Source organism: Oryx dammah, unplaced genomic scaffold (assembly GCF_014754425.2).
Source record: "Oryx dammah isolate SB20612 unplaced genomic scaffold, SCBI_Odam_1.1 HiC_scaffold_12, whole genome shotgun sequence".
In the NCBI taxonomy this organism is placed as follows: Eukaryota; Metazoa; Chordata; class Mammalia; order Artiodactyla; family Bovidae; genus Oryx; species Oryx dammah.
In genome coordinates this window covers 30,332,353-30,404,441 of record NW_024070196.1, presented here as the reverse complement: position 1 = coordinate 30,404,441, position 72,089 = coordinate 30,332,353, and the positions used below count along the sequence as shown (strand labels likewise).

Here is a 72,089-nt window from a genome sequence, read left to right as displayed (position 1 = left end):
TAATAAAACTAAAAGCCAGTTGTTTGATAAGATAAAATTGACAATTAGCCAGACTCATCAAGAAAAAAAAGGGATTTAAACAAATTAGAAGAATCCAGATTGGAAGAGAAGTAAAACTCTCACTGTTTGCTGATGACATGATACTATACACAGAAAACCTCAAAGATATTATCAGAAAATTACTAGAGCTAATAAGTGAATTTAGTAAATTCACAGGATACAACATCAATACACAAAAGTCACTAGCATTCCTTTATGCTAACAATGAAAAATCAAAAAGAGATATTAAGGAATCAATCCCATTTACCGTTGCAATAAAAATAACATACCTAGGAATAAACCTACCTCAGGAGACAAAAAGAGAAGTAAACAGAAGACTATAAGACATTCATTAAAGAAATCAAAGACAACATAAAACAGATGGAGAGATAGTCCATGTTCCTGGGTTGGAGAGAAGCAAGTGAGAGAGGATGAGATAATTGGATGGCATCATCAGCTCAATGGACATGACTGAGCAAGCTCCATGAAACAGTGAACAGAGAAGCCTGGCGTGCTGCAGTCCATGGGGTCACAAAGAGTTGGACATGATTTAGCAACTGAACAACAACAACAACAAGGAAGTGTCAAGGCTCTATTTCTGAATCATGTTTTTCAGCCTTCACTGTGACATATGAACACATTATGATGCAAAAACAGTAACTTAAAAGGCATCTGTATTTTTAGAAGGGAAATTTCCCCTCCAGTGCGATCTAGTGAAACCTGAATTCCAGCTGGATATTTTTTCTTTTCTTTCCACCTGTCATTCACTACTATTAGACTAAAGAGATAAAAGTGACTTAATTAAAAATTGACTTACTTTAGGAAAAATATATAAAATAATTCTGGCATATTCTAACCTGGCACTCCCAGAATGTTATTAGGGGGAAACTTATGCTATAGAAAAGTAGTTTTTACTTTCCCCACATAATCAGAAACACTGTACCACTCCATAAAAGCCAAATTCTCCTCTCTCAGTTGTGAAAACCTGACAAATAAGTAAAAAGAGAATCTTTATAAAAGCATTTTGAGAGGCAAATACTAATTCTGTTGTGAAATTGAAAAGACTTAAAAGGCTAAAACTATACTGAGAAGCTCATAAACAAGTCATTTTAAATCAAGATATATATAGACTTAATTTTATGCTTTTTTATAATAAGAATATCAATATTTCCTATATTTCAAAAAATTCATTGCTGCTTCAAAATTTAAAGATTTGGGTCTCTTCCAAAATACTCCAAGTAACTAGTTTACTAATTAAATAAAGTTAATCAAATCCTTGGGAAAGTAATACATCTTTTCAAATCTTTTATTTTTTTAATTCACAAATGAAAATTATTTTCAGAACAAACTGAACATAAAAGATATTTTAACTTGGGAGATGTTTTATTCATCAATACATGCCTAAGACCAGAGCATGATACATAGCAAGCATTCAAATTTTTTATTAAGTTGATTAATCAATTAGATAGATGTTTATAAGTGTGTATATAAGTTCAGTAACCTAACTTTCATAAAACTTGATATATGACTATTCCCCTATAAAATAACGCAAATCAGCACCCCAAAACATATTAGACCATACCCCAGTTCACTGCGTTGATGGAATTTGAAGTTGAAAATTCTCATGCAAACTGTGTGATTTGCTAAAACATATTGTTAAAAATTCAGGTTTTGTTTTTTGATGCCAGTTGGGGGGAAATATCACTTGAAGTTTTGAACTGAGCTTTATCTTGCACATGTGAATTAAATTACATTTTCTTGGTTTCAGATGAATAAACACATTTCCCCAATGGCATTGTGCCAGCAGAATAATACACCTGGAATATGTTAATTCTCTTAATGACCTCACAGTCTGTCATAATAAGCTAATCACCTCCAGACAACAAGATTAGCATGATTTGTACATTTGGAAAAAAAGTCCTTAAATGCCAGCTTATTATTATTGAAATTCATCTCCTTATTTATTAATTTAAGGTCTGAATTTGTAGGACAGTGTTTTCTCCCATACTTCTAATTGTTTCTTATTCTCTGATATTACTTAATCATTAGGTTGGTTTGACATGCCCTCTTAAAACAACCTTTAGAATTGTATGACATTCTTTAAAACACTGGAGAAAGGGGCCTATGTGCATGTTTCGTAATTCAAGTCAAGCTAGTGGCACCACATATGTTTTCTGTTATGATATGGTTACAATTTTACATGCAGAAAATGTGGAATATATGTACTTTTTCAACTCTTTTTATCCACATCCTCTAAAATTTTTACCCCCCTGACACAATCTTATACTTAGCACTACCTAGAGAGTTGAGCCAAAACAATCAATTCCTTTATTTTTGTCCCATCATAACCAAAGATTTCACTTGGCAGCACAGTCTATATATAGGTTAGAGATTGTTATACCTACATAAACTAGTAAACAAAGTACCTGCTCCCTGATTCCTTCTGACCTAATGTGCTCTATATTACCTTAAATAAGAAATTAATATACTCAATGTGGCCTTAATTATTTGACATCTATATGCAAAAAAATGAAACAGAATTAGAATAGGTCGGGAGTGTAATTCAATAGATTTATCCATTCTTAAACCTAAGCTATACATATATGCAAATTGCACACTATTTCAAATAATTATAAACAGTTTATAATTGCTTCAGGACTTGAATCAGTCAGCCAAGTTAAAGCCATATTACTTAGAGGAAAAAATGATGACAAAAGAGACAATCCACAGATATTTTGCAATTCTTAGAAAAGTCCATTTCATTTCTGGTTTGTTAACCAGACCCAATGACTTGTCACAAAATAACTAAAGTATTACAAATATTTCTACAAGTCTGGAGTCCTTGAGTAGCTGCTAATTTTACTCCAAGTGATGTCAGTGTCAGTCAATAACAATCGCAGGAGTTTGCCATTTATAAAGAACCCAAAGGAATCAACATCAACGGGCGAGGCAGAATTGGCGTTCATTTTGCTTGATACATCAAGCATTATATCGGGGCCTGTAATAAAGTCTAAGGGCTTCCGCAGTGGCTCAGTGGTAAAAGAATCTGCTTGCAATGCAAGAGCCGCCGGAGACACAGTTTCGAGCCCTGGGTCAGGAAGATCCCCTGGAGAAGGGTAGGCCAACCCACTCCAGTATTCTTGCCTAGAGAATCCCATGGACACAGGAGCTTGGCAGGCTACAGTCTATAGGGTCACGAAGAGTCAGACATGACTGAGCTTAAAAAATAATAATTTTTTTTTTTTTAGGCTCTAAAGCTTGTTGACTGTCCCGCTGGATCACTAATGTTCCTTGCTTTCAAGTTATTCTCCATTAATCCTATCATATAAAAGTAATGATAAAAATAGTAGTAATCTCTGAAAAAGAACACCCTAGACAAAATAACTTAGGAGAGAAATATACATTTTTCCACATGTACTAAAGGGATAAAATGCATGCAGTCACAATTGAGAGTGATTTTAACACCAGATAGCCCTTTTATTGTCAGCTCTGTTGGTTTCTTGAAGTGGTTATGATATTGATAGCTTACAAAGTGGCTGATTAAATAATTTCTTGAAGTGGCTATGATTTTTATATTCCTGTATCCAAATGGGATTATATTAGACCTGCTCAATATCTTCTTATCCATTGGGTTAGTAAGGTATTATAAGTAGTTAACTTCTGGGGAAAATTCTAGTGCTATTTTTTTTTTTAAGGCCACAATCCACAAGTAGATTATTTTGAAGACTCCATATGTCTTGACGTAACATGCTAAGCAATACAGTTTAACATAAGAAGCTTAGGCTCTGAAAACCTGCAGGTCTATACACAAATGTCAACTCTGCCACTTTCTAATTTGTAATTCCAATCAAGTTATTTAACCCTAATGAATTTAATTTTCTCATCAGTTAAAAAAAAAGTGGGTAGAAGAGAATATGAGAAATAGAATGTCTTATTTGGAACCTTTTTTCTCTGTGTTGCTGATACATTACTTTCTGAATTTTAACTGCCGCTTGGAGACTGGAATCTAGCAAAGAGCCTGTATCATGGGAGGCGCTCAACTAATTTTACTTCCTTTTCCTGAGAAGTCATTAAAATTAATGGCTTAATTATATCACTACATCATTACCTACTAAAAGTATCAAAATGTTAAATCAATCAAGAGTTGGCCAACTTGTCACTAGAATGAGTTTGAAATGAACTAATTTACATGAAATCACTGAGTTCCCAGCCACATCAAGAGAATTTCCTAAATCCTAATTTGCAGAAGAAAACTAAATGATCAGGTTCTGTAAGAGAAACAAAATAAACTCTGGCTTCAACACACTGGGCAGTTGCATAGTAATAAATCGAGTGATCCTCAAGAATAGGGATCAACAAACTTTCTGCAAAGACCGGATGCTAATTATTTTAGGCTTTGCACACCATATGGTCATTGTTACAACTTACTAGACTCTGCCTTTATAGTACAAAATCAGCCACAGGTAATAGGTAAACAAATGGGTAAGGCTGCATCACAAAAATCTTTATTTACAAAAATTGGTGGTGACCCAGATTTGACTCCTAGGCTGTAGCTTTCCAACTTGTGTTCAGTATTGATGATGTCTCAACACTCCACCAATTGTCAGTTACACAATTCCTTATATTCCTGATATTGCCTATTAGTCAGCAAGATTACCACAACTATATGTACAGATTTAGAGAACATATTAAAGGAATATCTTAAAGATTAGATATAGGGACTTTCCTGGTGCTCCAGTGGTTAAGACTTCACTTTCCAATTGCAGGGCGTATGGGTTTGATTACTGGTTAGGGAACTAAGATCCCACATGACTCACGGACAAAAAACATAAAAGAGAAGCAATATTGCAACAAATTCAATAAAGACTTTAAAAATGGTCCACATCAAAAAATCTTTAAAAATAAATAAAACAAAATTAGGTATAAATTCTAATAATATTCTTCTTAAAAATGTTTAGTAGTAAAATATAGGAGTGGACCAAGAAAGATGGCTAAATTTACAAATAATAGTATGATTCCTATCTATCATAAAAACCCAATATTAAATATCTTCTAACCTCAAAGGCCATATTCTAATTCTCCAGACAATCAAGAGGGCATTCCAAATAATAATTTGCCATAAACTGGTATACCAGTTATCAGTTACAGTTTATGCAAATAACCAGTCAAAAACACAGAAAATTGTCACTAGGTAACTACAGTAGCTGGAAATACATGAAAACCAAAACAAAATATTTTTAATCTATCCACCTACTTGCAATAGGATTAAGTCCAAGAATTAGAAATCACTGGTTTTACAAATGTAAAGGAATTTTTAGTTGTTTGAACAAATGGAAAGAAGGACAAAGATATTGCAGAACATTTGGTAAGCCTCCCCCACAAAACATGCTTCAAACCACAGAATTTGAAAACAAAGTAGAAAGAAGCAAAAGACTATTATGTGAAGATATTTGAAAAGTTTTCTTCCATTGCAAACTACAGCTCTTTCTAAAGATCAACATTAAAATAACCACCCGATGTTTTCCAGTGGGTCAATAAGCTCATGTATTAGATTGTGAATTTAGAGGCATGAACAATATATTAGTCATCATTTCTACAAGTCGAAGATAAAAAATAATATAGGTATATTTGTTAAGAACAGTAGGTTCTAAGCAAATTATTTAAATACATTTAATAATCTACAAGTCTTAATAGGGTATAGAAATCACAAAGTTTCTCATTATGTTACTCTCTCAAAATCCACTCATTTAAATAGCAGGATATTCCCTAAAAGTGTAAAATTCTTCTCGTATCCCACAGTAATGTGCTGCAAAGACCAAGGTTCTTATGAGAAGACTGGAGAATTCAGAAGTGCACCATTTGGCCATTCAAAGCAGGCTCCTTCCCCTCTTGATTAAATGAATCCCTCAGCACTACACAAGCAGGCTGCTTTCCAGGATAGAGGAGATGTCAGACAGATGTTTCCAACAAAATTTCCAAAAGTTCACCTTGCTGGGAAAGAATGACTCCATACAAAGTAAGAATTTTACCAATCCTGTAAGAATGAACACAAGCAAAAGGGCTGGAATTTGCCTCTTTTTAAAGGAAAACACATACGCAACATACAACCAGACATGTATTCAGAATGTCCAGATGTCTTCACCATGCAGGGGAATAATTTTTAAAACTCCACAGAAATAAGAAGAGGCACTGAGAGAACGATGAGAAGGTGTTGCAAATATGAGAAGTGAGAATACACAGACCTCTCTTGGATTGCCAACTTGATTAGCTCTTCTCCTTTACAGAAAGATGCTTTAGTCATTGACATGCCAAAGAAAGGACCCAAAATTATGCCTGATTTCTGGTCAAAGGTGAAAGAAAGAAATGCCAAGAAGACAAATTCTTACAGAAGAGACATGTGAAATGAGGCAGTAAAGATAGGTTTTATAGATCTGCAGTACAGAAGATGAAATCCGGTGTGGAATGGATCATGTCTGCTTGTGAATTTTAATGCGGATGATGGAACAAGAGGGCATACATAAAAATTAGGGAAAATCTGATTTGAAACAGATGTCATACATCCCTTCATTGCAAAGAATCATAAATGAATGTATGGAATATCAGGCAGAAAAAAAAAAAAAAAAAGCTGTCCAGGTGAAGAACATTGACTCTGTTTAAAAAAAAAAAAAAAAGCAATTGCATATCATTCCAGGTTAGTAGAATTATAAAATATTAGGAGTCTTCACTGGATGACTACAACTAATTTCTTAAATTTGAATGCTACTTAATTTTTGGTTTTATCACTTCAGAATATAACAAAGGTATTCATTATTAACACATGATGATAAGAAAGCCCAGAATCAACATATGGACAAGATTCTGAGTTTCTGATTTGGAGTCTGTAGCTCTACAGTCTTGGTGTTACAATCTCACACAGTGAATTTGGAGAGTTCCAAGTTGTAAAAAATCAGATTATTTTGAAGACTAGAGTTCTATAACATATTGTATTTTACTTTTTTAAAGTAACCAAGGAGAATAGCACTTTAACTGCTGCTACATTATAATACAGTAATTCTCTTGAGCAATTTTTGTTTTAACAGACACATGAAATTGAGTAACTGAAGTTTTCTTACTGGCTGCTAGAAATTTTAGAACCATATTTCAGCACTAACTCAAAGCAACTGAATAACTTTTGATATAAGCATATCTGTCCTGTGCTTATTACCTCTCCATTTTATGTCATTCCTCTAAATGGTTTTAGTTTTCCTCTTGCAAATTTTTAGCATATTCTAATTTGTTTTATTTTACATAACTTTAAAATCACTTTTAAATGATTTGAAACAAAAAATACAATTAATCAATTACTTAGATCCTTCCTATACAGCTGCACAATAAAACATGAGAGCCCAGATTACTCCCATAGTTTAGCTCAATTCAGTTCATACTGATCTTAATACAAGATATCCAGAACATTTCATTTATTGGATAGCCAACATCATCCTCTTGTTTCAAATGAGCCTATACAAAGACGTTCAATGAATACAAAACAACAAAGCAAACATCAAACCTAGAGAATGAATACAGAAACAGAATAAAATGTTTATTTTAGAAATAAAATCAGAAATAAATAAATCAGAAACTGAAAAAAAAATCTCATTTTATAAAACACCTGTGAATCCATGCTTATGGGATTCAGAAAGTGTCTTTGCCCGAGTAGCTCCCAGCTCAGTGTCTCAGCAATAACTCTTGCTTTCAATATCACGGTGCTAAACTCCCAACCCTTGTCAGAATCCACATTTGACACATACATACCTATTTATTGAAACCAGCATGGGTATTTGGTGGTTCAAGTGTTATGGGATGCAAAGGAAGGAAAAACCCCTGGTTCCTTCCCCATAGTGCTACCATTTTTTCTTCTTTCATTTTCACACTTCTTCCCACAGGAGTACTTCCCTAAAAGTCACAATCAGAAAACTAAGTCCACACAACCCTGGTGGTACCCAGTGAATTCTCTCCTGTATACCACTTATTTTTTTATTGCAAGTGTGTGGGAGTGAAAAGAGATTTTAAAAAGGCACATTGTGATTGCATGGATTCTGAAACTATCATATACAATATCCTGCCAAAATCTACATTCCTTGTGTCTCTTCCTTAACAATTTTAATAACCCCAGGTCTTAGCATTTATCACATTTTACTTCATCCCAGCAAAATAAAAATTACAAATATAGCTTAATAAAAGGAACTCCACCTCCCAGGCAGCTGTGTACTAAACCAAGGTTTCAGCAGTCTTCAGTTTCTTATACACTTACCAAATCTCTCATTTGTTTCCCACTGGAGAGAATGTCATCATCTACAACAAAACTTATCTTTAATAAGCTTTTTGAAATAGACATATACCCATGGGACAGAGAGACAATAAAATGAAGGAGAGGAAAATGATTTCAGAAGGGGATCACCTGATTTTCAGGGGAGCATTTTCAAAACACAAACACCTTTTTTTCTCTCCCCTACCTCCCAAACTCTGAACTACTCATTTTTTCCTATGGGATGGGCTAAGAAAGGGAGAGAAGTTCATAGTTTCATCAATTCTTCTTAAGGTTCTATGAACTAATTAGTGTTTTAGCCACCATTTACAAAGCCACTGGGTGTACTCCATCCTTGATACTTCAGAAGCTCTAATCTGAATGTGTCATTATTTCAACCAACCAGATGAACAATCTTTTCTGAGAAGGTGGTGTGAGGGACAAAGAAACAGTAACATATAAATCAAAAGAAATTGATGGGTTTTTCCATTGTTAAGACTCAGTTGACACAGAGAAAAGAATATTCAACCATAACCCATCTGATCATAAAAACATTACTCTGGCAGGAAAAAGACTGTGTCAACATTGTGTTCTGGAGGACAATAGAAAAAAAGATTTTTACTGAAAGTATACTAGTATACTCTACATTCATTGGAAAACAGTCAATTCTTAGACTAATGTTTCCAATTCATAGATTCTTAATCTATCAGATACAAATTCAACACCAAGAGTGGTAACTCCACATAGTATATAGCACTTTAGAGTTCAAAATATAGTGTAAGGCAAATTATCTCTTTTAATCCCACAAAAATCTGTTTTATTATTTTAAGTTACAGACGTAAAGACAGGAAAAATAAAATTCGGAGAGGTTAAATGACTCGCCCCTGTCATTCAGGGAGGGACACCATCAAGTCTCTGGTTCCTAGTCTAGTATCTTTTGCCCTACCTCCTGGAGGTTAACGTTAATTTCATCAAGTCAATACAATTTCAACAAGGTGTTGCTGTTGTTTTCCAGTCACTAAGTTGTGTCTCACTCTTTGCAACCCCATGGACTGCAGCCCACCAGGCTTCCCTGTACCTCACTATGTCTTTGAGTTTGCTCAAATTCATTGAGTAAGTGATACTATCTAACCGTTCTTATCCTCTGCTGCCCCCTTCTTTTCACTTCAGTCTTTCCTAGCATCAAAGTTTTTTCCAATGAGTCAGCTCTTCACATCATGGGGTCAAAGTACTGGAGCTTCTGCTTCAGTATCAGTCCTTCCAATGAATATTCAGGGTTGAGTTCCCTTAGAATTGACTGGTTTGATCTCCGTGATGTCCAAAGGACTCTTAGGAGCCCTCTCTGGCATCACATTTTGAAAGCATCATTTCTTTGGTGCTCTGCCTTCTGTATGGTCCAACTCTCACATCCATACCTGACTACTAGAAAAAACATACAGCTTCGACTATACTACTAGAAAAAACATACAGCTTCGACTATACAGACCTTAATGTGCAAAGGGATGTCTGACAATATTCAGTTGTTTCTCTGCAGGCTGTTTTCTTCATCTAAACATTATTTTCCTCCTGGTATCTCTTTGACAATAAATTACAAGAACTCCAAAATCACAGTTAGGCTATACATGGAAATCTATAGGAGGCATGTGGGAGTCACCAACCAGGTTTTACGTTGGTCTCCTGAGAGCATCAGAAAGAAGCACTGAGGCCCTAACTAACAAACAGGAACTGACCAATGTTGTTATGGCTTGCATCTAAATTAGCACAAACAATGCCTTATGCTGCCAAAATGAAATTATATCCTTTTTGTATGCTGTGCAATTAAATAATTTCTAAATAGTGTTAAGGAGCTAAAAATAAGTGACCAATGCTGTGACAGTGTAACAAACAGGGCTTAGTTTTAAGATAGATCAGATGTAAGTTATGGAGCTTGCCAGAGCCATGAAAGAATGTATTCTCTTCACTAGTGTCAACAACTTATTTTACGAGCAGTTACTCACCAGAGGGTCAGGCACCATTAAAGTCAATATAAAACTCCAGAAAGGGGCTTCTTCTCTGGCACATGCTGTATTACTCCTCAGGAATATAGTGGTGGTTTAAACAAACCTATACAATTCAATTTCAAAACAAGTGAGCTTAAATTAATATAATTTCTTATGGAAGACAGTAATATCTGTGCTTACCTATTACTAGTTTAGAATAAGCTAAGATTTCTATATTACTTCAATTGTTTATATGCCTTTAGCTGTAGAGACAGTATCATCTTACTCTCAATAAAAATAGAAAAAATAGTCATTGATAAAAGAGTGGCTCAACAATGTTTTAATCAATGAGTATGGAAATAAAATAAAAATCTTCACTAGCCTGTGTCATTGTAAAATCTAACAAGGCTGTTCCCAAAGTGTGTCCATTTAAAAAAAAAAAAAAGGTGAAAAAGAGGAAAGAGAAAGAGGAGAAAGAGAGGGAGAATGAAAGCATCTGAAACTACAACTAGATGAACCACATTTCTTTTAAATATGTCCTGAGCAATTATTCAAAGAATAAAAGGGAGCTTTTAGGGGAAATAATTATAGCTCTTCAACCACAAAACAATAGTATATGTCTCCAGACTATTTGTTTATGAATAATTCAGCTTTTATCACCAAACATGCTTGATCATTTCAAGTGTGAAGCCCATGAAATGTCATTTCAATTCATTCTTCGAGTGTCTTCTTGGCAGTCAGAGGAGAGAATTATAGGATTAAGAGGTCTGGCTATATATAAAACAAGGCAGAAACATTAAAAGCTCTTCTTCAAATGCAAGACTGATGTAATGATTTTAATGAGTTGCATAGTATTATTCTTCATTCTTAGGAATGGATTATATTTCTGGAAACTGACTTGCCTGATTAGGTTTCATCCAGTCTCTCTGGATTTTGCTGCTGAATACAGTCATTTCTATCACATGAACAGCAGGATCCAGGCATCTGCCTCTTTATTGTGGCTTCCATGGTATTATTGTTGAATGTGTGAGCCAGTAGGCTCTTGCTGAACGAAGTGCACAATTCAAATCATAAAGTTTTTCATACACCAGAGAACACTTTGGAGGCAACCCAATGGTGAAATACAATTTCTATCCCAAGGAGCTATTTGCTACAGACCCATAAGGCACAAAAAGAATAAGCTTTAAGAACAGTGTTCTCAAAGTGAAGTCAGGGGACCAACTCCTTCAGAATTATCTACAATGATGAATGAAAGGAGATTCTTGGGTATCTCTTTAGATACATGCAATCGTATTCTCTATAGCCAAATCCCCAACCATGTACACAAGTTTCTCTGATGATCCTAAAAAGTTAAAAGCCACTGTTCTTAAACCTATGCCTGCTCTAAAAAATAAAGTCTTAATTTTTAAAGTTATTCTAATTTTTTCTCAGCTTTAAAGTCTCTTTAAAATTTTTATTTATTTATTTATTTTTGACTGTACTGGGTCTCTGTTGCTGTGCAGTCTTTTCTTTAGTTATGGAGAGTGGGGCTACCCTCTCATTGTGGTGTGCAGGCTTCACATTGTGATGGCTCAGGGCATGTGGACTCAGTAGCTGTGATTTCCAGGCTCTAGAGAACAGGCTCAATAGTTGTGGCATACAAGCTTAGTTCTTCCATGGCATATGGGATTTTCCTGGAACAGGGATCGAACCTGTGCCTCCTCCATTGACAGGCTGATTCTTTACCACTGAGGAAACAGGGAAACCCTGTTTTAAAGTTTTGAGTCCACACAACTCTCAGTTTGCAGTGATGGTGCCCTGAAGAAGACTTATGTAGCACTTTTTTGAATAGGACCAGTATTTTACTATAGGCTGTCATGTAACCCAAATGAGTAGGGTATAACAATGCTGGGGAAATGTCCCAGTAGGATGCCAGACAGAAAACTTGAATGAAATACGTTAATTCTTATGGCATCAAGAGAAATCATGGCATAGAGTTTTCAAAAATATTATACAACATATAATATGAATTTCAGTATTCTTATTGACATTTCTTTCCCAAACTAGATTATAGTGCCAATGGCACAGTTGAGACATACACACACAGCACATGGGAAGAAGCATATGTTAGAAAAACAGTTGCTTTTCTGCCATATCCACACTTGCCACATATCCTGGAACTTATTAAAATTCTGTTGAAGTGGTCAGACTGTTCTTAGCGTGCTTGTTTTTTCTTGGGGAAATCCATTGCCCTTTCAATGAGGAAACATTCAGTTACCAAGCTATTCCTGGTTTAAAAATAATCTGCAAACTCTGCCTTGTAAACACTTACATATAGACCACAGAAGTCCCCAGAGCTACCTTGGAAGCAGACCAAATTTATCTCAAACATATCTTGCTCATGTAAAATAAATATTGAAACCATTATTCCAGAGAAACTATTTTTCTAAACCAGTTGCTATTCAAACTGAAAGTCAAAGCGTCATCATGGAGGTTGGAAACATAAAGGAACATGTTTGGTGAAATTGTCAATGCAGAAGAGGGATGGAAGGCACAGTTGCCTGCCTTCTCTTTTGCCTAGAAGAGGCCTTGTTGCTCATCTTCACCAGCTCTTGGGGAAAAATGCCTAAATACAGAGCTGAGCTCTAATCTAGGGTTATTCTCATATACTTTCCCCCTCCCTTCAATATTTCCTCTAGAGTGGGGTTGCAAAAATATGGCCCATGGGGGTAACACATCCTTCAACTAGTTTTTGTAAATAAACTATTGCAACACAGCCACACACACTTATCTACACATCATTTATATTGCTTTCCCACTACAAAGTCAGAGCTGAGTAGTTGCAAAGAGACCCTAGGGCCCACAAAGTTAAAAACATTTACTGTCTAGCTTTTTACAGATAAAGTTTATCTAACACTGATCTAGAGGATTTATTGTTGTCTCAGTAGTGGTTATTCTCAAACAGAGGTAGATAGAAACAGAGGTGGTGAATGCCCAGCATGATACAGGTGGAAATTTCATATGAATATTATTGCAGGAAAAAGTAGATTATCTTCAAAACAATGTCCATTTTTAACAAAATGATTTATTCTACAAGTGAGAATTTAACTGAACTGCTGTGATGAAAATGAGGTCAGGAATAACCAAGATAAAACAGTGATTGTAGAAACACAAAATCGCCAAACCTTTCTCCCTTTACTACAACTGCCCTTTACTCCCGTATGCTTGATCTTGTTAGATGAGTAACTTCTCTCCTAATTTTTCCAGATAAATACCAACACTTAATTATTTCTTCCTGCTCCCCCACACTCTCTCATTCATTCACTCACTCAATAACTATCTAATGAGGACTTATGATGAGTCAAGTCCTGTGCTAGGGACTTGGTATATAATGACCAACATATGAACATGAGTCAGCTTTCACAGAAAGCTTTTTCAGGTGCAAATTTTGAACCAGATGGTCTTATTTTTGAACTTACAAATAAAGAGAAAAGAATCGAACCCATAAATGTCTTTTATTCCCAGATTAAGTATATTATTAGGTTGGCCAAAAGGTTCATTTGGTCTTTTTTCCATAACATCTTAGGGAAAAACCCTAATGAACATTTTTGGCCAACCCAATATTATGCTATGATATACAATGAGGCAGTGAAACAGTGCAAAGTATCCATTTATAATATAATAATATAGATTACTGCCATTATAATTTCCATATCATGACTTTTTATTATAGTAATCTAAATCGTATGTTTTGTTAAAAAAACTTTGGTAACCCTACTCACAGAGCTTAATGAAGGATAAATTCAAACAAGAAAAATTTTAAGTGCAAGTGTCCAAAGTGTTCTAGAATACATGAAATACAGAGCTCTACAGAAGCAATATGGTAGAGAGTTGGGGGGGAGGTGAAGCCTGATAGAGATGATAGAAAAGGAAATAAAGAGGAAATGAGGAAAGGAGAGGACAATAATCATACATGGTCATGTAAAGAAAGTGGATGCTTTCGTTTGCTGTCTTTAAATTGAGATAAACGGGAAGCAATTAGAAGTTTTAAATAAGGAGTACCACAATCACATTTTTCTGTAGACTTTAGAAGAATGATGAGTGGGGCTACTAAAATCTCTTGGGAAGGTAGTTTAGAAATTCAAGAAAGAGCTCATGGAGGCTGATCTATGGTGACATTAGTGCTGATGAAAAGAAGTAGAGATATTCAAAAGGTATTAAAATCAACAGAAAATGATAATTTTTCAGACTGGGGAATTGAATGAAAAGGAGAGAATCAATGAAGAATAACTTAGTTTTTCTTTTGCCTTGCCTAGGTTTTGGTGGCATATGCTATGATTGGAATCACAGATGGGGAGCAGGAAAGGAGAAAGATGGCAAGTTTAATTTGGAATGATGAGTGTCTAGTACCTGAGGAACATGCATTTGCAGAATATGCATTTGAGTAGGGACACCTGAGGCTCAGGAGAGTGGAAATCAGGATGAACCATCAGTCTATCAATAATGATTGAGACAGTCAGAGTGGATGAGATTACCCAGGTTGTATATTTAGAGTGAAAGAAGAAGGGCCTTGAACAGAATCTATCAGAGCATGAGAATTATGAAAAAAAAAGAAAAAGTTCAGACGGTGTGGCTAAGTAGACTAGAGGAAAAATATGTTGATCTTAGAATCATAAGAGTCAAAATAAAATGCTTCATGAAGAAAAGAATAATTGATCATATCATGTATTTCTGTAAAACAAATAATAAGACCTAAAATACATTCCTTAGATTTACTGTCATTACCAATTATGGTAACAGCAGTTAGGAAAGGGGCACAGGCTATTTTACAGAAGGCTGAGAAATCAACAAAGAAATAAAGTGCAGCAACAAATTTAGATAATGCTTTTTATGTTTAGCTATGAAGGACAAGAAAGATAAGAGACTAGGTAGAGAGAAACATTAGGAGGAAGTTATGACAAGAAGAGATCATAAATGAGGCTTTTAGAGAGTAGCTATCACTATCATATTTCTTTTTTTTTAATTTTTATTTTTGCTTTATTTTACTTTACAATACTCTACTGGGTTTGGCATACATTGACATGAATCCACCACGGGTGTACATGAGCTCCCAAACATGAACCTCCCTCCCACCTCCCACCCCATATCATCTCTCTGGATCATCCCCATGCGCCAGCCCCAAGCATCCTGCATCCTGCATCGAACATAGACTGGTGATTCATTTCTTACATGATAGTATACATGTTTCAATGCCATTCTCCCAAATCATCCCACCCTCTCCCTCTCCCTCAGAGTCCAAAAGTCCGCTCTACACATCTGTGTCTCTTCTGCTGTCTTGCATACAGGGTCATCATTACCATCTTTCTAAATTCCATATATATGTGTTAGAATACTGTATTGGTGTTTTTCTTTCTGGCTTACTTCACTCTGTGTAATCAGCTCCAGTTTCATCCATCTTATTAGAACTGATTCAAATGTATTCATTTTAATGGCTGAGTAATACTCCATTGTGTATATGTACCACAGCTTTCTTATCCATTCATCTGCTGATGGACATCTAGGTTGTTTCCATGTCCTGGCTATTATAAACAGTGCTGTGATGAACATTGGGATACATGTGTCTCTTTCTATTCTGATTTCCTTGGTGTGTATGCTCAGCAGTGGGATTGCTGGGTTATAAGGCAGTTCTATTTCCAGTTTTTTAAGGAATCTCCACACTGTTCTCCATAGTGGCTGTACTAGTTTGCATTCCCACCAACAGTGTAAGAGGGTTCCCTTTTCTCCACACCCTCTCCAGCATTTATTGCTTGCAGACTTTTGGATCACAGCCATTCTGACTGGTGTGAAGTGGTACCTCATTGTGGTCTTGATTTGCATTTCTCTGATAATGAGTGACATTGAGCATCTTTTCATGTGTTTGTTAGCCATCCGTATGTCTTCTTTGGAGAAATGTCTATTTAGTTATTTGGCCCATTTTTTGATTGGGTCGTTTATTTTTCTGGAATTGAGCTGCATAAGTTGCTTGTATATTTTGGAGATTAGTTGTTTGTCAGTTGCTTCATTTGCTATTATTTTCTCCCATTCAGAAGATGCAAGGATTCTTCAATATCCACAAATCAATCAATGTAATTCACCACATTAACAAATTGAAAAATAAAAGCCATATGATTATCTCCATAGATGCAGAGAAGGCCTTTGACAACATTCAACATCCATTTATGATAAAAACTCTCCAGAAAGCAGGAATAGAAGGAACATACCTCAACATAATAAAAGCTATATATGACAAACCCACAGCAAACATCCTCAATGGTGAAAAATTGAAAGCATTTCCCCTAAAGTCAGGAACAAGACAAGGGTGCCCACTTTCACGACTGCTATTCAACATAGTTCTGGAAGTTTTGGCCACAGCAATCAGAGCAGAAAAAGAAATAAAAGGAATCCAAATTGGAAAAGAAGAAGTAAAACTCTCACTGTTTGCAGCTGACATGATCCTCTACATAGAAAACCCTAAAGACTCCACCAGAAAATTACTAGAGCTAATCAATGAATATAGTAAAGTTGCAGGATATAAAATCAACACACAGAAATCCCTTGCATTCTGATACACTAATAATAAGAAAATAGAAAGAGAAATTAAGGAAACAGTTCCATTCACCATTGCAACAAAAAGAATAAAATACTTAGGAATATATCTACCTAAAGAAACTAAAGACCTATATATAGAAAACTATAAAACACTGATGAAAGAAATCAAAGAGGACACTAATAGATGGAGAAATATACAATGTTCATGGATTGGAAGAATCAATATAGTGAAAATGAGTATACTACCCAAAGCAATTTACAGATTCAATGCAATCCCTATCAAGCTACCAGTGGGATTTTTCACAGAACTAGAACAAATAATTTCAAGATTTGTATGGAAATACAAAAAAACTCAAATAGCCAAAGCAATCTTGAGAGAGAAGAATGGAACTGGAGGAATCAACTTGCCTGACTTCAGGCTCTACTACAAAGCCACAGTCATCAAGAACAGTCATCAAGACAGTATGGTACTGGCACAAAGAAAGAAATATAGTTCAATGGAACAAAATAGAAAGCCCAGAGATAAATCCACACACCTATGGACACTTTATTTTTGACAAAGGAGGCAAGAATATACAATGGAGTAAAGACAATCTTTTTAACAAGTGGTCTGGGAAAACTGGTCAACCACTTGTAAAAGAATGAAACTAGATCACTTTCTAACACCACACACAAAAATAAACTCAAAATGGATTAAAGATCTAAAGTAAGACCAGAAACTATAAAACTCCTAGAGGAGAACATAGGCAAAACACTCTCCGACATAAACCACAGCAGGATCCTCTATGATCCACCTCCCAGAATTCTAGAAATAAAAGCAAAAATAAACAAATGGGATCTAATTAAAATTAAAAGCTTCTGCACAACAAAGGAAAACTATCATATTTCTTAAGCTGGTGGTTGGTCACACAGCTGTGTGAATTTTTAATAATTAAGCTGAACTTTGTGTTTCAGGCACTTTTTATTTGTTTATAATATGTGCCAGCTTAAAAAGTATATATAAATAGTTTTAAACCACAAAAGGAATATAAAATTAAATCTAACAAAAAGTCTGCAAAGTGTATGTGACAAAAATTGTAAATACTCATTGAAAGCTATTTTTTTAATATTCTTTACTTGGAAAGGCATAATTATGTGTTTGGGGTACCAAGAATAGTTGAGATGCAAATTTTTCCAAAATGAGCTATGCATGCTAAGTCACTTCAGTCATGTTCAACTCATTTGCAATCCAAGAACCATAGCCCATCAGGCTCCTCTGTCCATGGGGTTCTCCAAAGAGTTAGAATTGGACATGGAACAACAGACTAGTTCCAAATAGGAAAAGGAGTACGTCAAGGCTGTATATTGTCACCCTGCTTATTTAACTTCTATGCAGAGTACATCATGAGAAACGCTGGACTGGAAGAAACACAGGCTGGAATCAAGATTGCCGGGAGAAATATCAGTAACCTCAGATATGCAGATGACACCACCTTTATGGCAGAAAGTGAAGAGGAACTAAAAAGCCTCTTGATGAAAGTGAAAGAGGAGAGTGAAAAAGTTGGCCTAAAGCTCAACATTCAGAAAACGAAGATCATGGCATCCGGTCCCATCACTTCATGGGAAATAAATGGGGAAACAGTGGAAAGAGTGTCAGACTTTATTTTTTGGGGCTCCAAAATCACTGCAGATGGTGACTGCAGCCATGAAATTAAAAGACGCTTACTCCTTGGAAGGAAAGTTATGACCAACCTAGATAGTATATTCAAAAGCAGAGACATTACTTTGCTGACTAAGATCTGTCTAGTCAAGGCTATGGTTTTTCCTGTGGTCATGTATGGATATGAGAGTCGGACTGTGAAGAAGGCTGAGCGCCAAAGAATTGATGCTTTTGACCTGTGGTGTTGGAGAAGACTCTTGAGAGTTCCCTGGACTGCAACGAGATCCAACCAGTCCATTCTGAAGGAGATCAGCCCTGGGATTTCTTTGGAAGGAATGATGCTAAAGCTGAAACTCCAGTACTTTGGCCACCTCATGAGAAGAGTTGACTCATTGGAAAAGACTCTGATGCTGGGAGGGATTGGGGGCAGGAGGAGAAGGGGACGACAGAGGATGAGATGGCTGGATGGTATCACTGACTCGATGGACATGAGTCTGAGTGAACTCCGGGAGATGGTGATGGACAGGGAGGCCTGGCGTGCTGCGATTCATGGGATCACAAAGAGTCGGAGATGACTGAGCAACTGAACTGAACTGAACCATGTTATAAAGGCTTAGAAACAAGAAAAACAGGCCTGAAAAAGAAAAGGTGGGATGATATTTCCATTGCCAAATATTGAGATGCATAAATACCACAGATAAAAGGTATAAAGATAAGAATATAAGTGAAAAGAAATAGAAGAGAAATAAACCCAGACATATAAATGTGTCATCTGACATTGTAGACTGGTGAGGAAATGACTGACTATTCAAAAAGATGCTGCGAGATTTGTTACTCATTTGGAAAAAAGAAGAAAAATACATGATCATTACTTCACACCGTACACAAAATATAAGCCCCAGATATAAGAAGCACTTTACATTTATAAAATAAAATCTATAAGCCTTCATTTGACAATTAGGATAAGATCTTAATGAGATTGGGGAAGGAATAGATCCACTAATGATATAAAATATTTAGTCATAAAGAAAGTAATAAGTTCAGTTACATTAAAATGATTTAGTTAAAAGTATTTTCTATTCTTTAAAATAAACCATGAAGAGAATAAAGAGAAGCTGTTGCCTACAAGAAAAAATTTCCAGCATCTATAAATAAGGATTAGTGTTCAGGACATGTAAAATTTCTTATTATCAAAAAGAAAAGACAAATAACCCAAATAAAGCTTGCAGTAGACATAAACAGACATTTTATAAAAAGAAGAAACAGACAGATCATGAACATGAAAGAGTGTTCATTCTTGTTAATAATTGGAAATAGCAATTTAAAACTACAAGAAGATAGAATTTCAGGTAAAAATTTTAAAGTGAGTCAATGTCAATTTTACAAAAAAGGTGGAACACGAGAACTTGTCCACATAATCACTGCTGGAGTGTGGGTAAACTCATACAAACACTTTGGAAAATATTTGCATTTAAAGTTGAGCACATGTATATGTAGCAACTCTATAATTATATTCCTAACAGAATACCTTACATCTATATGCTGGCAGATTTGCATAACAAGATGCACAGCACCATTGTTCCTAACAATCACAAATGTTTATCAAAACAAATGCACCACAAAACCTATTGCTGTTACGTGGTTACGTGAGCTACATGGAGCAAAGAAATAAACTGGTATATTCATATACTAAAATTCTAATGAATGATATACTACTATACATAGCATCAAAATTGAATCTTGAATAATTTTGAACAAAAGATATAAGGCATAGATAGACACATCATACATTACAATTCCATTCATAAAGTTCAACCAGTAAACAAAACATACTGTTATGGAATATACATGGAAAATTAGAGATACCAATGGAACATTTCATACAAAGATGTCCTCGATAAAGGACAGAAATGGTCTGGACCAAACAGAAGCAGAAGATATTAAGAAGAGGTGGCAAGAATACACAGAAGAACTGTACAAAAAAAGATCTTCACAACCCAGATAATCATGATGATGTGATCACTAATCTAGAGCCAGACATCCTGGAATATGAAGTCAAGTGAGCCTTGGAAAGCATCGCTATGAACAAAGCTAGTGGAGGTGATGGAATTCCAGTTGAGCCATTTCAAAGCCTGTAAGATGATGCTGTGAAAGTGCTGCATTCAGTATGCCAGCAAATTTGGAAAATTCAGCAGTGGCCACAAGACTGGAAAAGGTCAGTTTTCATTCCAATCCCAAAGAAAGGCAATGCCAAAGAATGCTCAAACTACTGCACAATTGCACTCATCTCACATGCTAGTAAAGTAATGCTCAAAATTCTTCAAGCCAGGCTTCAGCAATATGTGAACCGTGAACTTCCTGATGTTCAAGCTGGTTTTAGAAAAGACAGAGGAACCAGAGATCAAACTGCCAACATCTGCTGGATCATGGAAAAAGCAAGAGAGTTCCAGAAAAACAACTATTTCTGCTTTATTGACTATGCCAAAGACTTTGACTGTGTGGATCACAATAAACTGTGGAAAATTCTGAAAGAGATGGGAATACCAGACCACCTAACCTGCCTCCTGAGAAATCTGTATGCAGGTCAGGAAGCAGCAGTTAGAATGGGACATGGAACAACAGACTGGTTCCAAATAGGAAAAGGAGTACATCAAGGCTGTATACTGTCACCCTGCTTATTTAACTTCTATGTAGAGTACATCATGAGAAATGCTGGACTGGAAGAAACACAAGCTGGAATCAAGATTGCTGGGAGAAATATCAATAACCTCAGATATGCAGATGACACCACCTTTATGGCAGAAAGTGAAGAGGAACTAAAAAGCCTCTTGATGAAAGTGAAAGTGGAGAGCGAAAAAGTTGGCCTAAAGCTCAACATTCAGAAAACGAAGATCATGGCATCTGGTCCCATTACTTCATGGGAAATAGATGGGGAAACAGTGGAAAGAGTGTCAGACTTTATTTTTTTGGGCTCCAAAATCACTGCAGATGGTGACTGCAGCCATGAAATTAAAAGACGCTTACTCCTTGGAAGAAAATTTATGACCAACCTAGATAGTATATTCAAAAGCAGAGATTACTTTGCCAACTAAGGTCCGTCTAGTCAAGGCTATGGTTTTTCCTGTGGTCATGTATGGATGTGAGAGTTGGACTGTGAAGAAGGCTGAGCGCCAAAGAATTGATGCTTTTGAACTGTGGTGTTGGAGAAGACTCTTGAGAGTCCCCTGGACTGCAACGAGATCCAATCAGTCCATTCTGAAGGAGATCAGCCCTGGGATTTCTTTGGAAGGAATGATGCTAAAGCTGAAACTCCAGTACTTTGACCACCTTATGCGAAGAGTTGACTCATTGGAAAAGATTTTGATGTTGGGAGGGATTGGGGGCAGGAGGAGAAGGGGACGACAGAGGATGAGATGCCTGGATGGCATCACGGACTCAATGGACGTCAGTCTGAGTGAACTCCGGGAGATGGTGATGGACAGGGAGGCCTGGCGTGCTGCGATTCATGGAGTCGCAAAGAGTTGGACACGACTGAGCGACTGAACTGAACTGAGACCCAAAATAGAGAAAGAGAACAGAATGTTATCTGGGAGGGTAACAATGGCATATGTTTTATTTCTTAAGCTAGATGATGGATACATGAGTGTTACTTTCATGTTACAATTTTCAGCACATATGAATTTATACAGTCTTTTGTATAATGTATTTTCTAAATATTTCCAAGGAAACTATCATATGTATTAAAAGATATGAAATATATGATGAGAAAAATTTAACCAATAGATTTTATCTGCCACTTTGAAAATTTAGAGATTGTTTTATTTTAATTCCTCAATTTAAGAAAGGGTATGTTGTACTGAGCTAGGATTAAAATAAGTCTAACAAGAATGTCATAGGGAAAAAAATAATTAAAAAAAAACTCTAAACAAGGTAAAGCAGGGAGGATAAAGGGGGTCCTAAAATCTTTAACAAACTGTTAAAGAAAATCAGTTCACTGTTTTCAATGTGTCACTATGTGACCCTCAAAAGTATAATGAATTAAAAATTCAAAATAGATACACAGATAAAGATAAAATGGCTATTTTTCTAGTAATAAATCAAAGAAAAATTACTAGCTTCACCTTGTAAGTGTTCATGAAGGAAAAATTTATCCTCTGTTTTCGCAAGTCACATTTTATTAGTGTAAAAATACAGGCAAAGGAAAACATTTCTTCAACACGAATATACTTTAAAAGTTTCTTATCTCTATTAATGTAAGATAACAAACACATACAAAGAGATGTGCATAATAATGTTACATGGCTGTGTACAATAGTCAACCTGTGAAAGCCAAAATCCCAGACGATATATGCGTTATACACTTAGGTAGTTTATGTATTTTATTCAGAGGAGGTAGCTTAATTTTTGAAGGAACCAAAAATTAGTTTCCCCACTTTGAACCTAGTCCAAGTGGTGTATGAATCATGATCAAATGTTTTCATAACCTACTAGACATTCAGTGATCTTTGAGACTTGAGCTGATGGTCTTCCATCATTCTTTGGTGGGCCGGTGTCACCACCATTAATTAGGCTTTTGCTTAAAATCTGCTGGAGGTGTGGGTGGGCGGAAATCAAGGAAGTCTGGAGACTAAACAGCCATTCATAGCCTGTGGTGGTCCTCCCCAGGTTGGCACAGAGGCTCCTGGCCAAGGCCACCTGGTAAATGTAGTATGTCCCATCAAACAAAGAAGGAGTTTCATCGATACCTCATTTCACTGATACCTCACAGAGCTCTCAGTCTGGATCATCTACCAGTATTCAGTTGGCAGGGCCAAATTTCAAAAGTATAGGTGCTTTGATGAATAGACCTTTATTTTGAAAAACTCAGTTACATAAGTGCTGTAACTGACATATCACATAATTCATTGTAATGCATTCTGTTTAAAAATCTATTAGCCACAGATCAGAAGAATCTTAGAATAAAGAGCTAATCAGGGAAATGTACTTTACATGTAACTGGGTTATACTACAGATTCAGTTCTGGAAATACACCATAAAAAAACATTATTAAAATAATAATGGTCTCCAATCATAAAGAAATTTACAATTTATCAAATGACTTCGCCTATCACAAGATGTGGAAAATTTTAATTCTAGTAAAAACTTTGCCTGAGTACACACAGGGATTATAGGAATGAGTCAGGACATACTATTAACATAAGCTTAAGTCCAGTGTTAGACCCACTATACTACACATGCCTAAAAGTAGTAACAAGAATAGTGATAACAACTGTCATTTTTAGTGAGCACCTACTAAGTGTGAGGCATTATGCACTTTATACTTGTGTCTAAGCTTAAAATATTTAATTATATTTAAATACCTAGCAAAAGCTATCTATGTTGAATCCTTTGATTAAAACAATGATGTATCAGTCTTATAACTTAAAATCTCCATGTTTTGCTCTCTTTACTGGAGCATAACACTATGAAATACACACACATATATATATATAATCTTTTATATATATATAAATGTATACATATTATTTAAAAGTTTATAAGTATTCATGTGTAACACGTGAAACTAAGAAATAAGTAATTTCCTATTGTGCAAACTACAGTACTACCTTATTCTACACAAAGGTTAAAGTAAGATGTAGTCCAACAAAGATACATAGTTTTAAGTTTTTAAATTTAAATTATAGTAATCAAGACGATATAAAAGTAAAAGTTTCTTTTCTCAGTTATACTACTGACTTTTCAACTAGTAAAGAGTTACATGTGGCTAGGAGCACATTCTATAGACAAGAGTATTTTTTAGAAAATTGAAGTTTATTCATTTATATATTGAATTAAAGATAATTTAGATTGAAATATTTAGATATATTGCACAGTACCTGCCTTTATTAAGTGTTCTGGTCATTAAGATCATCAATCTTTTAACTGTGTATATAAATCATGGTACTGTGCACACAGATTGTACACACAGTGGTTTCCTATCCCTTTGACAAGATATGTTTACTGTGTATACTCATTGTTTCTCAAGCATACAAGGGATCATCTGCTGTTACTATAATTTCCCCATTCATGAAATGAGGATAACAATATAATTAACTGTCTCAGAGTTAAATGATACAGTGAATATAAACTACTAATAAGTACCTAATAAATAAGAAATATCCAATAAATATTATGTTCATTTAAATACAATGTCAACTATACTTCAATAAAAAATAAAGTTTATGTGTATATCTCATATATATTCATATATCTCATAAGTAACTATATATATGAAATTAGCTACAGGGACAGTATTATAGATTAAGGACTGATCATTTTACTAAACTGAAAAGAGATTCGTGCAAGATCAATATTTAAAACAAAAATTTTTCTTGGTCATCATTTTTATTTTATTCTTTACCCTAAGTATCAGAAAAAAAAAATTGCTTGGTTTAAAAGTGAAAGTGAACAAACCTTTCCCCTGCACGAGCACATACTTGCCGGTATGTCATTTAGTGAAAACCGTCACAGTTACTCTGTGCTTATGTTTAGTCGCTCAGTCATGTCCGACTCTTTGCGACTCCATGGACTACATAGCCCACCAGGCTCCTCTGTCCACGGGAACTCCCCAGGCAAGAATTCTGGAGTGGGTTGCCATGCCCTCGTTCAGAGGATCTTCCCTACCCAGGGATCAAACACAGGTCTCCTGCAGTGCAGGCAGATTCTTTACCCTCTGAGCCACCAGAGAAGCCCCACAATTACCCTAAAAGGTTCTATTTAACAAGTATTTATTGAAAGTTTGCTGTGTCAAGAAAGAAAGATATGCAAAAGTGAGATCAGATAGACAGTAGCCATCTTTAAGGACATTATATTCTAGTGAGAAGAATAAGAAACACACAAGTAAATGATAATGAGAATTAACCAGAATCAAATATTTGATTTCCTTGAGTTCTTCTGAAAAGAAAAGGAGGCAAGAATCCTGGAGTGGGTTGCCATTTCCTTCTCCAGGGGATCTTCCCGACCCAGGGATCGAACCCAGGTCTCCAGCATTAGAGGCAGACACTTTAACCTCTGAGCCACCAGGGAAGCCTAAAATGAAAAGGGAGTATACTTTAAGTTGAAATAAATGCATTAAGATGAACATATCAGCAACGGTAATCCTCTAAATCATATAGTTGTCTTTAAAAAAAGTCAACCCCAATCCATTCACAGTGGTTTCAAATGGCATTATTTGGTCACAAAATCAACTCAGAGGAATAAAAAGGAATGTATAGGAATAAAGTGAAGGAACAGGTGGTATCTCTTCATTCTCAATGACTTATTTCAGCACAGTTAATAGTAATGGTCCTTGTTCTTAGCAGAACATTTTCCATTCTGATATTTTTCATTCAATACATAAGTGTTCAAATGTGCACTTAAAGGCAGAGTTAAGTTTCTAGCTTGAAGTACAATACCTAAGAAGGAGAATCTCAAAATCATTAGCCTACATAAACATTCTTCTTCCTCATTTCCCATCCCAAACTCTCTCTACTTCTGACAACACACACTCACACACACACACACACACCTCACACCTGAATCAGTCACTGTGATACACAAAAATCTGATTGTACATTCAGTACTTTTAAGGTCACTTTTAGTTTAACCTAAACCAGAACATCATTAGTGATAAACTACATATGCTAAAGAAACAGAGAAAATAATATGATACAGATTTCTGAATATCCTTTTAGCTCAGAAATCTTATCATGCAATAATTAGTGACATACTAAACATCCAAATAAAGAGACCTGCTGTATAGATCTATAAACTGGATATCAGTGTTACAGATGCCAAAACAGAAAGATTAGCTCTCCGCTCCACCCCCGCTGAGGAAGTTCCCTGGAGGATGAAAGAGCCCTGGAACAAAGTGAGATGCTTTAGCTGATCAAGCCCTATTTGGTCACTTTCATCTTTGCGATGCATGGAAAAGGAGCCCCCCTTTCTGCCAGCTCTTGGCACTCTGACCATGGAGAGACATAAAGGGAGGCAAGGCAAGGCCAGCACAAAAAGGGAAGTGGTTAAAGGCAGCAGCCCATTCCGAAGAAACAAAGATGCTGGCAGGAGTGTTAACAACGAAGATGCTTGTGCCTCCATGGTAAATAGAATGGCAATGGCCTAATAATAAACCTGAAAGACACAAGTGAGGATGGCTGCATGCAAAGTGGGGGAAAACCTTCCAATTACTGCTTTAGACAGCCCTATTAATCCTTAGGAGCACTCCCGACAAAAAGTCTATTCAATTTTCCCTCAATGTGTTCTGTCTAATGGGAGCGGTATTATGTCTGACACTGAGGGTAATTACCTCATGAGAATTTCACATACAGAGAAGTAAAGTCTTTTAATTTTCTGCAGGTGTCTTGGACACATTCTGCATAATTCTTTGCCCCCAAATTAGGTGCACATTCCTCTTCTGCTGAGCTGCTTTCATATTGGGTTGGTATGCATTTGAGGGCTGAGTAATAGTCATTTATCTCATCCCCTATGGAAAGCAGCACATAGTATATTCTCCCTTCATCACAACACAAGTGCTATTAATATCTTCAGCAATGCTGAAAAATGTATGTATACATGTATACATATATATATATATATATGATGTGTGTGTGTGTATACACACACATACATATAAATCTGGTTATAACACTCCCTTTGGGTCACAACCATTAGCAGCAGATAAATAGTTAGGAACCTTTTTATACACACAGTTATGAGAGCACCAACAAGACCATAACCCTGCAGGGAATCACTTAACTGTTTACTCCTGCCAGTTCTTGAAACTTGGAAACAACTGAAATTGAACAGGAAAGAGGATAAATGGAAAAATCAGTATTTAGGGCTGCTTTGTTTCCTGAAATAATTACACATGTAGCATGTCTTATTGATTTATTCTAAAGACTCTACAGTTAAACACAAATGGATTACCTTTTTCTTTGCTGAATTATACAAAGCAGTTTTATTATTTTAGCATCACCTGACAGCAGAGATATGACAAAAGGAATGTTTAATATAACAGCTTAGTAAAATAAGTACCAGAAAGAAAAAAAAAAAGCCTTTTTAAAAAAAAATTGTTTTCTAGTAGTGGAGCAGTGAAGTATATAGAAATAGGCTGCTGCTAAGTCGCTTCAGTTGTGTCCAACTCTGTGCGACCCCATAGACGGCAGCCCACCAGGCTCTCCTGTCCCTGGGATTCTCCAGGGAAGAATACTGGAGCGGGTTGCCATTTCCTTCTCCAATGCATGAAAGTGAAAAGTGAAAGTGAAGTTGCTCAGCTACAGTGAGGCTAACCACTTAATGGAAAAATGATTAAACATTTCTTGAAGTTGATGGCTCTAATGCCACTGAGGCATTCTTATAAAGTACCAGAATAAAGATAATTTTCTGCTCATAAGTAAACCACATGAATAAGACCATACCATTTGCCATAATATATGTTGCTTATGATTCTGTGTTTTCTTTAAAGTCCTCATAATTAACTAGGAAAAAATAGCACTTAAGCATCAAAATATGGCTCATGGAAAACAAGTTGGCTGAATCTTTTCATTTCTAAATTGCTTTCACCCTAAAATACAATGACTTTACATTTCAGAAGCTACACCTGCATGGGGCAATCCGATTGCTGTCCAAAGTACGCCTTCCACCAGCCGTATCTGCTGTTCAGGGTTGCTCAAACCAGTTGCTGGTGTTTCTTTCTTACCCAAGTGTCTCAAACACTGTAGAACATTTTGATTGTGCTCAGGTCCCAGAAAGCCTGACTGAGTCTAACAAGAACATTTTTATTACAATTAGACTTCGGCAAAATTTAGAATCTCCTAGCGAACAAGTCATGTTTAATTTTCATTTTTAAAGTAGGACATAAAACTTTAATAAGTAATGCCTTAGAAGAGTTGTCTTCTTCTCAAAACCCAAGGCATCCTTTCAGAGAGAGAAGACTAAGGATGTGCTTATGCACTTCTTGCTCCCCACTCACCCTAAAAATCCCAGGCAGGACATGCTGCCGTCAGTGCTTCTGCTAAGTTCAAAGGACATACTATCCTTGGCTTCCATCATTTTCCAATTTGCTCAGTCAGGCTAAGACATCTATCACGGCTTCAAGTCTTAAACTTACTGGCATTCTTTACAATTTTCTCAAGTCTCCTGAGGCTGAAGATACTGAAAACTGACTTGGAAACATCCATAACGAAATGTGTACAATACTTTGGCTAACATTTAAATTAATGCAAAGTATAGACTTGAAATGCCCAGCTTACTGTGTAGATTGCTCTTATTTCTTGATGAAATGTCACACGCAAAGGTGAAGAAGCTATTAGTTATCTATATACCTCTTTGTTTAGAAGAAGATAGCACCAATGTATTGCACTTCTCTTTTATAGAAAATGCTGAAGGAAAATCTTGGTTTTTGTGTGTGCTAAGTTGCTTCTGTCATGTCCAACCCTTTGCAACACTATAGACCAGAGCCTTCCATGCTCCTCTGTCCATAGAATTCTCCAGGCAAGAATACTAGAGTGGGTTGGAGCGGGTTGCCATGCCCTCCTCCAGGGGATCTTCTCGGCCCAGAGATCAAACTCACGTCTCTTATGTCTCCTGCATTGGCAGACAGGTTCCTTACCACTTCGGCCATCTGGGAACCCCAGCTTCTTCATGTAAAATGGTTCTTTATGAAACCTTTGTGTGTAAGTTTCCAACTTCCCTGTGAATTTGTCATGCCATCAAATATTAGTGTATCATATAATTTTCCCGTATATTATTAAAGAGACATTGATTTCCAAATTAGGTCAGGTTAGTACTATCTGAGTTGTACCTAAATCTGAAAGATGACTCAACACAAAATTTTAAAGTAGTATAATTTTCCCTAATACCCATAATGCTCACTGTTTTTGCATAAGAGGTTTTCCAAAATCCCCAGCAATTCAGAACAGACTCAGGAAACAGCATTACTTCTTACTTAAGAATTAGTTCCAAACTAATACAGATGATGAAACAAGAAAGCATACATGGAAAATAAAATGTGAAACAGATGGCAGGAAGCTCTATGTGAGGAATTATATGTGCATAGATGATCCAGCTGAAGAAAGTTATTCTGGTATAAACACTAGGCCCATTCAAGAGATGGTCAAGTGAAATGGTCTGACCAATAACTGAACATCATGATGCAAAAAATACATTTAAAGTATACTTTTTGTGATGTAACTCACATTAAGATATTCTGGTCAAAGCAAGAAATGAAAACTGAACAAGTATGATTCATCCTTATTTGCATACAGTAATTCCAATAAAAATGAATCAAGTGGGACACGCATTCAAAGCCTGCATGGACTCCCGTATGATACAAGAAAAAGCATTATGGCAGCATTATACCATCCATGGGTTTATGACAACAGGATGAAAGGATGAATGAAGGTTCAGAATATGTATGCAGAGTATATCAAAGAAGGCATTTATTCACACTCAGATTATTTTTATACATCTCAACTGATTTATTTTTAGTTTCTCTGAGGTCTAATGTGTCCTGAAAACTGTAGACTATCTCCATTATTTTTACTTGTCATCCTTATGGCAACTGTGTACACTTTGCATTTCATAAGCACTTAAACAACAACATGTATTAGGATCTCAAAATTGAAATTAAGAAATTTCAACAGTTCACAAGAAATCATATTTCAGGGCCAACAAAGACAGATTTATGCAACACACTAGTGACACTTCCAATTCTCATTCTGTTCAATGTAGCACAATGACAACTTTCACAAAGTATGTGGGGACTATTGGCTTTAGCCACACATTTTAAAAACATTAAGACAAAAGTAAAATAACCCCTTGCCAATTTTTTTTTAATTTTAATTTTGTATTAAAAACTATATGAGGATGAAAGGGCAGGAAAATCTTCACTTTAGTGCTAGCCACTACTCTAGTGGTTCCTTTAATCCTCAAAATCCTCTAGAATTGCTTACTGTTACTTCTCCCCACTTTATAGATAAGCAGGTTAAATAAGCTTGCCATAGTCACTGAGTCAAGTAACAGATCTAGAATCCAAACCTAGCCCCAAAATACACTCATGGAATTGTTACACTGCATTGTTTTTCTAAACCTAACACAGCCCTAAACATACTTTAATTCCTAACATAATTTGGGAAGGCACTGCTGACTAGCCGTAAGGGATCTAAGACTGTAGCTTCCTACTGAAGTATTCTTTGTCTTGAAATATTTTATTCATCTGTTATTTTCCATTATCTACAAATAATATCTCTTTTAAAACATTTCCTTTACTGGACCGAAATGAATAAAATAGATCCCGATTACCTGCAATGTTATTCTCTCTAAATTTGTACACACAACTGAATGAGTGAACGAATGATGTGCTTGTGTGTGTGTGTGTGTAGGTGTGTGTATATGTGTATAGCATTTACTTCCCCATCTAGAATCAATAATAATTGCTTTGAGACAAAATAATCTAGTACTTAATTCCTCTACCACAGCTATACTGCAAGTTTATAATCTTTTAAGGCAGTATCTTACAAAGTCATCTTATTACCAGATATTACATTTAACTTCTTGATGTCCAATTCATATTGCTTTTCTTTACATACATTTCAAAATTTTAAAACCAGTAACTCATTACTCAGTAAAAATATCAAATTGAAAGTTAGAAACTTTTAAATAAATAAAAAGTTCCAGATATTTCACAGGCCAGTGTTTCCCAATCTTCTTCATGATTTTTCCCATATCTGTATACTCATCTGTACATAGTCTACCAATGTAAATGTTACCAAGCACATCTAATAAATATCTCTACAGCAATACCCAAACTGGTGTTTGAGCAAACAACAATGCTGTAGCCTAGTCAATTTGACATATATTAACCATCACAGTGGCTCATATGTAAACTTTAAATTTTGGAAACTATGAATATCACAGAAGAGCAGTATTACTGAAACTGGTTTTGCTGTCCTAAGTCCTAAGCAGCATTCCTTAAAGCCTCAGTGATTCTGTAAATCTGGGCATATCAAATCTTGAATAATTGTACAAAGACACTTTCCAAATAAGGAACACAATTCTACTGAAAAACCACACTACTAATATAAAGGAAAGACACTTAAAGATTGAATTTGAATTTGTGGACCACACAAAATACTTCAGTGTCCTACATCAAGTGTGATTTCAGCAACTGAAAAAACGAGACTTGGTCTGACCTCATGCTGTTTGGATGGCTTCCTTCCAACAGGCTAAGGGACAGGAAAAATTGGGAAAGTCACTACTGTACCCAGAAGCAACATATTAATGCCAAATATAAATCTGATAGTATAGCACACATTACATCAGTCATCACATTCACACCTAATTTCACTACAAAATCAAGATTGGAAACTTCTAGCATTCTGGCATGTAGTTTCAGGGTACAATCAAAATCTCATGTCACCTGAGGCAAAATTCCAGACTGCCAACAGCACTACCTAATTTGACTATACAGTTGCATATTTTTGCTGCAACCACAAAGAGTGCAGTGGCGATACTGGCTTGCATTTGTATTTTACCATGTAAGTGGCTTCAAGGTCTTGTTTTCCCAACACAAACATGATAGACTTCTGACATCATCAGTTCTACACTTGCTTTCTGAGGGAGAAGTTGACACTCAGTTGTATTTAAGTTCTCTGCCCTCAGCAATTAAAGTTTATTTGTAGGGTACACACTTTCTCACAATACTTTCTTGAGCATATTAATCCAAAATATTACCACCAAAATATTTAAAACTGTAATATTGATTTTTGTATCTTTGCTGTCTAGCAGCTTTAATGCAAAAAAAATTACATTTAATCATTTCAACAGTTACAGATTAAACAACATCAGATTGAAAATCTATCCTTTAAGTATTCAATGTGCTTGGCCTTTTCTCACAAATGCATACATTCATTTGGCTATGGATCATTCAACAGAAATTAGTGATCATTACTTCATTCTAGACATGGCCAAACAGAACACTCATAAAAAACCAGGACACAGTATTTCAAAAAGCTGAGAGTCTTCTAAGGGAGAAAAAAAAAGTGACAAATTAAAAACTAAAGGTTAGTCTTGAGTACCATGGGGGTTTGGGAAACTCCAAATCTCTTAGAATGATCAGGGCTCAAACTTAACATGAGATAAAATAAAGCTACCTATGAATCAGTGTAAGGATTAAGATAGCATTGAAAGACCAATTTTATTTAGTTAGTTTTATTTGGCTGTGCTTGGTCTTGGTTGCAGCATGCAGGATTTTTAGCTGTGGCATGTGGGATCTTAGTCCCCCAACCAGAGATGGGACCTGGGCGCCCAGCATCGGAAGCATGGAGAGTTAACCACTGGACCACCAGGGCAGTCCCAAAAGCACAGTTTTAAAGTATGATTTTATAATGGTACAAACATATAATAAACATAAACTGTTCCTGTTTAATCTTACCAAATCATGTCATTCTGACTGTAATTATTTTGATTGCAATAAATGATGTACGTGGAGCTCAGAGGAATTTATTCGGCCAACTTTGTTGAGCACTTTGTTAGACAGAATAATTGTTCCCCAAAGATATCCACATTTTAATCCTTGAAACCCATAAAAATGTCACCTTTGCCTATTCTGGCAAAACAGAATTTGTGAATGTGATTAAATATGTTGAGATGAGGAGATTATTCTGATTATCCTAGTAAATCCAAAAAGAAGAAGACAGGGAAGTCAGAGTCAGAGGAGATGTGACAACAGAAGAAGAGTTGGGAAGAAGGGGCCCCACGGTAAGGAGGCTCCAGGAGCTAAAAAAGCAAGGAACACAGTCCTGTGGAAATCTTGACCTCCAGACTGTAAAATAAGTGTGCATTGTTTTAAGTCATTACTGTGCCTGACATTATTATAATGCCTTGTATAAATGAAATCATTTTAGCCTTACTCAGCAAAGTCAGTTACTGCTAAGAGACTTATGTTTAATCATCACAGCAACACTTACAATGTAGGTACTAGTTTAACCATACTTATGTGTTAAAACCAGGAAACAAAAGACTGAGCCTGCCTAAGGTCATACACCTAGTCACTAACAAACTTTGAGCCTGAACCCAAGAAATCCAGGCTGCCTCTTGATTTAAAGGGGATTTTATTGTTTTTTGTTTTGCCATGTTCACGTTCTTAGTAAATATGTTAAGAAAGTATCTTAATGTTATGAAAGATACTTAAAAAACAGTGTCATAAAAGCTGTGAAAGTGTTAGTTTCTCAGTAGTATCCAACTCTTTGGGACCCCATGGACTGAAGCCCACTAGACTCCTCTGTGGAATTTTCCTGCAAAAGATACTGGAGAGGGCAGCCATTTCCTTCGAGATTTGTGTGCAAATAATTTATGTATCATTACAGTTCAGTCACTCAGTCATGTCCGACTCTTTGGGACCCCATGAATCACAGCACGCCAGGCCTCCCTGTCCATCACCATCTCCAGGAGTTCACCCAAACTCATGTTTGTCGAGTCAGCCACCTCATCCTCTGTCATCCCCTTCTCCTCCTGCCCCCAAATCCCTCCCAGCATCAGGGTCTTTTCTGATGAATCAACTCTTTGCATGAGGTGGCCAAAGTATTGGAGTTTCAGCTTTAGCATCATTCCTTCCAAAAAACACCTAGGGCTGATCTCCTTTAGAATGGACTGGTTGGATCTCCTTGCAGTCCAAGGGACTCTCAAGAGTCTTCTCCAACACCACAGTTCAAAAGCATCAATTCTTTGGTGTTCAGCTTTCTTCACAGTTCAACTCTCACATCCATACATGACCACTGGAAAAACAATAGCCTTGACTAGACGGATCTTAGTTGGCAAAGTAATGTGTCTGCTTTTGAATATGCTATCTAGGTTGGTCATAACTTTCCTTCCTAGGAGTAAGCGTCTTTTAATTTCATGGCTGCAATCACCATCTGCAGTGATTTTGGAGCCCCCCAAAATAAAGTCTGACACTGTTTCCACTGTTTCCCCATCTATTTCCCATGAACATTTCTATGAAGACCTACAAGAGCTTTTAGAACTGACACCCAAAAAAGATGTCCTTTTCATTATAGGGGACTCAAATGCAAAAGTAGGAAGACAAGAAATACCTGGAGTAACAGGCAAATTTGGCCTTGGAATACAGAATGAAGCAGGGCAAAGGCTAATAGAGTTTTGCCAGGAGAACACACTGGTCATAGCAAACACCCTCTTCCAACAACACAAGAGAAGACTCTACACATGGACATCACCAGATGTTCAACATTGAAATCAGATTGATTTTAATCTTTGCAGCCAAAGATGGAGAAGCTCTAAAAAGTCAGCAAAAACAAGACCGGGAGCTGACTGTGGCTCAGATCATGAACTCCTTATTGCCAAATTCAGACTTAAACTGAAGAAAGTAGGGAAAACCACTAGACCATTCAGGTATGACCTAAATCAAATCCCTTATGATTATACAGTGGAAGTGAGAAATAGATTTGAGGGATTAGATGTGATAGACAGAGTGCCTAATGAACTATGGAATGAGGTTCGTGACATTGTACAGGAGACAGGGATCAAGACCATCCCCATGGAAAAGAAATACAAAAAAGCAAAATGGCTGTCTGAGGAGGCCTTACAAATAGCTGTGAACAGAAGAGAAGAGAAAAGCAAAGGAGAAAAGGAAAGATATTCCCATTTGAATGCAGAGCTCCAAAGAACAGCAAGGAGAGATAAGAAAGCTTTTTTCAGTGATCAGTGCAAAGAAATAGAGGCAAACAACAGAATGGGAAAGACTAGAGATCTCTTCAAGAAAATTCGAGATATCAAGGGAACATTTCATCCAAAGTTGGGCACAATAAAGGACAAAAATGCTACAGACCTAACAGAAGCAGAAGATATGAAGAAGATGTGGCAAGAATACACAGAAGAACTGTACAAAAAAGATCTTCATGACCCAGACAATAATGAAAGTGTCATCACTCATCAAGAGCCAGACATCCCGGAATGTGAAGTCAAGTGGGCCTTAGGAAGCATCACTACGAAAAAAAGCTAGTGGAGGTGATGGAATTCTAGTTGAGCTATTTCAAATCCTGAAAGATGATGCTGTGAAAGTGCTGCACTCAGTATGCCAGCAAATTTGGAAAACTCAGCAGTGGCTGCAGAACTGGAAAAGGAGGTCAGTTTTCATTCCAATTCCAAAGAAAGGCAATGCCAAAGAATGCTCAAACTACCACACAATTGCACTCATCTCACACGCTAGTAAATTAATGCTCAAAATTCTCCAAGCCAGGCTTCAGCAATATGTGAACCGTGAACTTCCAGATGTTCAAGCTGGTTTTAAAAAAGGTGGAGGAACCAGAGATCAAGTTGCCAACAACTGCTGGATCATCAAAAAAGCAAGAGAGTTCCAGAAAAACATCTATTTCTGCTTTATTGACTATGCCAAAGCCTTTGACTGTGTGGATCACAATAAACTGTGGAAAATTCTGAAAGAGATGGGAATACCAGACTACCTGACCTGCCTCTCGAGAAACCTATATGCAGGTCAGGAAGCAACAGTTAGAACTGGACATGGAACAACAGACTGCTTTCAAATAGGAAAAGGAGTGTGTCAAGGCTGTATATTGTCACCCTGCTTATTTAACTTCTATGCAGAGTACATCATGAGAAACGCTGAGCTGGAAGAACCACAAGCTGGAATCAAGATTGCTGGGAGAAATATCAATAACCTCAGATATGCAGATGATACCACCCTTATGGCAGAAAGTGAAGAGGAGCTAAAAAGCTTCTTGATGAAAGTGAAAGAGGAGAGTGGAAAAGTTGTCTTAAAGCTCAACATTCAGAAAACGAAGATCATGTCCTCTGGTCCCATCACTTCATGGGAAATAGATGGGGAAACAGTGGAAACAGTGTCAGACTTTATGTATAGATCCTAGGAATTAGGAACAGTACGCTTGTACTAGTGAAAGGAAGAAGAAGGAAAAGCCAGTTCTCTCGCTGGGTACCCTCTGAGGAATGTGGAGAATGCATCCCAGAATTGGCTACAGATGGACCACAGAGGTAAATATTTATCTACCAACTCACACTTCTTAGTGACCTAAGTGTTTCTCACACTTTCAGAACTGCTGAGTGAGTTTCCATTATTTCCCATGTGATGGTAGCTGAGAAGCAACGTGGTGACAAATATTCAATGCAGCAGAAGTGAGGTTCCACCAGGTTGCCCTAGCCCCAGCTGGTGGCTACAGTAATGACTGGAGAAAAATTATAGGCTGACATAATACAACTTTGGGCATAAGAGGACCCTGACACAGCTAGCCTTCTGATACCAAATTCCAGATTCTTTCTATTGTATCATCAGGCATCTATACAAGTAATCCCTTACTTTGGGACTGATATGATCTGACAGTTTCTATGAGAACAGTTGATCAATAAAGTGTATTCTTACAATGTATCCCATGAAAAGTAGGATATGCTGTTTTATATGAATTGCTTTTGCCTCACTAAATAGAAGTTAAATTCCTAGAAAGCAGACATAACATATACCACTCTTGTGTTTCCAGTTCAAAAATGGACTCAAAAGAGGAACTCAAACATAACATATACCACTCTTGTTTTTCCAGTTCAAAAATGGACTCAAAACAGGAACTCAAAAACAGAACTCAAAAGATATGTACTAATGATGACCACCTGAATGCAACTTCTCATTTGTCTTATTAAAATTACTGCCAGAATTTAAATAGTCCCACTAAAGATGTTTATAAAGTATTTTTTTCATATTTTTGAGATCCTTTCAAATCTGTTTCAATTCTGTTTACATCTAATTTTAATGGTTAAATGTTTTTTATCCAATATATCACTTAATTTGATAGGTTTTTCAATCACTATACAGTAGAATCACCAAGCACCAAGCGTGGAAACCCTGAAAAACAATTTTTTCCAGGCAGAACACAATCCAATTTGAACAAAATGAAGCTTCAAAAAGTTCCCAAGTACAATTCTACTTTTACACATTTACTATTTTTATGAAATACATATTTTCTCAATTGGACAAAATGTGCACTGTAGCAGACTACTCAAACAATGACACTATTAGACTCCATAAGATAATATGGTGGTGACTGTCAGTTATTAATTTAAAAAGGATTAAAATTTATAAAGGAATTAATTAGTTGTGATATATTATTATGTAATATATCTGGTCAGTTAGTGAAGGACAACAAAGATTAAGATGGAACAATATACCAAAATTTTTTAACATATGGAATACGTTAATCTGTATAATTGTTTAAAGTTACATTGAAATTTATTCTTGAGTATCATTTCATTTAATGAATGCGTGTGTGTGTCCTCAGTCACTTCAGTCACATCCAACTCTCTGTGACCCCGTGGATGTAGCCCACCAGGCTTCTCTGTCCATGGAATTCTCCAGGCAAGAATACTGGAGTGGGTTGCTGTGCCCTCTTCCAGGGGATCTTTCCAACCCCGGGACTGAACCCATGTCTCTTATGTTTCCTGCACTGGCAGGCAGGTTCTTTACCACTACTACAAACTGGGAAGCCCCATTTAATGGATAGCTGCATATAAATAATTTTCTGTACATATGTATCATGTACACGAGCTATTTCTATATATTCACTACTTTAAAATCATTTAAATTTATTGACATAAATTTATTTCAATTTTATCTGCATTGAATAGAAATGTTTTCTAGAATATAGCTGCACAAAATTTTTAAAAATTAAGGTTCATCATAAGTAATCGACATTATGGATAAGCCACATACTTAGGATTTTGGAGGCTCTAATATTCTGTGAGAGTCATTAATCATGAAGAAGTATACCTTGAAAAAAAATATCCTATGCCAATGAAAAGAACTATTCAACTATGGTAATAAATCATCAATTCACAAGGAAATGTAGGGCTTCACTTTTTATGGGCTCATCGGAAAGACCTGCATACCATAAACACAGATGTTTGGTATTTAGTGTTTTTGCTTTTAGAAGATGGAGAAAGGACAAAAATGTTCTATTTTTCAAGTAAAAAGATTAATCAAAAGTACCATTTTTTAAAAATCACACTCATAACTTCTTAAGAACAGGCAGGCATCTTTAAGGAAATTTCTTCGGAAGCCCAACACAATTATTTAAATGGCAGAGAACAGAATTTTAAAACCTATTTTTCAAAAGCAAGAATTCAGGCTTTAAAGAGCAATACTTTAAAAAGACTAAACTAATATTTTCTGTTTCATTAGAAAAAAAGAGGCTATCACGTTACAGTTGCAAGTTGTAATTTTATATATAGAAGTTTTTTATTCATACTGATGTTATTCTTGTTCACCTACCTGCTAGGCTCACATATTTTTCCTGCTCCTACAGTGGGATTTCAGAGAATGGTCTCCAATTTCTGAACAGGTCAATGAGCACGTACTGCTGCTGCTGCTGCTAAGTCGCCTCAGTCATGTCTGACTCTGTGCAATCCCATAGACGGCAGCCCTCCAGGATCCGCCGTCCCTGGGATTCTCCAGGCAAGAACACTGGAGTGGGTTGCCATTTCCTTCTCTAATGCATGAAAGTGAAAAGTGAAAGTGAAGTCGCTCAGTCGTGTCCGACTCAGCGACCCCATGGACTACAGCCTACCGGCTCCTCCATCCATAGGATTTTCCAGACGAGAGTACTGAAGTGAGGTGCCATTGCCTTCTCCAGGGCATGTACTAGAAAATAAAATTCAACAGAGCTTCTGGAATGCTGGGAACACCAGGGAAAATGTGTGAAACACAACATATCACAACCTATTCTATATTGGCCCATCTCTGGTTGTTTGAAATTACACGTAATTATCTTGTAAGGATATTGTTTTGACCATCTGTGTCAAATAATTCAGTGATCTAACAGCACTAAAATGTATGCAATTAATAGGAATGATATTAAACTATGAAGAACCTAAGTTCTGCTGTAATGGGAAAGTAGACCAATGGAGATCAAAATCCAACGAAATATAAAACAGAAACCTTTATACAAAATAAAAACTTAGCCATCCAGCATCTTGTCCAATAATTAAAATAAACAAAGTATCCATTTATCATGTTGTAGTGTCTGGAGTTCTTAGTGGAATAGTTTCTGACAGTGTTCAGAGAAATTTCCTTTGTTCACTCACACGAAATAACCTCAAACCAGATGTATGACGATCAGCCAGGTTTAGGTGGAGGAAGACTTTCGTTCTCGTTAACCTGTTAACAGATAGTATGTCAATAACACCTTGTGGTACCATTTGACTTACAGGAATAGAAGAATATATTCCTCCAGTTTCAACAATTCCTTCATAAAGATTATGTATTATTCTTACAACTTTTGATTTAAATACAGATATACTTTCATCAAATATTTTTCTTCTAGAATCTATTTGAGTGTTGTTTTTCAAAATTTCTATTATAACTACATGTGACCTGGATGGCATCACCGACTCAATGGACGTGAGTTTGAGTAAACTTTGGGAGTTGGTGATGGACAGGGAGGCCTGGCGTGCTGCAATTCATGGGGTCACAAAGAGTCAGACACTACTGAGCGACTGAACTGAACTGAACTGACCTCAGCTGAGTGGTATGCTAAAATTCCAGAAGGAAAAACTGTGAAGAAGAAACTAGGGACAGAGCTAAATGTAAGAGGTAAACTGTGTTTCAATGCAGAGTGACAATTTCAGTGAAAGAGGATTACAAACAATAAATGCTGGAGAGGATATGGAGAAAAAGGAACCCCCTTGCACTGTTGGTGGGAATGCAAACTGACACAACCACCATGGAAAACAGTATGGAAATTCCTTTAAAAACTAGGAATAGAACTACCATATGACCCAGCAATCCCACTACTGGGCATATACCCTGAGAAAACCATAACTGCAAGAGATTCTAGTACCTGAGTGTTGTGGCACTGTTTACAATACCTAGGACATGGAAGCACCTAGATGTCCATTGACAGGTGAATGGATATAGAAATTGTGGTGCATATATAAAATGGAATGTTACTCAGTTTTACAGAAGAATGCACTGAGTCAGTCCTAATGAGGTAGATGAACCTAGAGGCTATTGTACAGAGTGAAGCAAGTCAGAAAGACAAAGACAAATATTGTATAATAATGTATGTGTATAGAATCTAGAAAGATAATACTGATGAATCTATTTGCAGGGCAGCAATAGTGACACAGATATAGAGAATATATTTGGGAACTCAGTGTGGGAGGGACAGGGTGAATGAATTGAGAGAGTGACATAGAAATATATACATTACCATATGTAAAACAGACAGCCAGTGGGAATTTGCTGTGTAACACAGGGAGCTCAACCCAGTGCTCTGTGACAACCTAGAGGGATGGGATGGGGTGGGAGATGAGAGGTAGATTTAAGAGGGAGAGGACAGATGTATACCTATGACTGATTCATGTTGATGTATGGCAGAAACTAGCACAATATTATAAAGCAAATATCTTGCAATAAAAAAAAAGCACTCAAAGAGTTTTCAACCTCACCAATAAAGTACAAATTGGACAAAGTAAAAAAATGAAATATAGGAAAAAGACTTAACTTTCTGCTTGTTATACAAAATGCTGAAGTTCAGATAAGGTAAAACTCTCTAATGATGTCATCAGTGACAAACTGGTTACTGAAGATTATGAAATCAAAGAGGATTTAAGATTTGACACTGCACCAATAAAGGTAATATGTTCTGAATACTCTGAGAATGTTTGTATCTGAAACTTGATAAAGGTTTTCTTCTGCTTGACAATCTGAAAACACTGACAAAAGATTACCAATGATGAGTTATAAAGATAAAAAGAGGTTTATCTAAATTATCAACCATGCTGGAGGATTGCTTCTATTTTCCTTTATAAAAAATATTACAAAATTATTTTCATTTAAAAAGTGATCAAAATGTATGCAAGCAAAATTGTAAAAAAAAAAAAAAGAAAGAAAGCAGTGATATAGAGGTATAAGATGTATACCTATGGCCAATTCATATTGATATATGGCAAAAACCATCACAATATTGTAAAGTAATTATCCTCCAATTAAAATAAATAAAAATTTATAAATAAAAGATGCAGCCAATTAATAAAATGTTATGTTTATAAATTTTATGATACTATTTATAAACTTTCTAAAGTTAGTTTTTTGTGTTTTTTTTATTCTAAGTAATCACTTATACGTAGTTCAATATCCCTTTTCTTGAGGATCACCAAATTGTATACGCACAAATCCTAGAACCATCCCTATTCCGAAACTGAGTATCAGTCAGCAACTTGGAAGGAATACAAAATGGAAGAGACACCAAAAAATAAGAAGCTAGCAAAGGAGGCAACTGTTACCAGACTAAGTTTTTCCAACATTTTAACTTGAAATGTCTAAGGGTATATTCCTTGACCAGTTGTCTGATGTAGGGTCAAAGGATTTTCTCCGAGAATAGATCACTGATTGGTGTAACACATTTAAAAAAAAAAAAAACAAGCCCATACCACTGAGTCAGTAATTATCAGTTTCATTTTCTGTTAGAACTGAAAGAAGCATTTCATAAAGTTATTTGCTTGCAAACTCTTTCTATATTTCTATGACATTTTCCCAATCATTTATACTAGTGTTTTCCTTATGAAATTGTCAACTCTAACATTTATGACTTGTCAAATAGTCATTTCATAAGGTTAATTTGGGACCTATGAAAAGAGCAATATTTATATACTTAGTGTGTAATTCGGTTCTTACCTTAATTTTTGAGTTTTTAAAAACAAAATCAATTTACTTGCCATAGAAGGAACTACCTCTTTCTGACTGTATCTTATGTGGATTTAAGTAATATTTAACTAAATAAATGTACTGGTGATAACTACAATGTTTATCAATAGATTTAGTGGAAACAGATCCCCCTTCAGGATGAAAGGCCTTGCTCCCCCAGATACTGGGAGAGCAGCTACAGTCCTCAGCTGCCAGCTCTCCTCCTCCTGCAGAAGAGAAAGCCAGTGTCTGGAGCAGGTCAAAGCCAATGACCAGTCAGCATGACAGGAGAAGGTCCAGCACCTTGATCCCCAATCTGATACATCTCTAAAGTGGCATTTCAGATTTCAGGAGCTGTTTGTGGTGGTGGATGAAGGCTTTTTTGAAACTGTTATAGCCCAACTTCTCCCTCTGCTGAAGCCTGTTTCCTTCCCTTTCCTTTTCCAGGTGTGGTTTCAAGAGCACTCCCTAATAAACTTCAAGTATACTAATCTCTATATCAGAATCCACCTCCCAGGGAACCTGACTGAAAAATAAAACTAACTCTTTATTATAAGTATGTAACTTTAAAACATACATTTGCAAAGGTGCACAAGAACATCAGGGAGGAACTGGTTTGCAAGAAGCTTGCATGTGCTCTTGGCCCTAGGCAGTATGTTTCATGGAGACCCTGGTGGCTCAAATGGTAAAGAATTCACCTGCAATGAGGGGGATCTGAAGGAGGGTGTGGCAACCCAATCCAGTATTCTTGCCTGGGGAATCCCCATGGACAGAGGAGCCTAGCAGGCTACAGTCCATGGGGTCACAGAGACTCGGACACAACTGAGGGATGAAGCACACACTGATGAACTGGCAGGTTAGTTAAGAGACTGGTGAAGTGATCACTGTACTCTGCAGAGCTGGGTAAGGACTACCTCTAGCACTGGAGGGTAGGGAGCCTGGATGGCAAATGTCTTCTACTTATAATCCTCCTTTGTAGAGAAGAGAGGGATTGGCAGTTTCATATGAATGAAAGGCCAATGGAATCAGTAAGTCTGACTTCCTCAATCAGATCATACAGACAGTACGGAATTCACCACTGAGGTGTGTCCATGATGTAAGCGGGAAACTACTAAGGGGCCCAAGCACAGACCATCTCACTGTGATGTGACTCTCATTATCAACTGTCTGAACAAAGAAAGTTTGAAATTGACTGAATCCTTGACTCCTATTTTCCATAGCCTTTCTCTTTATAAGTAAGGAATTGAAAAGTATAAAACATATACTATAGTGGAAAACCACTATGATTCAGAAAAAGTTGAAGACAATTATATTCAAGAAGAAAGGCCTATAATTTTTATGAGTGATCCATTTAATTACATATGTACTAATTCCTCTTAGTAGGAAGTTAAGGCACAATTTTGCTAACTAACTCCACATAGTTCTAGGCCCATCCTCTGTTCCATGCTCTTTGAGGAGACAGCATAACAAATCTAACAGAGTATTTTGGATCTATACTTGAGCAGGGGGAGGGCCAATGTTAAAGTCGAAGCTTATCTTATGACACACTGTGGAATGAACAAACCAGTACAATTTAGATTTTACTTTAGGACCAAAGCTGGAAATCACTGCCAACCAAATTCTCAAATCAGTCTTTTCTATATTTTCCAACATGTAGATAGATGTCTGGAGTTTATCTCCTCGGGTCTAAGCACATCATAATCTATAAAACTACCTGAATTTCTACTCTTTTGTAAGTTCAAAATAAAGTCTAGAAACCAAATAAATATCCCCTTAGTGTTTCATCATGTCTTTGACTCTGGTGCAGACTGCAGGCATAATTATCATTCCCTCTGTCTATCAAATTTAAAGTAGGACTCCTAAGGAAAGCAGATAATCACCACATAGCTTTATTTAGCTGAACAAGACAGCCTACATAAGCAAAATAATGAGACACATAAGGACTAGCATAAATTTTGGAAATAAATTCCCAGAGGGTGCAGCTAATTGCTACTTTAAAACAACTGCCTACATTCAGATGTCAACTGGAAGATTAAAACAGGGGCTCTGGCCATGCTATTTGCCTTGTGACACCACAGACACGTTGTCTGTGGTGACTGGGCACGCAGCAGGGCACCGGGCATTTTGTTGTGCTTTCTGAGAGGCTGATGAGGGAATACAGCTGCTTTTAGGGGACAACATGGCATATTAAAATTTCAGAATGTTTTTTCTTTGAGTTATTTTATGTTTGTGAATGGAAAGTTCACTCTCTTATGCCCTCCCTTCTCACACACACACACACACACGCACACACACACACACACACACACTCTTCCTAATGATACAATCACTACCAAGCCTTGATGAGTGTAGCTTCTGAAAGTCAAATGTTGTCTTGACTTGTGACTAATTCAGATGACTAAAATAAATTCAGACAAACCTGTTACACTATAAAAGGAAATAGAAAACCTTTACACACGTTTCTCCACTATGCACAAGCAGAGTATATATATGGAATATACTGCACAGGCAAAATGAGAACCTTTTCCACATAGGAGCCTTTAGATTTTAATTTCAAAATAAGAATGATTTTCTCACGTAGAACAAAAGAAGCAGGATGTTTAGAGCCGATGGGACAGGGAACGTAATACAGAGGAATGTAAGAGAAAGAAGGATGTTTAGGGAACAGCGCATCAGCTCCCCAAAAGGCCACAGCTCTGACCCAGCAGCCACACAAGTTCTACTACATTGTTTATAATCTGCAACACAGGTGCCCCTGCACGGAGCGTGCACTCCTGGAGATGCCCAGGACAACACTTCACCAAGACGTGTCACATACGGCAGCCCAGACCTGATGCTGAACTCCAAAGACCCATTCTCAGAGGGAAGTTTTAAAGATTAATTAAGCACCATTTTTATATGAAGTGTTCTAAATGAATGAGAACTATAGGCAAAAATGAAACCACATTTCTTTGTGTTTTCCAATTTGCAGTTTCACAACAGAATCCTGCTTTGTTACAACCTGATGCCTTTCTGCAAGCTGTTCCTCCTACAAAAACATTGCTCTCCTTGCTTCTACTCAGACAGGCTCAATTCTCTTTGTGTGTCCAGCCAGAAAGGCTACTTGCTCTGATAAACCTTTCTCCACTCCTGCTCTTTAGTACTTAAGGAGCCTAGACATATCCCTTTTCACATTTATTGTAATTTGTAAGACTGATTTTCTCATTTCGCATCATCCTGCTCCTCTTTACCTCCCCTACCACAGATTGTGAGACTGTAAAGGCCAGAGAGTACATTCTTTTTCTACCCCTGGAGCTTAGTATAGTACCTGACAGTAGGTTCCCACTAGATGTATGACAGCTGAGTAATTTTTAGGCTTGTGCTGGTTGTTATTGGTTTATTTCAATTTGGAAAATCAGGTGTCTCACTTAGTGAGGGTGATGATACTTGCTGAGATGTAGCATATCATCCCTTGCTCAAATGCAGGTTAATTTATAAGTAATTTGGTTTCATTCTCTAGTACACAGCTGGCAGAAGTTTCTGAAATTCCTGCACAAGGAGCACTCCTAGAATCATGTTTTTACAGTGTGCATGCAAAGTCAAATTTTGCTCTCCCCTCTAATTCTTACCACATTTGGGAGAAAAGGAGAGATATGAGGCCTTAATTTCATATATATTAGTTCAGAAAATATATCTGTAGTCTAAGTGGTTTTATACATCTAAATGGAATCTAAATACCTCCCACAACCTTATCAAAGAGTCATACAAACACACACACACACACACACACACACACACACACACAAACAAACCTGTCCTTTGAATATTTAAAGAGCAACCCACTGCAATAGTAATTCACTCTCAGAACACACGTTTGGCTCCCTAAATAAGCATCAGAGTGAAAGCATCAGTCTTCTTTCTCAACTAGGAAGATTTTTTTTCCCCATAGCATAAAGAAAAATAAGTCCAGGAATCATTTCCTTTATATATTTCCCCAACAGCTTTATACATTCTTCCTTTTAGTTTTACAAAAACCTATGTAATTTCAGCTTCATTTAGCCATTCTGTAAATTAACAAATAGCCAATTAAAAGAAGTGGTGATTAGAAGGAATTCTAATCAAACTATCTGACTCATCGACCTTCATTTATGTTTTCATTGGTACTGCATACATACTAATTTTTTAAAGTTTCCAACAATTAAATGCTCATACTTTTAACTGTAATATCCTACTATATTTTATTTAGAGTAAATCTTGATATCCAATTTGAATCCACCCCTGAATTTTACATGCTGAATATTAAGATCCAAGATAAAAGTCTTGACACAAACCTCAGAATCTCTGGTCCCTGAGTTTGGATGGTGAGAGACACTATACACAAGAAAGGGTGACAGTATGGAGAAACCCAATAGCAGTAGAAGAGGCAGAATAGAACAGGGGTTAAAAGCGCAGTCTTCACACAAAAAACAATGAAATAATGCCTTTTGCAGAGATATGAACGGAGCTAGAGATTGTCATATTGAGCGATGTCAGAGAGAGAAAGATAAATAGCATACGATATCACTTATATGTGGACTCTAAAAAACAGATGCAAATGAACTTATCCACAAAACAGAAAGACAGTCACAGATGTAGAAAACAAATTTACAGTTACCAGGAGAAAGGGGGAGAGAGGGAAAAAATGGGAGACTGCGATTGACATATCTACACTACTATAAACAAAATGAATAACTAATAAGGACCTACTATATAGCACAGGGAACTCAACTCAATACTCTGTAACATCAGACATGAGGAAAGACAAAAAAAAAAAAAAAGAGTGGATATATGTATATGTATAACTAATTCAGTTTGCTATATGCCTGAAACTAACACATTATAAATAAACTATACTCCAATTGAAGAAAGTGGGGAAAACCACTAGACAATTCAGGTATGACCTAAATCAAATCCCTTATGATTATACAGTGGAAGCGAGAAACAGATTTAAGGGACTAGATCTGATAGACAGACTGTCTGATGAACTATGGAAGAGGTTTGTGACATTGTACAGGAGACAGAGATCAAAACCATCCCCAAGAAAAAGAAATCCAAAAAAGCGAAATGGCTGTCTGAGGAGGCCTTACAAATAGCTGAGAAAAGAAGAGAAGTGAAAAGCAAAGGAGAAAAAGAAAGATACAAGCATCTGAATAGAGTTCCAAAGAACAGCAAGGAGAGATAAGAAAGCCTTCCTCAGTGATCAATGCAAAGAAATAGAGGAAAACAATAGAATGGGAAAGACTAGAGATCTCTTCAAGGAAATTCGAGATACCAAGGGAACATTTCATGCAAAATGGGTACAATAAAGGACAAAAATGGTATGGACCTAACAGAAGCAGAAGATATTAAGAAGAGGTGCTAAGAATACACCTCTTAGTGGAATATACAGCCTCCTTACAGACTGCAAGAAGAATTGTACAAAAAAGTTCTTCACAACCCAGATAATCACAAAGGTATGATCACTCACCTAGAGCCAAACATCATGGAATGTGAAGTCAAGTGGGCCTTAGGAAGCATCACTACGAACAAAGCTAGAGGAGGTGATGGAATTCCAGTTGAGCTATCACAAATCCTAAAAGATGATGCTGTGAAAGTGTTGTACTGAATATGCCAGCAAATTTGGAAAACTCAGCAGTGGCCACAGGACTGGAAAAGGTCAGTTTTCATTCCAATCCCAAAGAAAGGCAATGCCAAAGAATGCTCAACTGCTGCTGCTAAGTCACTTCAGTCGTGTCCAACTCTGTGCGACCCCATAGACGGCAGCCCATCAGGCTTCCCCATCCCTGGGATTCTCCAGGCAAGAATACTAGAATGGGTTGCCATTTCCTTCTCCAATGCATGAAAGTGAAAAGTCAAAGTGAAGTCGCTCAGTCATGTCTGACTCTTAGCGACCCCATGGACTGCAGCCTACCAGGCTCCTCCGTCCATGAGATTTTCCAGGCAGGAGTACTGGAGTGGGGTGCCATTGCCTCAAACTACCACACAATTGCACTCATCTCACACATTAGCAAAGTAATGCTCAAAATTCTCCAAGCCAGGCTTCAGCAATACATGAACTGTGAACTTCCAGATGTTCAAGCTGGTTTTAGAAAAGGCAGAGGAACCAGAGATCAAATTGCCAACATCTATAAAATCATTGAAAAAGCAAGAGAGTTCCAGAAAAAACTTCTATTTCTGCTTTATTGACTATGCCAAAGCCTTTGACTGTGTGGATCACAATAAACCGTGGAAAATTCTGAGAGAGATGGGAATACCAGACTACCTGACCTGCCTCTTGAGAAACCTACATGCAGGTCAGGAAGCAACAGTTAGAACTGGACATGGAACAACAGACTGGTTTCAAATAGGAAAAGGAGTACATCAAGGCTGTATATTGTCACCCTGCTTATTTAACTTCTATGCAGAGTCCATCATGAGAAACGCTGGGCTGGAAGAAGCACAAGCTGGAATCAAGATTGCCGAGAGAAATATCAATAACCTCAGATATGCAGATGACACCATCCTTATGGCAGAAAATGAAGAGGAACTAAAAAGCCTCTTGATGAAAGTGAAAGAGGAGAGTGAAAAAGTTGGCTTAAAGCTCAACATTCAGAAAACGAAGATCACGTCCTCTGGTCCCATCACTTCATGGCAAATAGATGCGGAAACAGTAGAAACAGTGTCAGACTTTATATTTGGGGGTTCAAAAATCAGTGCAGATGGTGATTGCAGCCATGATATTAAAAGACACTTACTCCTTGGAAGGAACGTTATGACCAACCTAGACAGCATATTAAAAAGCAGAGACATAACTTTATCAACAAAGGTCCGTCTAGTCAAGGCTATGGTTTTTCCGGTAGTCATGTATGGATGTGAGAGTTGGACTATAAATAAGCTAAGCACCGAAGAATTGATGCTTTTGAACTGTGGTGTTGGAGAAGACTCTTGCGAGTCCCTTGGACTGCAAGGAGATCTAACCAGTCCATCCTAAAGGAGATCAGTCCTGGGTTTTCACTGGAATGACTGATGTTTAAACTGAAACTCCAATACTTTGGCCACCTGATGCGAAGAGCTGACTCATTTAAAAAGACCTTGATGCTGGGAAAGATTGAGGGCAGGAGGAGAAAGGGACAAGAGAGGATGAGATGCTTGGATGGCATCACAGACTCAATGGACGTGAGGTTGGGTAAACTCCGGGAGTTGGTGATGGACAGGGAGGCCTGGCATGCTGCAGTTCATGGGGTCGTAACAAGTCAGATATGACTGAGAAACTGAACTGATACTCCAGTAACATTTTTTTTTTTTTTAAGTACAAGCTCCGAAGCTAGCCCAATGAGGTACAAATTCTGAAACAGTAGGCAAGTTACTTAACACTCAGTTTCTTTTTCTATAAAATGGTGATGATAATGACACTATTTTCTTCATGGGTCTATTGTGAGGATTAAAGAAGAATACACATTCTTAAATGCCTGGATTCCTGCTGGACACAAGGTGGGCTGTTAAGTATTTCCTCTTATAAACATTATTGTTATCAATAAAGTATCCCAACTCAAAGAAAATCTGAGTAGGTATCAAGCTTCTGAAATACATTGATTGACCATCCTGAAATCAATGGCATCACTGAGCAGTCATCAAACGCAGCCCATGCCTTATCTTTAAGGAAAGGTGCCATGAGTTGAAGGTACAAGAAAAACAATCATGGCATATATTTCAAATTTACCCTTCTTGGTTCCTGATTCTTAAATTGTCACTAACCCACCTAACAATGACATGTTCTGTATCTGCTATTATAGCAAGAGTTGTAGATAAAGAGTAATGCAGTATAATGACATGGTCACTTTCCTCAGTGAATTTTGGTGAGGGAAAAATCTCTATCATAGGAAGGAACTGATGGTTAAATTATAGACACCAACTCAAAATGCAATGGGAATTCTGAAGCAAGAATACTCAATTTAAAAGAAAAGCTTTAAGAGTAAAACAACAATTCTTGAGTTAAGCTTTGAAAGATAAAGTTGGACTAAGAAAGGAAGAGGAGCAGGCCTCCAGGGCAGAGAAGAAAACTTGGGCAATCAGCAGTCATGCTGGGATAGGTTTCCATTGGCTGGGAATGAGTGACAGAGTCAAATTTGACACTGAGGGGACGGGCGGGCAGTGTGAGCACACATCCAGCTCTCGGGACTGAGGTTAGTTTTCTGTTCCTCATTTCCCTTCAAAATGGAAATGTGTTTTCACTTCATATGAAAGGGAAGGAGATGCTTTGATAGATGACACTCCTAAAGAGGCGTCAAGGCTTCATGAAACAACCTTGAATACCATCCAGTTCTCTTGATACCTTGTACCCTGCTTTCTTTTCTTCCTTCATGTTAAATTACTATGGAGATTTGCATGAAAAGGGGAGCTTTGTTTCTCAGAGTTCATCTGCTCCAGTAGCCATTTACTCCTCACTTCATTGTCACTCATCTTCTCAGCAAAGAGAGGGTGACGACTCAAAGTAGAGAATAGCAGCAAGAGCAGACATACTTAGACCATAGACTCTGTTGTCATGTAAATCAGCTCAGAAATAAAAGGGAAGTACAGAGAATAGGTTTTAGAAGCAACTAAATAAAATGGTTTCCATGGGGGCTATAGTGGCTCTTTAATATTTATCAGTGTCACTGAGTTCTTTTTGCAACAGTAATTCATCATCATAAAGCCTATTTCCACGTAGCTTCTTTGGTATTGCTTTCAGCGAGGATACTCCCCTAAAAAAAAAGCCACTGCTAGTGGCTCTCTTGGTTTCAAAATGTTAGATTCATCCTAATGGAGGAGATGAGCAAAACAAAAGAGAACAGATGCAAAGAGAAACATCATATTTTTCACAAGGAAAACTTCAGTTGAGCTGCGGACCATAATAAGGACCTTCAACATTTAAAATGAAAATTCATTATCACGTTAGCCCTATATGTCACGTATGTGTGGGAAGCCATACACATATGGACAAAAGGATAAAGAATGAAATTTGATGCATTTTAACAAAATTCTCCTTGCACAACATGAATTTCACTATATTGAAGTGTGCAGCAAGGAAACATGCACAACAGACTCTAAGAAAATGTTTACTTATCTGTTTTAAAAGTGTTTAACGTGTTATGGTTAAGAGAAAAGAGTCTTTAAAAGTTGCTGTCAGCAGCCACTCATTTGACTGACAGATTCCTTACCAAAGCTAAAGAAGTGAGTAACCCTGGAAGCTGTGCATGCATGCAGGCAACATCAGTGTTAAGTGAGCCCAGAGTAAATTTCTCCAATGAACTCCTTCTAATAGTAAACAGCTTCACCCGTGGATAGTGCAAAAGCAAGCAAACGAACAAACAAACACCACTAAAGGAATCTAAAAATGATTGAGGGGACAAAGGAAGTTTAGAGGACGGTAATAGACAGTTGCCGGTTGTATAAGGCACCCTTTGTTTCAGAAACCAGCTCGACTTCTGAGTCAAAGAATCTAGACAAGATGGAAAACAAAGGCCATTATCTTACCTTTAGAGTCAGTGAAAGAGCACTAAGAGGAAATCGAAAGCCAAGAAGAGTTTGTGTTTGCTGTTGTTTTGGTTCCTCTCATCCCCATCACTGCTTCACCACTGTACAGCCTAGCACAGTGACTGATGGCAGTCCCTAGGGAGGTGAAGCTTGAAACAGGTTTACACCAACCAGCTGCCTCCCAGAGTCACCTTAAAGTCAAAGGACTGAAAAATCACTGGAAATCCCTTCAAGGACTCTCTCCTGGATACTTTGAAACTACGCAGAGAGGTCCATAATTAGAAAATGGTAACGAAGAAAAAGAAGAGCAATGCCAAATTTATCTGAAGCCTAGAATAATTTGCTTCCATATCATCTTTCTTTACTTCTGTTATTAGTTTAGACCTCATAGTCACGAGACAATCAAACTTTTTTGTGCCATAAATCCAAAAGAACTAAAACTGAAGTTAGTTTTTCTTCCATCAAATGTGTTTCCCTCCCATGTCCTCTTGCTTGAGAACTGTCGCCGTCATCTGCATAATCGCCCAACCAGAAACCCTGAGAGTCATCCCTGAGTGTTCCCTCACACAGTTACCAATTCTGCCTCATCCACTGTTCCAGAATCTCTTTTATAATTGCCCCCCACCAAACTAAGTGCTTCTGCTCTATTTAAAGTCATTATATATCATCTATACCACTGAAATAAACCCAATCACCTATCTTTTAAACCCCAGATTTACTCCTATCCAATAAATCCTTCACACTGCTACCCAGGTAGTCATTTAAAAGTGCCCACAGTCATTTCTCCCTACCTGTAGTACACAGTGCAAAATCATCTGGATTTAGTACTTATAATACAAGTCACATTCACCCCTACATTGTTCCTGCACCAGCCCTGCTAAACTACTACCTATTCCCTGAGATCACTTGTTCTCTCTTGTCTCCCTGTACTTCACGGTTGGTCCCCTGTCCTCCCCCTGGCCCACCCTATGTGCCCGTCAAGTCTCAGGTGAAGCACGGTATGAGGCACTCCCTGATACAGAGTCAGGACTCTCTCTTTCATCATCTCAGAGAACCTTTGTGTTTGGCACTTCACATTGCTAAAACCAGAAACTACTCAGGCTACAAACAAATGGACATCTGTTGTGAAAACAGGAGCTGGAATGAGGAGGAGAGACCCTGTGGGAATGCCAGAATACCCATCCAGCCAGGACTCAGGACGTTGGAGCACAGTTCAGAGACAGGAAAGCACTGAGGTCCCAGGGCAGCTCTCATGACTTGTATCAGAAGCAAGCATATGTTAAGCCCTTTGCTCATGCCTTGTCATTACTATACCACAGGGTCTTTCAACTTCTGTTCTCATTTTATCCACTGCATGACTTGTTCTATATGTTGAGTTTGAACTATTCGGAAAAAAATGAAATGAAGTTAGTTGTTCAGTCATGAGACCCTATTGACTGTAGCCCACCAGGTTTCTCTATCCATGGGATTAAGCAGACAAGAATACTGGAGTGGGTTGCCATTCCCTTCTCCAGGGGATCTTCCCTACCCAGGGATTGAACCTGGGTTTCCGGCATTGCAGGCTGATTCTTTACTGACTGATTCACCCAGTGAAGCCCCATTTGAAAGAAAAGATTGTATCAATGCAATAGGCACCATGATCTCCATTGAGGTGTTCTTTCCTACCGCCCACCCCAGGAGAACACTGTCCAGCTTATAAGATATGCTATGTGGTGGCAAAGTCAGCTTTGACCAGAGTGGCATGTCCATTGGGCAGTAGCATGGTAACTATGGTGAAGGAATCTCATAAAGAGATTGTGAGGTGGCAGCATTCTGAGACCTGGGATAATCCAATACTCTTTGTATATAACTTATAAGAAATTTATCACATTGTGCTATACTTGCTTGCCTGATGGCATGACTATCTCTGAAAAGACCATGAGCATTTTGTGAAAACCTTTAGACCCTGAGTTCCAGATCCACTGTAAGAATATAGTAGGTACACAATAAATATTTGCTAGTAAATGAATGAATTAAGGGAACACACCAAAAAATTTATTTCATTAGTAAAACTGTTCTAAGTATCTTATTTTTATATCCCATTTAGTTGAACCATGTTATCCAAACCTGGCACTATGAGTCTCCTAGAAAACTATTGAGTGGAAATTCCCTAAACAATAGACAAAAAACCTCACACCAATAACAGGAGTCCTGGTGCCTGGAGGACAGTGAAATTATACAACAGCAAGACTAAGGCATCTGCGAATCACGGTCTTGATCCTCTATCTATCAGGATACACACAACTCAGGTACTGTACATGAGTAACACAATTTTCTGAGGGTAAAGGGGACCACAAGCTCTGTTCAGCTGTATTCAAAATGCAAGTCTACTTCTTTCCTTCCCATAGATCCATCTCTCAGTTGAGATTGATAACATGCTGAGATTAGGAAATCTAAGCCTTGAGATGAGAAACTGGTTGTTCAAGGTCACTCAGATGCCTAATGACAAAGCCAGATTCCTCATCAGACCAATGTTCTTATCTAGTTCTTGCTTACCACTCCTTAGTACCAAAGGCCCAAACTAAGTTTTAACCTAATATTTTAATTTAAATGTCTGCCTTTAGGGATTCCCAAATGGCGCTATTAGTAAAGGACCCATCTGCCAATGCAGATGTAAGAGACATGGGTTCGATTCCTGGGTGGGGAAGATTCCCTGCAGGAGGGCATGGCAACCCACTCCAGTATTCTTGCCTGGAGAATCCCATGGACAGAGGAGCCAACCGGCTACAATCCATAGAGTTGCATAAACTCAAACACAATTGAAGCAACTTGGCACACATGTGCACACTGCCTTAATCATTTAACAGCAGAGATAAGAGCAAACCTAAGTCTACATAAACAGAGAATTCAGAAAACTGTATTTAAGGGAAACACTCATTTGCATATAATAGAGAAGCAAGGGCAAGAGCAGGGACACAGGGAAAACTAAAGCTCCAGGAAATTCTGTAATTCAGTGAACTGGTGATTCAGTAAACTGACTTCCAGCATATTGACTAGAGCCAGTACCTAAAGGCAGCTGTATGAACACGCAGAGTTGTGAGCTAACCTAGAAATCTCAAGTAGCCCATATCTGTTCATATAAAACTGTGCATTATATAAAGTACAATAATTGTTCTTTACTCAACCTAGTTAATGTTTGGTTGTTTTGTAATTTAAAAAATACCAGATACCCAATTAATTTAAGCCCATTGTTTTCCAGGCTTTTAAGTTACAAATTAGCAAATTTCTGCTATACATACTCTTAGCATATCTGTGGTAATTGAGAACAGAACTTGGAGGCTTACTAATAGCAAGCATATGAAGGAGAATATGAAATGTTGATTACATTGAGGGATTAAAACAAGAATGTGTGGTGTGTGAAGTGTTTGGTATTTAAACCAAGAGCTGATGAAGATCAACATCAAAAGAAAATTTAAATTAATTACTATGGATTATATGTTTGCAGAATCCACAGTAAGAGAATAAGGAAATGCAACTGAGAGAAAAAAATGTCCAAAACATTGGCCTGCACTCCATTTAAAGTTTATACTTCATTTTTTCACTAATCTTACAGTTACTACCTTCTTAAACCACCAAGTGAAAAGTAAAATTTATCCTACTTGTCACTATGTGGGTATACATATGTATTAAGTATGAATACATGTATGCAAAGGAAAATAATTAGGAAAAAGAAAGAAAATAAATCCAGATTTTATTCCATTCACTCTTACTTACAATGTTTTGGGAAATCTAGTTTCATTCAAAGAATCTCCCTCGTTTCTTCAGGGAAGGACCTGCAGTAAAGAAGAGGATTCAGTGACAACCACCCTGGGCATTTTTGTTATTTCTCCTTCATTTTTTCACATCAGGTTTTCACTCTCAAAACTCTTTGCCTTTTGGTTGCTGTTGCTGTCATTGTTCTTTCTCTCCTAGAAAGGTCATTTCTAAGAATCACCTCCTATTTTTTTGCTCTCCAACCTACTGATTTATTTATCTCTCAAGAGAATCAGAGGAATTCCGTCACAACAGGAAACACTTAGGATTCTAGGCCTCACACACACTCTTCTCCAGGCTGAAGATGGGATTTCCTTGAATTTTATCCTGGGATTGTCACACAATTTCTGGACCCTGAATCTGCCTTCTGAGAGGTAGCCACTTACCCTCTACTCGCCAAGAGAAAACGATCCACAAATCATGCCTACTTATACTAAGGTTTCCAGATCAAATATAGGTTTTTATTAAACTTGAGTTTTAGATAAACAATGAGTACTTTCACAGTATAGCTATATTCCATGCAATATCTGAAATTTATCTGTAACTCAAATTTAATTGGAAAACCAATTAAATTTGTATTTGGTAAATCTAGCAATTATAACTTGGAGCTCACCCTCCTTTTGAGAGATTCTATTTCATTTTCTCCTCTAGGCTTTTCTCACTCTTGAGGGACAATTCAGCATTATGTTCTTTATTGTTTTATATTCCTTTTAAGGGATTTTCTATGTCAGATACAAATGAATGTTCATGACTATATATGAGCATGCATGCATAGTCAGGAAAAGTTTAATGTTGAAAAACAAAATGCTGCTGCTGCTAAGTCGCTTCAGTCGTGTCCAACTCTGCACGACCGCATAGACAGCAGCCCACAAGGCTCCTCTGTCCCTGGGATTCTCCAGGCAAGAATACTGGAGTGGGTTACCATTTCCTTCTTCAACATATGCATGCTTGCATGCTAAGTCACTTCAGTCGTGTTCGACTCTGTGCGACCCTATGGACAGCAGCCCACCAGGCTCCTCTGTCCACAGGATTCTCCAGGCAAGAATACTGGAGTGGTTGCCATCTCCTTCTCCTGATAACCACAATAACACAAGGATAAAGTATAAGTCTATTGCCAAGCCTCCCTCAAGGATTTTGATAATTTTCCATGTCATCCAACAGAAATCCAAAATGGTCCTTTATTCTCTAATTTGTGCCAACATGATGCTTAAGATGGTTTTGAGAAAGCCTATTTTGGTAAGGCTTACTGTGTAATCTGAACTGGTAGCCAGATCCAAACATACAGTTGCCAACTAGTAAATAGAAATTGCCCAGATTTTGACTTGGCATAGAAAAGTCCCAAACTAAATACTCTGTTATAACATTTGACCTATCTAAAACTGTACACACTGTGTCAACACTTTAAGTATAGGAAAGAAGAGAAGCCAATAACTTCTGTCTCTCTCCATCTTTATTTTTCCCTTATGCTTTCTCTATTTGCACTGAAGCTAAAAGAACAGTGAAGATTCAGAAAGAAAATTCTATTCACATATACATACACATTTTGACTTTTAACACATTTCAAATTTTAAGATAAAGAATATATAAGATAAAGAATATATACGTATATATGTTAGAAAGTACACATTAAAATGCCAATTCATCCAAAATAATTGGTAAATCGTGGATTCTACTAGTGAATGTATGGGTGAAAGTTATTTCCTAAAAAACAAATTCTTTTTCTCAGTTAACCCTGATGACATATCCTGAAAGCCAGAAGCCCAAATAGCTTAGATTAGATATAATGCTTGCTTTTTCCTTCTTCTACAAACCCTAGATACTTCAAGATGATGATTCCTGTGGTGGAGTTGCTTCCATAGCTAGGCTTCCAATGGCCAGAATTGTAGGGATGTTATTCATGAAATAAAGAAATGGTGAGCTTCTCTTTTGTCCTAAAGTAAAATACCTAAGCACCGAATGTGTAGAGAGGATGCTCTTGCAAAGTGTCCCAGAGAGGGAGGTCCTTTAAGACTTTGGTATGTTCATTTTATGAGATTTAATCTATTTTTTATGGCAGTAGTGACTAAGAGAATACTATCCATATATACAAAGAATATAAATATCAGGCCAGAAACTCAAGCATGTGAGAAATAATCAACCCTTTTATAAAGCAACTTAAGTTACATTCAAGCTGTCATCCCCATGAGCCAGTGGGAAACTTATTGTTCCTAACAAAATTTAAAGATTCTCTAGGCAGCACTAAGGCATTGGAAAACTGAGGTTAACTGTAGTATCTCTCAAGCAAAACTAGCAAACAGATTAGCACCAAGATGCTTAGTGATCCTCTCAGCCTGGTCTTTCCATGTCTATCAACAGTCTGATGATTTTTACCATGCTTGGAAAGCTCTTGCAAGGTTTCCTATGGCCTTGCCAACCTAGATGCCCCATGAAGCCTCTGCTTTCCAAGATCTAGCCATATGCTGCCAAAAAATCAGGGCAGGTCTACTGTGTTCTTGGGGCCACATAGGTTCCCTCTCTCCTCCTCCAAGAAAATATGAAAGATAGATCAGAGGGAATTCATTTCTGTCTCATGATTCTTGAAGATAATTATTTCATAATCAGTAACTGCCACTCATTTAAGCCCTTTACATGTTCAGACTGGACAGTTTGCCCTGCCACAGGCCTCCCTGAGTTAGGTATTACACATCCATCCACTGCTTACAAGAAGTGTGGAGTAATGGGATGAAGAGGAGGGGAATGCAGAGCGAAAAACTCACAGAATAATAGCGGAAAATATCAAGAACCAGATATCTAAGTTCAAGCTCAACTAAGAGATCCTTGTTTTAAAAGACAGAAAAGAAGCCATTAGTGGTCTAAACTCAAAGCTTTCATTTCTATGTCTTTTTAAGATGTTTGAACTCAAAACACTTCACTGCAGAGAACATTTTTGAAGAGTCATTGGTTGACCAAAAGATAAGTTTTGAGAACACACAAGAATAGGATGTCTATGTTATTTTCACAAGGTGATAACATTAAAACATAAAAGAAAAAATATAAAAATACAGTGGGACATAATACATCAAAATTAAATGTAGAACTGACTGCTATTGTAGGTACTGGCAAGTAGAATGGGCATTTTCTTTTCTCTTAAAGATGGAAACAATGGTCAGTATGAAAGAAGCATCTCTTTCTTTAAATTCTGACAGATTTACAAACCAGAATTCCAGAAAAACATCCACTTCTGTTTCACTCACTATACTAAAGCCTTTGATTGTGTGGATCATAAAAAACTGGAAAACTCTTAAAGAGATGGGAATACCAGACTATCATACCTGTCTCCTAAGAAACCTGTATGAGGGTCAAGAAGCAACAGGTAGAACCTTATGTTTAAGGAACAACTGGCTGATTCAAAATTGAGAAAGGGGTATGACAAGGCTGTATATTGTCACCCTGTTTATTTAACTTATATGCAGAGCACATTATGTGAAATGCCAGGCTGTATGAGTTACAAGCTGGAATCAAGGCTGCCAGGAGAAATATCAACAACCTCAGATATGCAGATTATACCACTCTAATGGTAGTAAGTGAAGAGGAATTAAAGAGCCTCTTGATGAAAGTGAAAGAGGAGATTTAAAAAGCTGGCTTAAAACTCAATATTAAAAAAACTAAGAATCATGGCATCCAGTCCCATCACTTCTTGGTGAATAGAAGGGTTTCAAGTGGTGGCTCAGATGGTAAAGTGTCTGCCTGCAATGCAGGAGACCCGGGTTCGATCCCTGGGTCAGGAAGATCCTCTGGAGAAGGAAATGGCAACCCACTTCAGTATTCTTGCCTGGAAAATCTTATGGATGGAGCCTGGTAGGCTACAGTCCACGGGGTCGCAAAGAGTCAGACACGACTAAGCCACTTCACTTCACTTCACTTCACTTCAAGTGGAAGCAGTGACAGATTTTATTTTTTAGGCTCCAAAATCACTGTGGACTGTGGCTGCAGCCATGAAATTAGAAAACAATTGCTTCTTGGCAGGAAAGTTATGACAAACCTAGACAGTATATTGAAAAGCAAAGATATCACTCCACTGACAAAGGTCCGTATATTCAAGGCTGTAGTCTTTGCAGTAGTCATGTATGGATGTGAGAGTCGGACCATCAAGAAGACAGAGGGCTGAAGAATTGATGCTTTCAAACTGTGGTGCTGTAAAAGACTTGAAATTCCCTTGGACAGAAGGGAGATCAAACCAGTCAATTCTTAAGGAAATCTACTGTGAATATTCATTGGAAGGACTGATGCTGAAGCTGAAACTCCAATACTTTGGCCACTTGATGCAAAGAGCCAACTCACTGAAAAGACCCTGATGTTGGGAAAGATTGAAAGCAGGAGAAGAGGGTAACAGAAGATGAGATGGTTGGATAGCATCACCAATTCAGTGGACATGAACTTGGGCAAACTCTAGGAGATGGTGAGAGACGGGGAGGCCTGTTGTGCCGCAGTCCATGGGGTTACAAAGAGTTAGACATGACTTGGTAACTGAACACACACACACACACACAGATTTACAAACCAATAAACATCACACCAATGATCTTTTCAGTACACGCACTTTGCTGAATTTTTATTCCAAGAGATAAATCTCTTTTGGATCTAATAACAAAGCAGATCAAGTTTGGGCAGGATAAAGTTGTAGATTTTTGAAGTGTGGTTTTACACTTACGTGAAAACAGAGAAGAGGACCCCACTTTACAAATAGCTTTAGTTTGGCTACCCATGACCAGAATTTTCCAAAGAGTAGTTCTAGGAGATGCACTTGCAGAGGGAGAAATGTGGCCAAGTAGCCCTGTGCAGGTGGACAGCAGGGTCAGAGAAGGCTTCCAACTAGCCCTGAAGGACTACCTAGTGCAATATACCAACCCAGTGACCAGATTTTCAGACCACGTAGCAAAGGGAACATTTCAAAGGCAAACTCCCCTGATATGCGTTGCTGAAATTAATAACAACCTGTTTTTGCCTAAGCTTCAGACACACCAGAAAACAAAAGGATGAGATTAAATTTCATATAACGGGTAGGAAAAAAAAAAACTGACAAAGAAGGAACTCAAAAGAATGAAGAATGAAAAAAATAATATTTCATGAACCTCATTTAGGATAAAGAGGGAGCCTAAGAGAAGAAGGATAGAGCCTTATAGAAAGAACCGTTTCAGTCTCAACTAGGCCATGGGCTTAAAGCTCTTTGCTAAAGAACAGTGCAGCCCTGGTGGCAGAAAGCTCCAAATGACCTCATGGGCTCTCAGATTACTCCATGATTCAAAAGTCATGTGTGTCTGGTGTGTGTCCACCAAGGCTGGAGTACACGTGATGGGACAATCCAGCAAGGCGTTGCCTGCTACCACATGTGAGTAAGGCAAAGAATGCTTGAAGATAATGAATGTCTATTTTTAAAATGTGATATTTACTGGACTCCTAATCCTACTTTGGAAGTCTGCTTCTTTACTCATGCCAGCATGTTTATTTTAACTTTTGGTATATTCTAGAAAAATAATAACATTCCAAAGAAATACAGAAAGAAAAGATTGAGTCAGAAGAGCTTCTGTTCATTTGCTGAAGCTTCTAGAGAGGGAAATGGGCACAGAGTTAGTGATTAATGTGGGCAAATAACACCTGATTGGTATAAAGTAGGTTTTTTTTCCCTCAAATAATGTCAAGATGCTTTTTGCACTGTACAACTCCCAGGGCAATCTGACATTTTCTTAGTGGCCTTCAGGTTAATTGACTTTCTCCTTGGTCACAAGAAAGTAGGATCAAGTAGGTGCTATGCTCAACCTTTCTGTATATCCAACCCTCTACATACATACCTATAGTAGCATTCCAACCACTTTTCCTGGATCTGGCTTTATCTCCCTCCAAAGCTTTCTTCACATTGCAACCAGAGTGTTCTTTCAAAAATGCAAACCTAATAAATGCCAAAGGCACGATCATGAAAAGGATAACTGATAAGCTGGATTTTATTAAAATTTAAAATTTCTGTCCTACAAAAGACATTGCTGGAAAAAAAAGCGAGAGAGAGAAGACAAGACACAGACTGGGAGAAAATATTTTGCAAAAGAAACTTGATAAGGACTATTATCCTAAATAACTCTTAACTCAAAAGGGACTCTTAAAACTCTACAAAAATAAAATAACCTGATCTAAACACAGAAAAAAATTCTGAAAAGGACCTCACCAAAGAAGATAGATATTCAACAGCATCTGGCATAAGGGAAAAGCAAATTAAAACAATGAGATACCACCACACAACTACTAGAATGACCAAAACCAATAGCAAGGACAACATCAAATGCTGGGAAGGATATGAAGTAAGAACACTCATTCACTGCTGGTGAGAATACAAAATAGTACAAACATTTTAGAAATTAGTTGTCAAGTTTCTTATAAAACTAAACATCTTATATAATCCAGCTCCTGGGTACTCCTCCAAAGAAGTCGAAAATGTGTCCACACACAAACCTACACATGGATGGTCATAGCAGCTTTAGTCATAACTGCCAGAACTTGGAAGCAATCAAAATGTCTTTCAGGTGAATGGATAAATAAACTGCAGTATATCCAGACATTGGAATATTATTGAGTTTTAAAAAGAAATGAGCTATCAAGCCATAGGAAGACATGAGAAAACTTTAAATGCATATCAACAAAAGAAAGCGAACAATCTGAAAATGCTGCCTGAATACACTATGAATACTATATATTCTACATGAATACTGTACAAATACAACTACATGACATTCTGGAAAAGGCAAAACTATACATATAGTAAAAATATCAGTAGCTGTCAGGGCTGGAGGTGGGGGAAAGAAGAACAGGTAGAATACAGAGAATTTTTAGGGCAGTAAAAATACTCTGTAGGACACCATAATGTTGGATACATGTCATTAGAGAGAGAAAGTGAAAGTGAAAATCCCTCAGTCATGTCTGACTCCTTGCAACCCATAGACTACACAGTCCATGGAATTCTCCAGGCCAGAATACTGGAGTGGGTAGCCTTTCCCTTATCCAGGGGATCTTTCCAACCCAGGGACTGAACCCAGATATCCTACATTGCAGATAGATTCTTTACCAGCTGAGCCACAAAGGAAGCCCATGCCATTATACATTAGTCCAAACCCATAGAATGCACAACACCTAGATTGAATCTTGATGTGAACTATGGACTTATGTTGGTTATAATTTGTCAAAGGACCAGTGTTCACCTCCCTATCATCATTCATGATCCTCCCATATCTTGGAGCATTATGGATGTTCAAGGTTAACTTGACCCTTCACTTCTCTTCCAAGCCTTCACTGTACTATTCTCTGAATTTTTACAGCATGTTTGCTTAATTTGACACAGTATTACATTAGGGTTTTGCAATAACATTTATTATTATAACTTCTTGATTGGAAACTACTTAGAGAGAGTCCATGAAGCTGCAAGCTTCTGTAACCCCACCACCGCCAGCACAATGCTGAGTAGCCCATGACTGGTTGATTTTACAAGAAACCTTTCCAGAGGTGATTCAGCTCTTATCATGTCACATCCCAAGGGACACAGCTTCCAAAATCACAGGCAAACCTTTTGCTCTCTAAAAAAGATGTTTCTTTTACTCTACACTTTGTATGTGAATTTCTCCTGAGTTCAAAAGAGAGGACACATTCAGCATACTGGACTTTCAGGGGTTTCTTGTGAGCAAAAATTTTCTGGATTTTGAGTGCCATAGTATATCTTGCCTAGAGCTCAAATAACAGAAAAAAGAGAAGAAACAATACTGTTAAGGAATCTGACAAAATTCTACATATGCCAGCTGTGAAAATAATACATGTGTCTTCCAAATAGTAGATCTCTGAGCACACTCCTTAGAGTGATGCTGGATTATTATGACAATATAGTTTCACAACATGCTCAAATATATCTGAAGTGTCTGTCCTGTAGATTTTTTAAAATATAAAGTCAAGTTCCTCTTGCTCTCATCAACAATGGTGATGTAGTTTCCAAATGATTATCTCCATAAGAATTATTCTGATTAATGAGTATTTTAAATTTCCTCTTTTTTTTTCCTCCAACATTAAATAGGCTAACAGTTCAAAACTTCAAGAATCTGGCTATCATTATTCGGACCTTGAGGATCACTATACTAAAGGAGACCATGTTACTGTTACCTACTTGAATGGTGTGTGAGTAACACATACATATATATTTACACACATATATAAAAAATAATCAAGTATTTATCTACAACACACTGATTGTCCAAGAAATTTCCTAGATAAGAACAAGACCACCAAGAAAATCAACAACAGCAACAGCTATTTTTGAGCACCCAATGTTCAGACATTTTAAGTGAAACCTTTTTAATCCTCACAGATATGCAAGAAAGTAGAGATATTACTCTCCTCAATTTTACTGTTAAGAAGACAGATTCAGAGAGTTCAAATAGGAAAAAAAAAGGAGTCAGAATTTGAATATTCAAAAAATAGTACTCTTTCTACCACAGAAAGCATGTAACTGACAGCTCTTGAAAATGCAGAAAGCTTGTAAAGGCAGAGTGGGATAAGCGAGGGCTTTACTTTCAGTCCCCAAACTTCAACATAATGTATTGATTGAACATGCCACAATATAGGTTGCAATTACATGAAGGAAGCTGAAGTTGACTTACTATAAGAATTTTTCTCTTATAATCACAATAATAATTAACATTTTATAACAACTGTCAAAATCTATGCAGAAACGATGTAGGATGCATTTAGCATAACAATTTGGTTTTGTTCTTCTTATTTTAAACTTGTTATTAACTTGTTATATCTGATCTTCCCTGTGGGAAGACTCAACGTCTCCATCCTGTGAGAAGACAACGTCTCCACCCTACTGACCTTCAGAGTAGCTATGTTATTTCCTATGGCAATGAAATCTGACCAGAATCATCATTTCTTACTTTTGGCTGCAAGCTTTGAGAATCATCATATGCTTTGTCATCCTCACTTTCCTCTTTAGCCATGACACCACCAATGTTCTTGGCTGCCAAGAACATTGAAATGGTGATGCTTATTGCAGTTATCCTTTCCATATCCCACCATTTATGATGGATATATGAGGGTGTGGGTCATATATACCCTCACGAAGAACAGAGACCTTCAAGAGACCTTCAGCCTCATGAAGAAAAAATGAAAGCTTTTTGTTCAAGAGACCTTCAGCCCCATGAAGAAGAAATGAGAGCTTCCCAGTCCATGTTTATCCTTGACTACTAGCTCCATTCTTTGGGATATTCTTCCTCTTTCATGGCCATATATAAAGAAAGCATTGGAGAAAAGGCCATGTAGCTGCCCCATCAGCCTGGGTGCTGAATTAGTCACAGCCAACCCTCAATGGACACACTGCATGAGCCACACACAAACCTCTGTGGTTGTAAGTCACTGAGATATTGTGACTATTGTCACATTATAAGCTAGTCCATCTTAACAGACTGTTGTTGTTATTGCTCAATTGCTCAGTATTGCGACCTCATGGTCTGCAGCATGCCAGGCTTCCCTGTCCTTCACGATCTCCCAGAGTTTGCTAAAATTCATGTCCATAGTTGGTGATGCTATCCAAACATTTCATCTTCTGACATCCCCTTCTCCTTCTGCCGTCAATCTTTCCCAGCATCAGGGTCTTTTTCAATGAGTCGGCTCTTTGCATCAGGTGACCAAAGTATTGGAGCTTCAGCCTCAGTCCTTCCAATGAATATTCAAGGTTGATTTTTTACATACATCTTTTAACTACTCTTTCTACCGATTCCCATTGTATTTGATCTCTGTTGCAATAATACTACATAGCGATCAACTCCAATACTCAGTAGCTTGTAACAAGAAGCTCTCATTTCATCTTCATGGGGCTGAAGGTCTCTTGAAGCCCTCTGTTCTTAGTGAGAGTATACATGACCCAAACTCTCATATTTCCATCATAAATGGTGGGATATGGAAAGGATAACTGCAATAAGCATCACCATTTCAAAAGGGAAAGAATGAAAGGCAATAGCAGTTACTGGTCTAGAGCTACTCTAAATCGCTCTGGACAGAATGCCCTACCATGGGATAGAAAATGTCTCTTAATTAGGCCAAGTCCTGTTTCTTAGGAGAAACTTCCCAGTCCAGTTTTCTCCTTGACTACTAGCTCCATTCTTTGGGATATTCTTCCTCTTCCCTGGCCATATATAAAGAAAGTATTGGAGAAAATGCCATCAATGGTTAATAAGTCTCTTTTTCCACCTGTTTCATGTTTGTAGAAAGCTAAAGGATCAAACCCCTTCAGGGATCACAGCCTTGTTGTGGAGAAGGGGCTTGCATAACTAATCTATGAGGTATGTCATGCAGGGTCAACCAAGACAGATGGGTCATGGGCAGACTTCTGAGAAAATGTGGTCCACTGGAGAAGGGATTGGCAAACCACACCAGTATTCTTGCCATGAGAACCTCTTTAACATGAATAGTGTGAAAAGACAAAAGATACGACATCAGAATGAGGCCCCCAGGTCAGAAGGTGTCCAATATATTCCTGGAAAAAAGAGGATGGTAATTCCTAATAGATCCAGAAGGAACAAAGAGGCTGGGACAAAATGGAAACAATACTCAACTGTGGATGTGTCTGGCATTGAAAGTAAAGTCCAATGCTGTAAAGAATAATACTGCATAGGAACCTAGAATGTTGGGCCCATGAATCAAGGTAACTTGGATGTGATCAAGAAGTAGATGGCAAAAGTAAACATAGACATTTTAAAAGTCAGTGAACTCTGCGAGTACTGAAGGCCACATGACCTTTGCAACGAGAGAAGTCACTGCAATGAGAAGTGTGCATAACACAACTAGAGTAGTTCACGTTGCCCACAACTAGAGAAAAGACCACCAGCAATGAAAACCTAATACAGACTAAATAAATAAAAGTAATAAAAAATAATCTCATATTGAATCATAGTACAAATAAATTTAAATTCGTAGTTAAAGCTTTTTAAAAAAATAACTACATCTAATGTTCCACATGTACATATTTGGGGATCAATAAACATTATTATGAATAAAAAAAAAGTCAGTGAACTACAATGGTTCACAAATAGCTGAGCAAAGAAGAGAAGCTAAAGGCAAAAAAGAAAAGACAAACACATTTGAATGCAGAGTTCCAAAGAACAGCATGGATAGATAAGAAAGCCTTCCTCTGTGATCAATGAAAAGAAATAGAGGAAAACAATAAAATGGGAAAGACTAGGGATCTCTTCAAGAAAGTTAGAGATACCAAGGGGATATTTTATGCAAGATGGGCAAAATAAAGGACAGAAATGGTATGGACCTAATAGAAGCAGAAGATATTAAGAAGAGGTGGCAAGAATACACAGAAGAACAATACAAAAAAGATCTTCATGACCCAGATAACCACAATGGTGTGATCACTCACCTAGAGCCAGACATCCTGGAATGTGAAGTGGATCTTAGGAAGCATCACTAGAAACAAAGGTAGTGGAGGTGAAGGAATTCCAGTTGAGCTATTTCAAATCCTGAAAGAGGATCGTGTTAAGGTGATTCACTCAATATGACAGCAAATTTGGAAAACTCAGCAGTGGCCACAGGACTGGAAAAGGTCAGTTTTCATTCCAATCCCAAAGAAAGGCAATGCCAGCGAATGTTCAAACTACCACACAATTATACTCATCTCACATGCTAGCAAAGTAATGCTCAAAATTCTCCAAGCCAGGCTTCAACAGTACGTGAACCATGAACTTCCAGATGTTTATGCTGGATTTAGAAAAGGCAGAGAAACCAGAGATCAAATTGCCAACATCCGATGGATCATCAAAAAAGCACAGGAGTTCCCTAAAAACATCTACTTCTGCTTTCTAGACTAGGCCAAAAGCCTTTAACTGTGTGGGTCACAATAAATTGTAGAATTCTTAATGAGATGAGAATACCAGACCACCTGACCTGCCTCTTGAGAAACCTATATGCAGGTAAAGAAGCAACAGTTAGACCTGGACATGGAACAACAGAGTGGTTCCAAAATGGGAAAGGAGTACACCAACGCTGAATATCATCACCCTGCTTATTTAACTTATATGCAGATTATATCATGCAAAATGCCAAGCTGGTTGAAGCACAAGCTGGAATCAAGATTGCTGGGAGAAATATCAATAACCTCAGATACGCAGATGACACTACTCTTATGGCAGAAAGCAAAGAACTAAAGAGCCTCTGATGAAAGTGAAAGAGGAGAGTGGAAAAGTTGACTTAAAACTCAACATTCAGAAAACTAAGATCATGGCATCCGATCCCATCACTTCGTGGCAAAAAGATGGGGAAACAACGGAAACCATGAGAGACTTCATTTTGCGGGGCCCCAAAATCACTGCAGTTGGTGACTGCAGCCTTGAAATTAAAAGATGCTTGCTCCTTGGAAGAAAAGCTATAACCAACCTAGACAGCATATTAAAAAGCAGAGACATTACTTTGCCAACAAAGGTCCGTCTAGTCAAAACTATAGTTTTTCCAGTAGTCATGTATGGATGTGCTGCTAAGTCGCTTCAGTCCATGTCCGACTCTATGCAAACCCATAGACGGCAGCCCACCAGGCTCTGCCGTCCCTGGGATTCTCCAGGCAAGAGCGCTGGAGTGGGTTGCCATTGCCTTCTCCAGTGCATGAAAGTGAAAAAAGAAAGTGAAGTCGCTCAGTCGTGTCTGACTCTTAGTGACCCCATGGACCGGAGCCTACCAGGCTCCTCCGTCCATGGGATTTTCCAGGAAAGAGTACTGGAGTGGGTTGCCATTGCCTTCTCCTGTATGGATGTGAGTGGACTATAAAGAAAGCTGAATGCTAAAGAATTGATGCTTTTGAACTGTGGTGTTGGAGAAGACTCTGGAGAGTCCCTTGGACTGCAAGGAGATCCACCAGTCCACCCTAAGTGAAACCAGTCCTGAATATTCACTGGAAGGACTGATGCTGAAGCTGAAATGCTAATACTTTGGCCACCTGAAAATTGGAGATATCAACATTTCATGCAAGGATAGGGACAATAATGGAGAGAAATGGTAAGGACCTAACAGAGGCAGAGGGAATTAAGAAGAGATGGCAATAATACACAGAATAACTATTTTTAAAAAATGTCTTAATGACTGGAATAAGCACAATGGCGTGGTCACTCATGAGAGCCAGACATCCTGGAGTATGAAGTCAAGTCAGCTTTAGGAAGCATTACTATAAACAAAGCTAGTGAAGGTGACAGAATTCCAGTTGAACTATTTCAAATCCTAAAAGATGATGCTGTTAAAGTGCTGCACTCAATATATCAGGAAATTTGGAAAACTTAGCAGTGGCCACAAGACTGGAAAAAGTCAATTTTCATCCTATTCAAAGAAGGGCAATACCAAAGAAAGTTCAAACTACTGGACAATTGCGCTTATTTTGCAGGATAGTAAGATTACACTCAAAAATCCTTCAAGCCAGGCTTCAACAGTACGTGAGCTGAGAACTTCCAGATGTGCAAGCCCGGTTTAAAAAGTGCAGAGGAACCATAGTTCAAATTGCCAACATTCATTGGATCATAGAGAAAGCAAACGGATTACAGAAAAATATCTAATTCTGCTTCACTGACTGTGCTAAAGCCTTTGACTGTGTGAATCACAACAAACTGTGGAAAATTCTTAAAGAGATGTGAATACCAGACCACCTTACCTGTCTCCTGAGAAACCTACATGTGGGTCAATAAACAATTGTCAGAATCAGACATGAAACAAACTGGTTCAAAATTGGGAAAGGAGTAGGACAAAGCTGTATATTGCCACCCTGATCATTTAACGTAGAAGCAGAGCACATCATGCAAAATGCCGGGCTGGATGAATCACAAGCTAGAATCAAGATTGCTGGGAAAACTATTAACAACCTCAGCGATACAGATGCTACCACTGTAATGGCAGAAGGTAAAGAGGAACTAAGGAGCCTCTTGATGGAGGTGAAAGAGTGAAAAAGCTCGCTTAAAACTCAGCACTCAAAAAACTAAGATCATGGGAAATGGTTCCATCACTTCACGGCAAATAAAAAGCAAAAAGTGGAAACAGTGATAGATTTTACTTTCTTGGGCTCCAAAATCACTGCAGATGGTGACTGTAGTCGTGAAATTAATTGACATGCTTCTTGGAAGAAAAGCTATGACAAACCAAGACAGCATATTAAAAAGGAAAAACATCACTTTGCAGGCAAAGGTCTGTAGAGTCAAGGCTATGGTTTTCCCAGTAGTCATGTACAGATGTGAGAGTTGGACCATAAAGAACGCTGTTCACTGAAGAATTGATGCTTTTGAACTGTGTTGCTGGAGAAGACTCTTGAGAATCCCCTGCACAGAAAGATCAAACCAGTCAATCCTAAAGGAAAGTAATATTCATTGAATAGTCATTGGAAGAACTGATGCTGAAGCTGAAGTTCCAATACTTTGGCCACCTGATAAGAACAGTCAACTCATTGGAAAAGATCCTGATGCTGGGAAAGACTGAAGGCAGGAGGAGAAGAGGATGACAGAGGATGAGATGGTTGGATGGCATAACTGACTCGATGGACGTAAGTTTGAGTAAGCTCCAAGAGTTGGTGATGTACAGGGAAGCCTGGTGTGTTGTAGTCCATGGGTCACAAAGCATCAGAAACGAGTCAGTGACTGACCACCCTCCCTCGTAGCTCAGTTGGTAAAGAATCTACCTGCAGTGCAGGAAACCTGTGTTCAATACCTAGGTCGGGAAGTTCCCCTGGAAAAGGCAATGGCAAACCACTCCAGTATCCTTGCCTGGAAAATCCCATGGACAGAGGAGCCTGGAGGGCTTCAGTCCATGGGGTCACTGAGTTAGGCACGACAGAATAACTAATACCCACACACAGCACAGAGAATCAAAAGATCTTTTTTATGTATTAAACTGTCACTCTCTCTTTTAATCCATGTTGATGATACTTTGTAGCTTCCTAAAAAAACTTTTTTGGTCTGTTGATATTAACGTATCAGACTATACTCAACTCTATCTGGCAAAATCCTTTTTGAGATATGACTCTCTCTAGACTCCACAAAGGCAGGGTCTGTAATTTCATATAGACGTGAGTGGTGCATTCAGAGGGAAGGAAACACCTGAGGAACTTAAAAGAAGGTAACAAAGTTTAAGTCATATATATCAAATAACCCGATCTCTTTTTTAAAACTAATATGAATCCTTATCTTTTAGCAGAAGAATGTAATCTTTTAATATGATTATAACTTTATTGTGATTATGACTCTATCTTTTAATATTTTGTCTTGTTTCTTATATCTTGTTTTATTTTTTTATTAAACATTGCCTCTAGTTGCTTCTCATGTACCTTTCTCGCTATTGTAGAATTGTTTAAGTTTTCCCATTTCATTATTTTCCTTGACTTGAGAGATACACATATGATGATCAGTCTTCCAATATTTCTCCTTATATTTGTAACATGAATGTTCAAACATTCTATCAATGAATAACTCCTAAAACACTTCCTGAAAAACAGTATGTGTCAAATAAATTCTTGCTTGAGTAATTACAACTACAATTTTAACATTATACAATCAATTTATTATTATTTATCATTATTTCTTCTATTTCACATCTTTCTCTTACTTTTTTCCTCACTTCGACAAACCCCTTGAGTACTTCTTTTAGAATGTTTCTGTGATGAACATTCTGAGCCTTTGTAAACTTTGAAAAATTATATACATTTCAAATTCCTATCCCTGTAAAATGTAAATTAGTTTAAAGATCTACAGAATTACGGATCTAAAATAAAGATATTCTTTCAATTCCTTCTAGTCTCCAATGTGGACAATGAGAAGTCTACTGTTAATCTGATTTCCATTTCTCATTAGAATAATTCTGAATTACTCTGAATCTTTGGAAATATATCTTTTTCCTTAGTTTTGAACTTGTACCACTTTGGAAGGAATGATGCTAAAGCTGAAACTCCAGTACTTTGGCCACCTCATGTGAAGAGTTGACTCATTGAAAAAGACTCTGATGCTGGGAGGGATTGGGGGCAGGAGAAGAAGGGGACGACAGAGGATGAGATGGCATCACCGACACGATGGACGTCAGTCTGAGTGAACTCCGGGAGTTGGTGATGGACAGGGAGGCCTGGCGTGCTGCGATTCATGGGGTTGCAGAGAGTCAGACACGAATGAGCAACTGAACTGAGCTGAACTGAGCTGATCTATTTGCATGTGGCTCTTTTTTCATTCACCTGGCTCAGCATTCATAGGCCGTCTGAAGGCTCATGTCTATCTTGATCTCCGGAAATTTTTTTCTATCATTGCTTTATTTTTCATTCTCAGACACACTGACAACTGACATTTAAACTTCAGCTTATTTCAACTTTTCTTTCATAAATCCATTTATTTGTTATTTTATGCTATATTTATATAGCATATAAACAATAAAATATAGAATTATTTTTGCTTAATCTTGCAGCTCATTAATTCATGCCTGAGTTATTTAGATCTGCTATTAAATTTATTCAATTATTTTTCAATTATA

The 72,089-nt window shown here is 37.4% G+C and overlaps 1 long non-coding RNA gene across 1 annotated transcript; it reads left to right on the top strand.

Annotated features, from left to right (window-relative positions):
* The first annotated feature begins 40,656 nt into the window (after positions 1-40,656).
* On the top strand, positions 40,657-57,662 carry LOC120870970. Its single transcript, XR_005722911.1, has 3 exons — positions 40,657-40,803; positions 50,246-50,250; positions 57,650-57,662. It is a non-coding gene; the product is annotated as an uncharacterized LOC120870970 (long non-coding RNA).
* The last annotated feature ends 14,427 nt before the right edge of the window (positions 57,663-72,089 follow it).